Raw genomic sequence first — 72,089 nt, forward strand, 5'->3', positions numbered from 1 at the left:
GACCCATTTCATTGTTAAATTCCGATTATAAAATTTACGCAGGATTATTGGCTAATAGGTTGAAAAAAATTATAGGAAAAATAGTACATAAAAATCAGGCTGGATTTGTGGAAGGTAGACAAATAAAGGATAATATCAGAAATATAATAGACATAATGGAATATCTACAAGTAAGAAGAGACAAACAAGCAGCCCTGATTTCAATCGATGCGGAGAAGGCTTTCGACAAAATCTCATGGGAATTTATGAAAAAACTATTAAAAGAATTGTGTCTAGGTGAAAAATTCCAAAAAGGTATAAATGCAATATATAACCAACAGAAAGCAAAAATTATTATTAATGGAGAGTTTGGAGAAGAAATCAACATCTTTAAAGGTACAAGACAAGGATGCCCCCTATCCCCAATGTTATTTATAATAGTATTAGAGGTTCTATTAAAGAAAATAAGGCAGGACAACCAAATAAGAGGAATAGCAGTTGGTGAAAAAAGATATAAGTTAAGAGCCTTTGCAGACGATGTTATGATCACAACAGAAAATCCCCTACAATGTACACCTAGAATATTGGAATGCATAAACGAATATGGCAGATTAGCAGGATTCAAATTAAACTATGGGAAAACCAAAATACTAGTGAAAAATATGGAAGAAAAGGATAAAGTGAAATTACAAGAAATTACAGGATTGGAAATTAAAAAGAAAATAAGGTATCTTGGAATAAATTTAACAACAAATACTATAGACTTAAGTAATGAGAACTATGGGAAAACATGGAATGAAATAAAAAATGACTTGCAAGTATGGGGAAAATTAAATCTTTCCTTACTAGGGAAAATGTCGGTAATAAAGATGAACATATTACCAAGGATGATGTTTTTATTTCAAAGTATCCCAATACTAGGAGGAGATAAATGTTTTAATAACTGGAAAAGAGATTTGGCTAAATTCATATGGTCAGGGAAAAAGCCAAGAATAAAACACAAAATAATGATAGATAAGAAGGAGAGAGGAGGATTTGGTCTCCCAGATATGGAGTTATATCACGATGCGGTGGGTCTGACCTGGCTAAAGGAATGGATCAAATTAGATGACTCGGATGTATTGGATTTAGAGGGAGTAGAGACGAGATTTGGATGGCATGCCTATTTAATAGATGAAAAAGTGAGAGTACATAAAGGCTTCCTAGGGCATATAATCAGAAAATCTATATATAAAATATGGGAGAAATATAAGAGACTCTTAGAACCGAAAACTCCCTGGTGGGCATCGCCAGCAGAAATTGTCGCAGTGAAAAAATTAAATATGAAAGAAAATTGGGCTACCTATAAAACTGTATTAAAGGAAGAAAACGGAGAATTGGAATTAAAGGACTACACAGAGATTAAAGCTCATATTAGTGATTGGTTCCAATATATTCAAATTAAGTATAGATTAGCAAAAGACAAAAAGTTAGGATTTGAAAAAGAAATATCAAAATTCGATAAATATTTAATACAAGAAAAATCAAAAAATATATCTAAATTGTATAATCTGATTTTAGAGTGGGAAACAAAGGATGAATTGGTTAAAGCATCAATGATTAAATGGGCGCAAGATATTGGGAAAAATATTATGTTTGAACAATGGGAAAAATTGTGGAAAGAAGATATGAAATTCACCATGTGTTATATACTGAAAGAAAATTACCTTAAAATGCAACATAGATGGTATTTAACACCTGAAAGAATAGCAAAAATGAATAAAAACTGTAGCGATATCTGCTGGCGATGTAACACGGGAAAAGGTACCATGATACATATATGGTGGAATTGTTTAAACATCAAACAATTTTGGGAAATAATATATAATGAAATGAAAAAAATGTTTAGATACTCATTTAGGAAAACGCCAGAAGGTTTTCTATTGGGAATTGTACCAGGAAGCCTAAGGGAAGAAGGTAAGACCTTATATTTATACGCAACAGTAGCAGCAAGGCTATTGATTGCGAAAAACTGGAAAAGTGGTATAATACCGACAAAAACAGAGTGGCTTGCCAAATTATTGGAGTATTACAATATATCCAAAACAATGGAAGAAATTGGAAGGATTTCAAAAGAAAAGATAGATAGGGACTGGAAGGTGTTTAAAAGATACTTGCAAAATCATATCGAAAAATCAGAACTCCTATTAGAATAAACAAGTTCCGTTTCAAATACTGATATATCAAATAAGATGGAAAACAATGTGTAATAGAAAAAGAAGTATGAAATTAGGGTAAAGGTGTGTGAAAGAAAGTAATAGAAGTGGAAAGAAATTGTAATTGAGTAGATTGGAAGTCAAACACAAAGGTGGGGTGAAGGGTTGGTGGATGGTGATGGGGAAAGGAACTATTTGTGGGATTGAGTGTAAGTATGTTTGAACATTTTTAAGGATTGTAAGAAATGTATGTTTGTATGCTTGTATATGTGTATTAATGATGAATTTAAATTAAAAAAAAAAGGAAGGGACTGGACGTAAGTTTTTGTTCCTGAACAACAAACCTCTGTAGAGATACCAGATTTCCGAATTAGAACGTTTTCGCAGCTGAACAGGACAAGAAACCTGAGAAAGTGAGGAATAAAAAGAACAAAGGACTGATTACGACATGGAAAGAAAAAAGGGAGGAGCGGTAAAGACCAAGGAAATTAAAGGCCTTTTTTAGATTGGACGTTTGAAGTTAAACATTATTAAAATAAATAAATTAAAAGAAAACCGGCAAGGTGGAACTGGGGAGAAATCTGGCCATGGATTTCGAGACCTCCAGGCTGACAACATACAGACTGATGGACATAGGGAATCTAAACCGGGGAAGGGGGGGGGGGAGATTTGGAATCCAAAGGCTGTGCAACTATTTTTTGAATCTTTTTATATCTTTTATCTTTTATATCTTTATATAACTCTTGTATATCATTTCATTTTGATTGGACATGTTTTTTTTAAAAAAAGGGAATTCGTGGAAGGAAACTGGGGTGGATCTGGGGGGAAAATCTTTTTTTTCTATTTTTGTAAATGATATGGGAGGGAGGTAAGATTGTGTAATTTAAATTGGATAGTGGGTTAAACAAATTAAGTTTTAAATGGGGAGTGAGAGATTGTAGAACTAAATTCATGAAAGGGGAATACAGCTGGGAGGGGGAAGGGGGAGTCCCAGAAAGTTGGTATTGAAAGTAAGGCTTTAAGTGTATTTTATCTTTGTATTTCTATATTTTTTGGAAACTTTAATAAATATGATTTTTTTTTTAAAGTGATGACACCTATAAAATCAGCCAAGGCAATTTGCACGGCAGCATTTGTTATGAATAAATGCTGCTGTTCAGTCTGTGAGAAGGGCAGATATATTGATGCAACATCAGAACCGCTCAAAGCTATAGCACGTGAACGTCCTTTGATAACAATGTCTGATGTGGATTCAACAACGGAATAAATGTTTTTAGGTGGGGTGTGTGGTAAATGTAGCCATTCTATAATGCAGATTGTCTTCTTCTTTTCTGTCTGAGCATATAAATTCCTGTTGGCAACAATGGTGTAGCAAACACTGCCAGATGCAGCTTGTGTGCAGCACCTCTAGGTGGTGCATGCGGAAAGGTTTCAATGCTTCACCCACAAAATGTTGACAAAGTGTAGGGGAGTTCCGCATGCCTTGAGGCAGGACAACCCACTGATATCACTGGGTGGGCTGCGAATTGTTATATACTGGCAATGTAAAAGCAAACCGTTCCCTGTCTGCTGGAGCCAGTGGGATGAAGATGGTTCAATGTGGCCGAAAGTCAATTGTTCAGAAATAAGCTGTTCAGAAACAGCTGGTGCCGCTGCTGCTGATTTTTCTTTTGGTAGAGGCCACTGTTCTACCCCCACTGGGGTATCAGTGATCCTGGTTTGCCACACTGGAAACAAGTTGTATCGGTGGCTACAGGCTGGTTTTCATTTAGCGCTGCTGCCAGCAGATGAGCCTTGTGGGTGGTTGTACCAACAGACTGACAAATGCGAAGCATGGCTGCTGTGTCTGTGGCAGGATTGTGTATCATCGGTTGTAACGCAACCTTACAATCCTCATTGGCATTTTCAAAGGCCAATTGTTTGATAATTATTTGTTTGGCTTCAGGATTTTCAATTTGACGACTCACTGCTGTAAGCAGCCTGTCCATAAAGGAAGAATATGATTCTCTTGCCTCTTGCCTGATTGAACTGTAGCATCCTGCTTGTGGTTAACGCTTAGCTGGAATGAAATATTCAACGCAGCAACAGAGAAAGTAAAATAATAATTTATTTGTCAGACAAATAAATGAGAGGCACAGTGGTATATGGTTACCAAGCTCTGGCCTGCCTCCTGCCATTATGGCCAGCACTTATATTCCCTTAATCCAGCCCCCCTTTGCTCCTCCTGTGGCTGCCTCTGTTCAATCAGCCTGGTTGAAATTTCTATTGGTTGTTTGCTATAACCAATCTTAAAAGATACACCCACATCCTCCTATCCTTATATGGAACACAAAGAGCTATATATTGTTACATCTATAAATGACAAATAAGTATTAATATATCTTACATGTGTCTCAACAAGGAATCTTAATTACCAGCTCACCTCTTGCCTTCCTTGCCCTATTGCCTTCTAAAACAAATGGTTAATCTTGAATTTTTATCTTAAACATATGTCAAGGATCTTGAGTTTCACATCAACATTGAAAGATCTCCTTCATTTGAAGGTTTCCAAACAAATGTCTGACAACTAATATATCAGGATAGCTCGGATGGCGTCTCATTTCTGGCAGGGGGCTGGGCTCAATGGCCCCTGTGGTCTATTCCAACTCTAGGACTCTATGATTCTATGAAATAAGAATCTAACATCTAAATTTGTTACTTTCTAAATCCTTTGCATAATTACATTTAAGCAAATATATTTAATACATTAGCATAGGTAACCTTTTAAAAGAATAAAGCTTCTCAAAGTAGAAAGGAAGGAACTCAGTAAAAAACAGTTTTTAAAGAAGCCTCTTTAGTTTACACCTCCCCCTTTCACCCTCCTTTCCAGCCTCAAAATAAAATAGGAAGAAGCTTCTTTTTCCCCAGCCAAGCCAGTTGCCTTTGTTTTCCATGTGCCCTTGGCCTTTTGTCCTGTGGCTCAAGTTTAAGGCACATGGTTTTATTTTACTGTTTACCTACCACTTTTACAACTTAGTTGTACTCTACAGCATGCAAGGTCAGTGACCTGCTTCTCAGCCTTTTTATGACCGCAATAAACCAATAAACCAAAGGGGCCCTCTTTAAGATGAGCACATCTGCCGATGCACTCACTGCCTGGCATGAGAGATACAGATATTTTAAAATATATTTTAAGCTCATTTTAAGAATACAGGTATCTGATCAAAATATAAGCCTTGATTAAAATGCAGACTATGAACAGATGCCTCATTCCCCCCTTTCAAGCTCAAGGACCTTGGTACCAAGTGTCCTTGATTGCTTGATCTGCATCATATTCCTGAGTTAAAGCTGTGTATAGGGCCATGATATGAGGTAGAGTTTCATTCGAAATCATCTTGCTAATTGTACTTCTAAAACATGAAATGATACATGGCATCATACATAAAACCATTACCACTACTGTCAAGAAAAACAAGCAAGACAATAATATCCCTTTGAGTTCTGTGACATTAGGTAACCATCCCATATCCCATCCTTCCCATGTTTGTACTGGGACATGTGCTATATTCTCCATCTTTGTGGCCAACACACGGATTGCCTCACCATTATCTGAAATGTTAAAACAACAGGCATTCCCTGTCAAGTTCAAGACTCCACATAGGCCTCCCTGCTTGGCAAGTACATAATCCATTCCCATTTTCAGCTGCAAAATGGTGGCTCTACTTTCATCCAGCTGTTATGCAATAAGTCTCAAACTCTGGGCCGTTACATTGGTTACAAGTTCCACTACTGCTTGTAATCGAATTATTCTGTTTAGATTATAAATAGGATCCCGTGCCCCTTGTATGAGCTCACCAGGATTCCAGGAGGCAGGATCATAATAGGCTATTATGCGCTCTGGCGGCCAATCATCAGTACCGCTCCAACTTTGGGTACTTCCTCCTGCTATATGAGAAATATCAGCGTTTCTTCGTGTTCGCTTAGCTGAACTAGTGGGCATAATCCACATTGGTGGTAATACCCATCCCAGGAAACAAGTCCCACTCCATTTGGAAGGGAGTTTCTTGTATGCCCATTCTCCACATATCCACCACAACCATCGGGTCTGAGGTTTTTGGTACGTGGAGTACAGAAGGCGAAATATCAAAAGAGGCAGAGAGTTCACAGTGCAGTATGTTAGATTGCCTTTTTCTGTCACAGTTATGTTCCATACCACTTTCCATGCATGAATAAAAGGAGGTGCACAGGGCAAGGTATTCCGAGTTCGATAGGTAGTACCGTGTGCCCAGGTATTCTTAATATTATCCCAAGTATAGTGGCAATGAGAAGAGCCTATCATGGTAGAATCAGCTGCATCTGATGATTTATGTACACAGAATTCCCCTTGTACAGGTATGACTCGTAATGGTTTAGTTGAGTTCCACCCGGGGAAATTCTGTATTTCTGTTTGGTGTGGCATTTCGCTTACCATACCAATGGCATCTAATGGTATCGGTAATAAGGGCATACCTCCCTCTGAATCATCTGGCCCAAGAGAGCAAACAAGGCAATTGGTCCTATTTGCAACATTGGCTACCATTTCAGCTAAACCTACCCACATATTGTGGTCATAGCGGAATCCATATTTAGCAAATTTGGTCAGATTCAAGGACCCTTCCCCTTCCCAAGGGATCAGGATTAATAATAAAATCATGTTGATGTCTAGCATATGCATTCCTTCCACAAAAGATTACCTTATTGTGATAGCAAATAAATATTAGTCCCAATATAATTCCCCCAGTGACAGAAATGGGGAGCCACCAAGACCAAAACATATATCCCAAGGATCCCCAATGTGTAATATCTCTGATAATTGTTCCACAAGGGGGCAGTCAATCAATTGTATAAGAGAATCTTCCCGCTCACAGTCTCTGGTTCAGACGCTCCTCAAGCTTCAGGCGTGCGCAGGTCAGCCAGCTTCCAGATTGTGGCTGCAGCAGGCCGGTCGTCTAATGTTGCCCGTGACCTAGCCCGTTCCCCGTAGGGCTAGATACAGGGGTTTTTGGAGAGAGTCAGTTTTAAAGGATTAGAGGGGTCACCTTTGCACGTCCAACTGCCTTCGGACTTCTTCAAACGGGAGTGATGAATCCAGGGGGTCACCTCAGCTACCTTCACCGCTGTTGGAGTAGAGAGCAAGACGGTGTAAGGTCCACGCCACTTAGGTGCAAGTGGATCACGTTTCCACTCTTTCACCCATATACTATGCCAGCCTGGAGCTGATGAATCGGCTTGGCAATGCTGCACGGCGTGCGCTCGAGGGCCCACCTGTTAAGATAAAACAAACAAACAAACACGGGAGAGAGACAAAAACACGGGAGAGAGATTGCACTTGTCCCTGTGTCGCATGGTCTCCTATTTGTTTGAGGTCAGTTGGAATATCCTGAACAAAGGAGGGCGGCCTCCCATACAGGAGCTCAAAAGGTGACAACTTAAGTCTTTTTGTGGGTGTGCACCGAACACGAAACAGTGTTATGGGTAACACGTCTACCCTCCTGAGACTTTAGACATATTAGTGGGCTTCTGGCATGCCCTGCAGATACCTTGCACAAGCGTCTGGCGGTAGGTGGTAAGCCTGGCCAGGTGAATTGCATTATTTGGATCCCAATTAGGATCTTCCAAGGGAAAGTTGTCCTGGAGATGACGGTCAATATTATAAATATTTCCCACTCTGGCCTGCTCACGCAAATATATCTGTGCCTTTTCAATTATGTCTCTCCTTTCCTCAGTGGTGAAGAGAGTATTCAGGAGCTGGCGACAATCTGTCCAAGTAGGACTATGAGTATTTACTATTGAAGTCACCAAGTCCATCATAGCCTGAGATTTTTCTGCAAAAAATGGGGTGTTTTCCAATTCATCAGATCCGTAGTTGTGAATGGAATGTACTGGAGGATCGAAGTTCGAGGTGGCCGTGGTCCAGGTTGCCCATTAACCAGCACAGGCTCCTCAAGTGCATCAAATACTCTTCTGAGAGGGGCTACTACGTGATCTTTCTCTTCGCTTTGCTCTAGGGGCCTCAAATCATAGGGGGTGATATCTGTCCCAAGGCGTTCTTTTAGCAGCCTTATACGCCTGGCTGTATTGCTTGCTGACCGATTAAGGTCTCCCTGTAGCTTCTGTAATAATTCTCTAGGACTTGGATGTACAGGGGTTTGGGGTGGGCAATTAGTTGTTCCACTAAAGGAGACTGTAGATGGAGTTCTACTGGGACTCACAGGTGGAATAACCACTTCTGCTTGGGCTTCATTATAGAACTCCAATGCCTCCTGAAGATATTTATCATAATCTATCAAGGAATCAAGTTCTGTGACTCCACCCCCATTATTCATTCCACTTTCTTGCCTTGGGGTTACAACTGGTGGAGGGTTTGAATTAGGCTCCCTTCGATGTGGAGCATAGGGTGGAGGTGGAAACACCTCTTCCTCTGGTCCCTCAAAAATGGGTTTGAGTTTATTTGGCAAGATTCCTTTCCTAGCTTTGGCTTTTACAGCCAATAATTTGCATAGTTGGACTTTGCATTCCCTTATCCATGGAGGATTTTTATTTAATGTGCTCAGCCAAGAATCTATATATGAAAATTGTTCTGGGCACCCTCCAGTTTCTTTGGCGATGTTAGACCAAAGTTTGCTTATTAAATTTATATCAAAGGTTCCTTGAGATGGCCATTCAGTATTTTGCTTCGGCCACTCTAATTCACATAACGTTCTCAGGCGCTCTGGCGTCATTTTGACTCCATACGCCCCTGAGAAGGCTTTCTTAAAATTATTTAACATACATTCAAGAGGTGTGTTTTCCCCTTTTGAACCCCCAACTCCCATTGTATGGCCCTGTGAAGTATCCACTCAGTCACTCACACACACACCTTACTGGGAAACGAAGTAGTACTCACTCCACACTTAGGTCAGCTACACATTGTACTTTCTCACACATGCAATGCGCTAGATACTTCAACCATACTCTACCTCCCAATCTTCCCTTTTCCCTACACCAGATCACCATCTGATGTACCCAGCCACCTAGCGTACTCAGTTCCCCTTTACTGAGACGCAGAAGTTTGATCAAGACTTCTCTTCCTCCCAATTAATTGGAGGGCCAAAACCCCTTAGTGCACTTACCCTTAGCTGGTTCCCTGTTTATTTCTCTGGTCCCCCCCGGTCCGCCGCCGTCAGTGGGAAGGGTATCAGACAGACGAGACTGCTGCGTTCCCCTGGAAAAATTTTTTCCAGTGCGCGCTGGGTAGGCAATCAGTTGTCTTCTCTCTTGTACCCTGCTCAGTAAGGCGAAGGGGCTGCGTTCCAGCAGACCACTGATCCGAGTCGCAGGCACCATAAAATGTAGCATCCTGCTTGTGGTTAACGCTTAGCTGGAATGAAATATTCAACGCAGCAACAGAGAAAGTAAAATAATAATTTATTTGTCAGACAAATAAATGAGAGGCACAGTGGTATATGGTTACCAAGCTCTGGCCTGCCTCCTGCCATTATGGCCAGCACTTATATTCCCTTAATCCAGCCCCCCTTTGCTCCTCCTGTGGCTGCCTCTGTTCAATCAGCCTGGTTGAAATTTCTATTGGTTGTTTGCTATAACCAATCTTAAAAGATACACCCACATCCTCCTATCCTTATATGGAACACAAAGAGCTATATATTGTTACATCTATAAATGACAAATAAGTATTAATATATCTTACATGTGTCTCAACAAGGAATCTTAATTACCAGCTCACCTCTTGCCTTCCTTGCCCTATTGCCTTCTAAAACAAATGGTTAATCTTGAATTTTTATCTTAAACATATGTCAAGGATCTTGAGTTTCACATCAACATTGAAAGATCTCCTTCATTTGAAGGTTTCCAAACAAATGTCTGACAACTAATATATCAGGATAGCTCGGATGGCGTCTCATTTCTGGCAGGGGGCTGGGCTCAATGGCCCCTGTGGTCTATTCCAACTCTAGGACTCTATGATTCTATGAAATAAGAATCTAACATCTAAATTTGTTACTTTCTAAATCCTTTGCATAATTACATTTAAGCAAATATATTTAATACATTAGCATAGGTAACCTTTTAAAAGAATAAAGCTTCTCAAAGTAGAAAGGAAGGAACTCAGTAAAAAACAGTTTTTAAAGAAGCCTCTTTAGTTTACACCTCCCCCTTTCACCCTCCTTTCCAGCCTCAAAATAAAATAGGAAGAAGCTTCTTTTTCCCCAGCCAAGCCAGTTGCCTTTGTTTTCCATGTGCCCTTGGCCTTTTGTCCTGTGGCTCAAGTTTAAGGCACATGGTTTTATTTTACTGTTTACCTACCACTTTTACAACTTAGTTGTACTCTACAGCATGCAAGGTCAGTGACCTGCTTCTCAGCCTTTTTATGACCGCAATAAACCAATAAACCAAAGGGGCCCTCTTTAAGATGAGCACATCTGCCGATGCACTCACTGCCTGGCATGAGAGATACAGATATTTTAAAATATATTTTAAGCTCATTTTAAGAATACAGGTATCTGATCAAAATATAAGCCTTGATTAAAATGCAGACTATGAACAGATGCCTCAGAACCCCACCTTGATTGAATACTGGTGGGTTCTGGGATTTTTCTCATTGCTTGTTTAGCAGCAAGAGCAGTGTCCCTCAATAAGATTTGCAGCAGTGTGGCTTGCACTGAAGCTTGAGTGAAAGGACCACGCCCCATCATGGCATCTATGACGTCTGCAAGGGTAATATTTGGATTATTTCCCCTGATTTGTTGAAACAAAGCTGGAGCATAAGCACGGCAGGCAGTTTCCCATTCGTGGGCAAACAAAACACCTGCTGATGGGGGTAACACTGTACGTGCCAAAAGCTTGATGTCATCTGGAACCAAAAGCTGGGCTAATGTGGCTTCCAAAAGAGCCTGTGTAAATGGGGCTTGAAGTCCATTTGTCCTTACTGACAATTGCAGCTCTTTCAAGATTTTAAAGTCAAAAGGTTGGTGTGTCACTGAAAGTAGCTGGAGTGAGTGCCAAGCCAGGAATCATGCTTCTTTTCAAACCATGTTCTGAAGTTTGTTTCATGATCAGAACAATCCTCTCAAGTGATTGTTTTCACCCTGCTTTAAAAGCAACACTTCAAAGAACGGCTCAAAAAAATAAATACACAAAAAAAAACCTTAGCAAAACAGGATTCCCAATGAAATGGTCTGCCTCACAGCCAGAGGCTCTACTCCAAGGAAGCACTGAGGAGGAGTGTGACAGTTTGGAGCTTTGCTGTGTGTTCTCTGATCTGGTGACACATGCTGTCTGTTGAAGTTGAATGGGGAGGGGCCCTTAGATGTCTGAAAGAGTTCTGGGACTTGCTGGTTAATGGGATTTTCTGCCGTCCTCAGCGGATGCTCAGCCCTTCTGTCTATTCCAGCTGTAGTGTTTCAGAAAGTTGCTTTGAGCCAAACACACTCCCCTTTGAAAGTTTCAAGATCTCAAGTCTCAAATGTTTGGTAGCCAAGAGCATGGCTTAATTAGAATTGGAAACACTATTGAAAAGGTTTACTTTTCAAATACATTTAAGTAGGAATTACTCAGCCTTGGAGAAGCCCCTTCCTTGGGTCTCTGTCACTCACCTGTGACTGTCAGAGTCACTCACCTGTCAGTCACTCATCCATTCTGAATGGGTAGAAAGAAGCACAGAGCTATGACATACAGAGAGGCGTCAGGCAACCTCACTGGAGGAGGACTGGTGATTCTGGCCATGTATCTGAGTCAGTAATCACAACGCAGAGAATTGCCAGAGTTAGAATTAATCATCCTAGCAGAGACTGCTTAGAAGTATGGAATTCAACAACAATCAATCATGCAGAGATGCAACGGAGAACATTTTCTGAAATTAGAAAAAGCTGCCCAGTGCTGGGGAATGACCCCAGTCATGTCCAGTGTGGGAGAGACATGGCAGGATTAACCACCCTGTGCTCTTTCAGCAACTTTCTCTGTGGTCAAGAGCTGTAGGTGCTCATCAAATGGAAGCCCTACTTCCATCTACTGCTCTGAAGTAGGGTCATCTCTGCCTCCAGGTTTTCAACTTTTATGTACATCTTCTGAAAATGCACAAACCTTTTCTCTTGTATGAATGATGCCAGGTTTTAGCTCACTGGTTCCTTTATTTTATCCAGTTTTCTGTTTGGAATCTTAATGGCTCCCCCTTTGTATTTTTTTTAAAATAATTTTTATTAACTGGCTAATCACATCAAATTAAATCACATCATATAAATTCCAAATTACAAAGCCAAATTTTTAAATTTTGTTGGGGGAACCCATACTTCAAGATCCAAAGGGGGATTCAGATCATCTTCTTTACTGCGTTAATGTCCAAATCAGTCCCAATCAGTCCAAACAAAGTTCATAATTCTATCCAGTCTTATCTTGGTGTTTCCACATCATATCTTATTCATATAATTTCTCTTTTTCCTTTACGATCTCTTCTGTTGGTCTCCTTAAGCCGATAGCAAGTATAATAATCCTGTGTGGATTTCCCGTTCCTCCACTAAGTCCAGATGGTTTCCATATATCTCCTTAGTAGATAACCTCGTTCTTTCCATCATAAATTTTGGCATTTGTCGCTCTTAAGTCCCACCGAGGAGTTGATCCACGATATGTAAACAACTCTATTTCTCTCTTTCTCCTCCCAGACCCAAGAGCTCCAACAATGCCTCCCAAAATGGCGACGGCATTTTTAACTGCGTCATTCCAGAACTCTTAGCTTTCCAGCTTCATCTTGAAACATTGCTTTGGATCGAAAGTTTATCTCCACACAGCCTTAAATCCACAGCTTAAGTCCTTAGTTTCTGACTCATTAGGGGAGGGGATTCTTGTTAAATCACATAAAAAAAGGAAGGCAGGTTTTCTCCCCCCTCCCCCATTTGTCATACCATATCTTGACGTATCTTCTCATATTTTATTCTTGTCTTGTTATCAGAGATCTCTTCTGTCAGCAGTCTTTACTCCCCTTTTTCCTTGAAGCATGTGCAATTAATCTTGTCCAAATTGTTTCTTTTAAAGATCATTTGCAACTAGCGGCGCGAATCAGGAACGGCGTCCAGGAGAGCCGGAAATCCCACAGGAGGGCTTTGTGCCTAGTGCCCCCACCCCCATAAATTCGGGGGTGGTATAGGGCACAGCAGGCAAGGGCCGTCCCCCGCACAATTCTGCACCTCCTCCCAATTGCTTAGCCCAGCCATACTGAATTCTGTCTGTTGATCACACTCAAACACAACAAGGGACTAGGGATGGAGGAGAAATGTGATTCAATTTGCATTTAAAGGCAAACCTACTTAATTTGCACTTCCCAAAACAAAATGAGTACTGAAGTGCAGCCATTGTTTGAAATCCACACTTGCTGAATTTTGCAAGGTTGTCCTCCAGTCAAGCCATGTGTCCAGAAATGCATGTATTAGGGAAATAACATACAGAAATGTATTACATTAATTTAAATTGTTTTACAAAAATACATTAGGCAAGTTATACATACAAACTATGTGCATGTTATGAGAAATTTGCACTAAAAATGCTGGTGATTTTTTCTTTTAATTGCAAACTGATGTGGGAATGTGGCAAAATATTTTTAAGGTGACATGGAAATGAGGAGAGCTAAACTTAAGACATGGGTATAGCCAAGGAGGGGCAGATCCAAAAATATTATTGAAAAGCATTGAAAGTACTCAATTATCTGAGGTTCTGCTCCCCCTCAGCAGAAGCCTGGCCCCCACAATGTCTTATTTATGGTGTATTTTTGCCTGTGACTTAAGAAACTGAAACTGAAAGATTCTACCGTCCTTACAAGGGAAGTAACCTAGGCACTATCTCTCATTCAGTTCTGTAGCTTGGGGGTTCCTTCTACTGGAACCTTCGCCAACCTGGGGCTGGAAGCTGCAGGAGGGGAGGAGAGGGCTCTTGAGCTGGGGTCCTGCTCATGGGTTTCCCTTTGGGGCATTCACTGTGGGAGCAGGATCCTGAATTAGATGGGTCATTGGCCTGACCCAGCAGGTTTTTCTTAGTTTCCTATGTTCACATGCTGGTTTAAGAATAATCAATGTAGGTGATGTATTTTGGAGAGGTTCTGGCCCTATCGGGTTCTTTATAAGGGTGCTTTGTATGCTGCCATTCTTTCTGAAGGCACCTTGGTATCTCTGGTCCCAGCCCATGCCCTCATGCCATAGACCTGGCTGTTCCTTTCTCTCCTTGCAGGCTGAAGAGAAGCAGAAGGCCTCAGCTGCATTTGCTCAGCTCCACACTGCCATGGAGATCCTGGGAATTGTGGTGGAGGAGCAGAAGGCCATCTGGCGAGTTTTGGCCGCCATCTGCCACCTGGGTGCTGCAGGGGCTTGCAAAGGTAAGACTAACGGCTGGCAAAGGTGGCATTTTGGGCTGGGTGGTTCTACAAGGAGACTGCTGTGCTGGATCCATCTGCTGCAGCCTGAGAAAGGAGATGATGGAGATGTCCCTGCTTTGCAGGCTGCATGGTGCAGCATTTCAGAAAATCAAGCCATCTGCTTGGGCTCATTTGTCTGAATTCCCTGCCCCCTTTTAGCCTATCCTTCTAGGAGCATTACAGAAAGTCAATGGATCTCAGTTCAGCCTCTCTGCTTGAGAGGCTGCTGTTTTCATATAATGCTGGTCTTGCACAAGGCCTGCTCTTGGAGATCCCTGGAGTGGGAGGAGAGCCAGAGAAAGTGCAAGACCCTCCAATATCAAGAATCACAAAACAGAGAAACCAGTAGGAGAACACTTCAATCTCCCAGGACATTCTATACAAGATCTCAAAGTAGCTGTTTTACTACAAAGGAATTTCAGAAATAGACTGGAAAGAGAAGCTGCTGAATTGCAACTCATTACCAAACTTAAAACAATGGAGACACCTGGTCTGAACAGAGACATTGGATTCTTATCTCATTATACATGACTAAGCCACTTCTCACCTTCTCACCCCTTGCCTTTTCCTGTAAGACCTACTACAGTCGTTAAGAGTCGTCAACAGGCTCATCAGGCTCATCTCAGCTATCTGCCAATCTCCGATTCCCACCACCCTTCTGAGTAATACCCCTCCCCACCTTCTCTATATATAGAAGGATCTGGCAACTTCTGTTTCAGTGTATCTGAAGAAGTGTGCATGCACACGAAAGCTTATACCAAGAACTAACTTAGTTGGTCTTTAAGGTGCTACAGGAAGGAATTTTTTTATTTTGACTATGGCAGACCAACACGGCTACCCATCTGTAACTCCCACAATGAGGTCACTGTTATTCTTCTGTCCCTTAATTTTGACCCAAATGCTCTCACTTTGGCATTGAGGTTCTAAATCTTGGATCTCTTCACAGGTATACACATCCCTGACATATAACGCCACTCCTCCTCCTTTCTTGTCTGGTCTGTTTCTCTGAAATAGATTGTATCCCCCCATTATTACATTCCAATCATGGGACTTATCCCACCAGGTTTCAGTGATGCCTATTATGTCATATTTAGTTTGTTGTACCAAGAGCTCAAGCTCATCTTGTTTATTTCCCATGCTTTGCACATTAGTGTACAGACATTGAAGTCCATTAATCATTTCCCCGTGTCTCTTATTTAAGGATTTTTTCCTCCCACCACTAGGTCTGTGTGCTGTTTGCTCCATTTGGTCTATGACATTTGGATGATCGTCTTCATCAATTGATGGACTCCTACCTTCAGGAGCACTGTCTCCCTCCCCCACATTAGTCAGTTTAAAGCCCTCCTGATGAGGTTTCTGAGATTCTTGGCAAAAACATTTCTCCCAACCGTTGTGAGGTGCAGCCCATCACTTGCCAGAAGTCCATCTTCAAGAAACTGCAGTCCGTGATCTAAGAATCCAAACCGTTCCTGTTTACACCATTTGCGAAGCCAGCTGTTCACTTCCACTATTTTTCCCTCTCTCCCTGGGCCACGTCGTTCAACTGGGAGGACAGATGAGATGACAATTTGTGCATTTAGTTGCTTCAATTTCCTGCCGAGGGCCTCGTAGTCTCTTTTGATCTTCTGGAGGCTATTGCTTGCAGTGTCATTGGTTCCCACATGAACCAAGAGGAAGGGGTATTTGTCAGTGGGTTTTATGATTCCTTGCAGTCGTTCAGTTACATCTTGGATCTTAGCCCCGGGGAGTCAGCACACTTCCCGAGACATCTTGTCAGGCCCACAGATCACTGCTTCTGTTCCCCTCAGTAGGGAATCCCCTATCACCACTACACGCCTCCTCTTAGGTTTGGTCGGGGTTCTTCCGTGAGCTGTCCGTTCCAAGGTCGCCTGCACATTCTCTGAGGACTGACTTTGCTCCTCGTCTTCATATACCTGATCGACTGTAATGAGGGAGAGATCCTCAAATGGAGTCTGCTCTTCGTCTTCCATGCTAGGGGAGAGGACCTCAAAGCAATTGTGTATTTCTAAACAATCAGAGCGAACCCTGGGCCTCCTACTTCTTTGAGTCACGTTTCTCCATATATCTGGCTCCTGTGTTGGTGAACTAGCCTCCTTCTCAGGGGAGTCCCCTGTCTCCTCCTTGGTGGAGACGGTGTGCTCTGTTGCTTCCAAGAAGAGCTCCAGCTCTCTAATTCTTTGGAGCGTAGCTACACGTTCTTCCAGTTGCTGGACTTTGTCTTTTAAGAGGGCAATCAACATGCAATTGCTACAGGTAAAGCTGCCTGCAACCTTTGGCAAGATGGCAAACATTGCGCAGGAACCGCAGGCGACTGCAGCTGTTCCCTCCCACTCCATCTTGAGAATGTGTCATTGGGGGTGGCTACAGCGGTCCTCCATCATAAAAAGCGTGAAGACAGGACAAATAACTCCTCCCACAAAAAAACCCTAGGTCTCCCCCAACGAACGTTTGAGACTAGCTCCCCTAAATCTACACGATGGATCAAACTGCACGCGCTGCTGCCCTGCAAGCTCTGATAAGCTCTTCCCACAGCTAATCACCTGCCTCAACAGAAACCCTGCCCCCTCTGACCTTTGCACAGGGAGAACAGCTAATCAGCCACAAAGAAACACACACACACAAGAAAACCTTTTTTGCTCCTTCTTCAACTGCTGCCCTGCTAGGTCTGATAAGCTCCTCCCACAGCTAATCCCCTGCCTCAACAGAAACCCTGCCCCCTCTGACCTTTGCAAAGGGAGAACAGCTAATCAGCCACAAAGAAACACACACACACACAAAAGAAAACCCTTTTTGCTCCTTCTTCAACTGCTGCCCTGCTCATTGATGTTTTGTAATGTGTTCCTAATGTTGTACACCACCCTGAAATCTTTTGCTAAAAGATTATAAAAAAATTGAATTATTAATATTAATAATAATATTTCACTCATGCACTTGCAAAGAGGTTGGATACAGTTGGCTGGAAGTGCTGTAAAAATGATACATGGAGCAAGAGCAGCTTAGTTCCCATCTGGTTTATAGAAGAATAGAATAGTGGGAAAACATTCCTGTTACAGGATAAATAATACATTGAAAAAAGGCAGTTTAGAGCCTGGTTCTTACGCATTCTTATTGTGAAGTGAGTGAGTTCAGTGAGTCTTCTTCCCAAGAAAGTGGTTTTTGGCTTGTGGTGCTCATCTAGATTAGGAGGAGAGAGCTAAGAACCAGCATTTCTCTTAGAGGAAATTCTGTGTATGTGTTGTGGGCAAGAGGCACCCTCAACCTTGAGACTGATGTGAAGTGCCATAATTTCACCACCAGCAGACAAGACAAATAACATATTTGCTGGCAGGAGACAAACTGTAGCAGAACAGAAATGGTGCTGCATGCAACAAATAAGAGGTTAGGATAGAAAACGATACCCAAGCAGCCCAGTCTCACTCTCCCTTTCATACATTGAATCACCTGGGTATGGAGGGGGAAGGGATGCACAGAGCTCATAAACATAATCAATGTAGCCTACATTTATCAATTGAGAGCATAATGAATGTGGTTTGATGATAGGCATGTTAGAAGGTACATTAGTCATCCCAAGCTGACAAAATCCAAAACTGCGATCTAAATTGGATTTATTTATTTACTTACTTACGCAAAGCAAGTAACATGTAAACAAGTTACATAGACTGCCCTATAAATTCACTCTTTGGAAGGCTCTTCAATATACACTGGTAAAACACAATATTAAAAACAGCTCTCTCATTTTGCATTTCATTCTCAGTGTAAATAGAATAGTAGCAAGGAAAATAAATATTTATGGAGCTTTGTAAAAAAAAAAGGTAATACTTATAAAATTATAAAACTATTTCTTATATGAGCAAAAAGAGCATTTTAGCCTTCTTCCCAATAATCTTCTGTAACAGAAAGCGAATTAAGTGGTGGGGTGAGAAACACTTCACTAGTAATGCACACTGGAAGGAGGAAGGATAGAGAAAGGATTTTGCCAAGAACCAAGGCAGACCCCCTGTCTCACCAAGGAGGGCTATCTAGTCCCCCTCCCCAATTACCTGACCCTGGCATAGCCCAAACGTGTTCAAAGTTCATCAGAATCTCTCCCTCTGAAACAAGCTATTTACACCTGCTTCCTGACACTGTGTCACAATGGAATTATTTGGAGGTGGGTCTACCCAAAGGGGCAAGTCACCTCTGTGGCCTGTGAGTCCACCCTCACTCTTTGAGTAAACAAACTGGAGGTGTGCCATGAGAATACTCAGAGTGACGAATCCCAAGACTGAACTGTGGGGCTCTGGGTTTGTCGGTGGTGACCAGCTCCGCATTGTAGTCAGGGGGTCCTGGTGTATAGTTCTTGCTGGAGGAAGCAAACCTTTGGGAGATGCTGTAGGATGGCTGGTGGCACAGGTAAACATCTGGTTCAGGTATGGTATTCATTGCCGGGCCAGGCCCTCTCACCAGGTCTTTAGCATAGCCCCACACAGAGGCACTGGATGCCATTGAGAGGCAGGGAGCTGCAGGTTTGACAGGCAGCTTTGGACCCAGTGTCTGTGGAAGGGTGTATTGGTTGGGTGCTGGGTTTGGGCTGCTCACCCAGTAGTGCGTTCGAAGGCCCATAGTGTACGCTGGTGCATTCGACTCTTCAAGTGGGTGTATCTTCTCCACGTAGTACTCATTTGGGGCAGGCGTACAAGATATAACTGCAAGCCAAGAGCAGATAGGAGGTGACACCCCCCACTTGGTGCTCCCCACTGTCGAGCATGTGGATAAACCTGTGGATACTGTTGGGAATCAAGCCTTTATCAGGAGAAACTGGCAACTCTCCAGGCACCTGGCTTGATCTCCTGATGACCTCCCTGTCTGCATTGCTAGGTCGCGATAGGCGATCCTTCTCAGCGTGAGAAGAACACACCCCTCTTTCCTGCCCCCCCCCCGGCAGGGGAAAGAGATAGACAGAAACGTATTTACATGCCTTTATTTCTGTCTTTGCAGCGTTACAGAAAAACACGACTGCTCTCTTCAAACTCCAACAGCCGAGAGACAAACTCCACCTGTACTTCCTGTACAGCTCATATTACACTCTCAGCTAATTCCGGCGCCCTCTGCACTGTGAATTGACTGTCCCTCTGTTTCCCATGGAACAGTCCCAACATTCCCATTATGTTTTGCTTTCAAGCTACCAGCTCGCGGCCGCATTGCTTCTATATCGTAACATACTCCCCCATATGAATCAATGTGCGCTGCGAGCAAAGCGTGATCCAGAGAAGAAAACAAACAGTTGTTATACATATAACACTCCCCTGTTGTTTCAGTTCCACCCTTGGAACTACCCGCCACTGGTTTCCCCAGTGTACCTCTCTGGTAGTCTGACTTCCAAGGAATGAGTGCATCTGCATGACCTTGGCTAGGGAATGTAGTGTTACACTTAGCAACTCCCTGTTGTGTCTTTGTCTCTGACTTAGACACAGCTTCAACCTGTCTTGACTTGTCAACAATAGTAACACACGCAACAGCTAAGTTAGCAAACTCTTTTGAATACCTCTTGGGTGGTACACCCTTTGTAACTCTCTCAGACCTACGTATGAGGTGCTGATCCTCTTTGCTCACTGGTTCAGTCTCAGGACTCTTTGGAGAACCAGTTCCAATAGTAAACAGTGGTTCATCCTTCATTTGTGAAGGTCTAGCCATTGTGTGAGATTTCCTCTCAATGACTGTGTCAACTGAGCTCTTTGAGCTATCACTGTCACTCTGAGTACCACTGTAATCAGTAAAATCATCATCAACATCTGAATTGTCCTCAGTGGGAAATGTGTGAACAATTACTCTCTCCTGTTCAGGAGCACTCTCTAGAAATTTTTTGAGAATCACCTGACCAGATTCAGACAAAATTACTCTGTAGAGACCCTTTTCATAACCCACAAAAATGCCTCTAGCATTCTTTACTCCACCTGGAGCTTCTGTCTTCACATGAGACCCAAAAACCTTAAAATGGGCAACACAAGGTTTTCTACGGAACAGCTTCTCAAAAGGAGAACTTCCCAAATCTTTTGAAACCTTTCTCAATCAAGACTAACAATAACACAATATCGACTCCGCCCAATACTCATGTGGCAAATGTGAACTCAGCAATTGTGCCTTCATGCCATTTTACAATTCTTTGTTCACTTGCACACAGACACTTCTGTTCCATGCTTCTGCAGAAACAGCAGTCTTGTGTCTTGTGCCTTATCCCTTTCTTATCCAGGAAATCCTGAAAATCCTGTAAAAGAAAAACTGGCTTTTCATCTGTGAAAAGACAATCAATGTTAGCATTATGAACATTCTTAACCTTGTCACAAAATTCTTTAAACCTTTCTAAGGCTTCTTGTGGTTTCTGCAATATATATACCCACACATAATGAGAGAAATAATCCACACACACAAGATAATATCTTGCATTGCCTCTAGATGGTGCTAGAGGACCAATCACATCAGCATACACTCGCTGAAAAGCTTTGATTACTTGCGTCGTCTTCTGGACTTTTTTTTGGGGGGGGAGTTATTTGTCCTGTCTTCAAGCTTTTTATGATGGAGGACCTCTGTAGCCACCCCCAACGACACGATCTCAAGATGGAAGGGGAGGGAACAGCTGCAGTCGCCTGCAATTCCTGCGCAATGTTTGCCATCTTGCCAAAGGTTGCAGGCAGCTTTACCTGCAGTAATTGCATGTTGATTGCCCTTTTAAAAGACAAAGTCCAGCAACTGGAGGAACATGTAGCTACGCTCCAAAGAATTAGAGAGCTGGAGCTCTTCTTGGAAGCAACAGAGCACACCGTCTCCACCAAGGAGGAGACAGGGGACTCCCCCTGAGAAGGAGGCTAGTTCACCAACACAGGAGCCAGATATATGGAGAAACGTGACTCAAAGAAGTAGGAGGCCCAGGGTTCACTCTGATTGTTTAGAAATACACAATCACTTTGAGGTCCTCTCCCCTAGCATGGAAGACGAAGAGCAGACTCCATTTGAGGATCTCTCCCTCATTACAGTCGATCAGGTATATGAAGACGAGGAGCAAAGTCAGTCCTCAGAGAATGTGCAGGATGTTAGGATATTTCCGTTCCACCTTAAAGGGAGCAGGCTTTGGGGAGTCACAGAGTCTGCGCATGTCCTGATCACAGGATGTTTTTGTTCAGATATTCCTTTCGTTTTTGTCAGATGGTCAGAGACGCTGACTGAGAATGGACGTGTTTTCTTTTGTTCTGTTCATGTTCTAAATAAAGTCTGTAAAAATGCTCTTCTGCTCTTCTGCGGTGCAAGCTTTTGACTGTGCTTTCTGCTGAAAGAGGGTGCACCAAGCCCTGGAATGTGGCTAGGAATTCCAAAGGCTTTGTGCCCCTAACTGTTGGATCCATTAGTGTCCATCATGAGCCCCCAAGCCGGAGTTCTGGACGTCCATCGGCCTCCCGTAGTCACGCAGATCCAACAGTTAGGGGCACAAAAGCCTTTGGAAATTCAGGCTGCATTCCTAGGCTGGTGCACCCTCTTTCAGCAGAAAGCACAGTCAAAAGCTTGCACCGCAGAAGAGCAGAAAAGCATAAAGTCTGTAAAAATGCTCTTCTGCTCTTCTGCGGTGCAAGCTTTTGACTGTGCTTTCTGCTGAAAGAGGGTGCACCAAGCCCTGGAATGTGGCTAGGAATTCCAAAGGCTTTGTGCCCCTAACTGTTGGATCTGCGTGACTACGGGAGGCCGATGGAATCTCCGAACTCCGGCTTGGGGGCCGTGATGGACGTTATCTCCCTGGCAGTTTCCCAACAACAAGGTTTCGGGCCCAGATTCATAGCACCTACAGGAGAGTAAAGCTGCAACAGACTGCGTTTGAGGTATGTTGGGGGAAAAGCGAAAGGAAAGGGACGCTTTTCTGTTTTACCTCGCAAGGAGCCTTTGATCTCCGGCAAGGCCTAATTGGCCTGCGAGCTGAGCCAAAAAGGCTTCGTGATTAATGGCTGCCAAGATAAGGAGTCTCTCGAGTTAAAATAGACTCACGGCTAATTGTAAAAGCTGGAATGGAGTTTTTCCACGCTTTTGAAGCTTCAGAGGCCACTCAGTGCCCAAAGGCAAATGCTGAATGCCCTAAGTTGGATGGGCAGAATTATGAAACCTGGGCAAAATGGTGTGAGAGTTTGCTGCGTCAGTTTGGGGTGTGGCATGTCGTTTCTGAGCCCCCTCCGGTTCCTCTGACAGAGAGATGGAAATCGCATGATTCGAAAGCGATAGACGTAATAGTCCTATCCGTATCTCTTGAGGAAATTAAGACGCTGGCTGGCAACACCACTGCACGTGGGATGTGGACTGCTTTGATGAAAGCTCACAAGCCAATAATCCCAGCCCAGAGTTTGACTGCATCGGAGGTCCTAGCTGTTTCCCAGAATGCGAATGAATGTAGGGATGCTGAGGGCACCGGTTGCAAGCTGCAGGGGGAGCTGACCGTCACGTCATCCCAGGCAGCATTCCAGCCTCCAGGGGGAGCCAAGGAGTCGGCAGCTGAGAGCTCTGGTTCTCGTGAGAACCAAGGCCATCGCCTTTGCAGAGGCCGGAAAGGCAAAGGTAAACACAGGCAGCCGCCTGCAGATGGCCAGGAGCAGAGGGAGGGTGAAGAGCCCGCGCAAGGGAAAAACAAAGCGTTGTTTGCTGGCTCAGCTTCACCAAAGGCTAAAGGCACGTCTGCTGACCAGAAACAGGGGGGCAAGCTGCAAAAGCCCACACCAGTGGAAAACAAGGGTTTGCTTGCTGTAAGGACTGCTCCAACAGCCAAAGGCAGCTTTGTTGTTGATTCAGGCTGTACGCGCCACATTTCGAAGGATCGCCATCTCTTTATCTCCTTCAAGCCTCAGGAAGGTGAGATCCACCTGGCTGATGGAAGGACGTTGCAAATTGCAGGAGAAGGGACTGTGAAACTTGCAAGTCTGCACACTACCCACGATTGGAATGTAATAATGGGGGGATACAATCTATTTCAGAGAAACAGACCAGACAAGAAAGGAGGAGGAGTGGCGTTATATGTCAGGGATGTGTATACCTGTGAAGAGATCCAAGATTTAGATCCTCAAAGCCAAAGTGAGAGCATTTGGGTCAAAATTAAGGGAGAGAAGAATAACAGAGACCTCATTGTGGGAGTTTACTATAGATCCCCAAGCCAAACGGAGGACATAGATGATGCCTTCCTGGAACAGATGGCCAAGCATGCAAAAGGAAGGGAGATAGTAGTAATGGGGGACTTCAATTACCCGGATATTTGTTGGACGTCAAACTCAGCCAAGAGCATAAGGTCAAACAGATTCCTCACTGGCCTTGCAGACAACTTCATTGTCCAGAAAGTGGGAGAAGCAACAAGAGGAACAGCCATTTTAGATCTGGTCCTAACCAATGTTGATGACCTGGTTAGTGGGGTAGATGTGGATGGATCATTAGGCGCGAGTGATCATGCTCTTCTGAAGTTTACTATACAGCGGAAAGGAGCAGCCAAGCATACTAGGACTCAATTTCTTGACTTTAAGAAAGCCGACTTCATAAAACTTAGGGAAGTGCTGGGTGAGATCTCATGGACAGCAATACTAAAACATTCCTTAATTTTGCAATATTTTTGTAAATAGTCCTTAAATTTTTCCCAATCTTCCTCTGCCGACTCTTCTCCCTGGTCACGGATTCTGCCAGCCATTTCTGCCAGTCCCATACAGTCAATCAGCTTCATCTGCCATTCTCCCAAAGTGGGCAAATCTTGCGTCTTCTAATACTTTGCAATAAGTATTCTTGCTGCTGTCGTTGCATACATAAAAAAAGTTCTGTCCTTCTTTGGCACCAATTGGCCAGGAGAAAGGCCTCTGTTTTTTTCAGGAAGGTATACTTAAATACCTTTTTCAGTTCATTATATATCATCTCCCAGAAAGCCTTAATCTTTGGGCACGTCCACCAAAGGTGAAAGAATGTACCTTCCATTTCTTTACATTTCCCACATTTGTTATCGGGCAAATGATAGATAGATTTTTGCGAGCTTGACTGGGGTCATGTACCACCTGTAAATCATTTTCATAATATTTTCTCTTAAGACATTACATGCCGTAAATTTCATTCCGGTGGTCCACAACTGTTCCCAGTCAGCAAAATTAATATTATGTCCAACATCTTGTGCCCATTTAATCATGACAGATTTAACCGTTTCATCCTGAGTATTCCATTTCAACAGCAAGTTATACATTTTTGACAAAAATCTTGGTTTTGGGTTCTAACAGTTCTGTTTCCAGTTTAGTATTTCCCACCTGGAAGCCAACTTTTTTATCCAAATTGTAGGCCTCCATTATCTGATAATAATGGAGCCAATCTCTCACTTTACTTTTTAATTTCTCGAAACTCTGTAATTTCAGTTTATCTCCTTCTTGTTCCGAAATTTCCCAATATTTCGGCCATTTGGCCTCCATATTGAGCTTTTTCTGGGCCTTTGCTTCCATCGGTGACAACCACCTTGGGGTTTTATTTTCAAGTAAATCTTTATATCTTATCCAGACATTAAACAATGCTCTTCTGACAATATGATTTTTAAATGCTTTATGTGCTTTAACCTTGTCATACCACAAGTATGCATGCCACCCAAAAACGTTATTAAAACCTTCTAAATCCAAAATGTCTGTGTTCTCAAGAAGCAGCCATTCTTTCAGCCAGCAAAATGCCGCTGATTCATAGTAGAGTTTAAAGTCTGGCAGGGCAAATCCACCTCTATCCTTTGCATCAGTTAATATTTTAAATTTTATTCTGGGCTTCTTGCCCTGCCAGACAAATCTAGAAATGTCTCTCTGCCACTTCTTGAAACAGTCCATTTTGTCCAAAATTTGCAATGATTGAAACAAAAATAACATTCTTGGCAATACATTCATCTTTATAACAGCAATTCGACCTAACAAGGAAAGCTTCAAGTTTGACCAAATTTCTAAATCTTTTTTAACTTCCGTCCAGCATTTTTCATAGTTATCTTTAAACAAATTTCCATTTTTAGCTGTCATATTAATCCCCAAGTATTTCACTTTCTTAACCACAGTCAAACCTGTTTCATTCTGGAACTTCTCTCTTTCCAATGATGTTAAGTTTTTCTCCAAAACCTTAGTTTTTAATTTGTTCAATTTAAATCCTGCCACCTGACCAAACTCTTGAATTAATTCTAATACTCTTTTGGTACTAGACTCTGGCTCCTGTAACGTCAAAACTAGGTTACCTGCAAATGCTCTCAATTTATATTGTTTAGCTCCGACCTGTATACCTTTAACCTGCCGGTCTCTTCTGATCATATTGAGCAGAACCTCCAGGACCGATATAAAAAGCAATGGGGAAATTGGGCACCCCTGTCGTGTTCCTTTTTCTATCTTAAATTGTTCCGTAACCACATTATTTACAATTAATTTAGCCTTTTGTTCAGAATATATTGCACCTATACCATTTTCAAAACCTTGGCCTACCCCCATACCCTGCAAGTTCTTTTTCATAAAACTCCAAGATATATTATCAAAGGCTTTCTCTGCACCCACGAATATCAAAACTGCTTTAGTGTTTATATTCACTTCTAACTTTTCCAAAATGTCAATTACGTTCCTCAGATTATCAGATAAATGTCTTCCCGGCAGAAAACCCGCTTGGTCCTTATGAATCTCTTCAATCAGTACTTTTTTCAGCCTCTTAGCCAAAATATCAGCAAAAATTTTGTAATCCACATTTAATAAGGATATGGGACGGTAGTTCTTAAGTTGAGTCTTTTCAGTCTCTGTTTTCGGTATAAGTGGTTCCTCTTCATCCTGGAGAAGAGTGACTAGTGGGGTGCCACAGGGTTCTGTCTTGGGCCCGGTCTTATTCAACATCTTTATCAACGACTTGGATGATGGACTCAAGGGCATCCTGATCAAATTTGCAGATGACACCAAACTGGGAGGGGTGGCTAACACCCCAGAGGACAGGATCACACTTCAAAACGACCTTGACAGATTAGAGAACTGGGCCAAAACAAACAAGATGAACTTTAACAGGGAGAAATGTAAAGTATTGCACTTGGGCAAAAAAAAATGAGAGGCACAAATACAAGATGGGGGACACCTGGCTTGAGAGCAGTACATGTGAAAAGGATCTAGGAGTCTTGGTTGACCACAAACTTGACATGAGCCAACAGTGTGACGCGGCAGCTAAAAAAGCCAATGCAATTCTGGGCTGCATCAATAGGAGTATAGCATCTAGATCAAGGGAAGTAATAGTGCCACTGTATTCTGCTCTGGTCAGACCTCACCTGGAGTACTGTGTCCAGTTCTGGGCACCACAGTTCAAGAAGGACACTGACAAACTGGAACGTGTCCAGAGGAGGGCAACCAAAATGGTCAAAGGCCTGGAAATGATGCCTTATGAGGAACGGCTAAGGGAGCTGGGCATGTTTAGCCTGGAGAAGAGGAGGTTAAGGGGTGATATGATAGCCATGTTCAAATATATAAAAGGATGTCACATAGAGGAGGGAGAAAGGTTGTTTTCTGCTGCTCCAGAGAAGCGGACACGTAGCAATGGATCCAAACTACAAGAAAGAAGATTCCACCTAAACATTAGGAAGAACTTCCTGACAGTAAGAGCTGTTCGACAGTGGAATTTGCTGCCAAGGAGTGTGGTGGAGTCTCCTACTTTGGAGGTCTTTAAGCAGAGGCTTGACAACCATATGTCAGGAGTGCTCTGATGGTGTTTCCTGCTTGGCAGGGGGTTGGACTCAATGGCCCTTGTGGTCTCTTCCAACTCTATGATTCTATGAAATTTTGGTAGCAATTTCTCCTTTGCATATATCACCAAGCCTCTCTTTTTAACTTTGTCATACGAAATAAATTCTTGTCCCAATCTCTTATTAATAAGCATTTTCCTGTGTAGCCTCATTACATGTGTTTCTTTTAAACAAATCAAGTCCAATTGTTCTTTCCTTAATACATGAAAAACAGATTTCCTCTTCCGAGGGGAATTCAGTCCATTACAATTCCAGGTTAAAAGTTGCAGAGCCATGGTAAGTTACTTAGCTTTCCCTCCAACTGCACCGAGTTGTTGTTGTTCTTCTGTCGGTGGTGTGTCTTTCCCTGGGCCCGGGAATCCAAATGACAAGTTTGCTATGTCTAGAATTCCTTTTCCTGATGCAGTCAGCTCCTCTCCTGATTCCACTTCCTTCTGTAAGTCCTCCTCGTGATCTTTCAGAAACTTGTCTGTATCATTCACTGTCCTTATTCTTATTTTCCTTCCTTTGTATTTAAAAGATAAACCTTGGGGAAATTCCCACCTGAAGAGTATTTTATTTCTTCTAAGTAGGCCGACAAGATCTTTATAATAAGCCCTTATATCCAAAATGTGTTTAGGTATATCCTTGAAGGACTCAACAAATGAGTCTTCAATTTCCAAGGTTCTTTGGTAGTGCAGATTCAAGATTTTATCTCTTTCTTCTTTTGTTCTTAAGGTGATCAAACAATCTCTTGCTCTGTTCTTTCCTTGTCTTTTGCTGAGTCTAAATGCACTCACCATTTGAATTCATCTTTCCCCAGGTCTTGTTGCCAAAAGTCTGTGAATTCCTTTGTAAGGAAGTCTATCAAGTTGTCTTTCTCACTTTCAGGTACTGCTCTAATTCTTAGGTTTCTCTCCTTTCTTTGTAATTCAATCATAGAGAGTGTCAGGTCGTGATCCTCTAATTTCTTATATACCGGTGGTATCTTCTCTTGAACAGCAGTTGCAATATCCTTAGCTTCCTCTGCAATCTGTCGAGTCGAGGCTGATTCCTCTAATAGTTTTTCAATGGACTGTGTATTGGAGTTCACCTTGTTCCCCAGTTCATTAATACTTGGAGTGTTCAAATCTATTTTTGCTGAGGCCCCAGCTACTTGTTTATTTGTCTCTGCAACCTGTTTGGCTAATTTTTCCAAAGATGCATCAATTTTGCCAAGTGCCTGAGCCAATAGCTCTTCAGATGACATAGCTTTTGATTTTACTTGCGAAGCAGCAGCTCCTACTGTGCCTGCCGCTCCAGATGTTGAGGCCCTTCTCTGAAAAGTAATATCAGTCTTGTATTGTCTGCCGGATCTGGTAGTTTTATCCTGTATGCCACTCACCAGCTCTATCTTCCCTTTCCCATCTGCCATAACAAGCCCAAGGTCAGTCACACGCTTGGTGAGTTTGTTTTGCAAAGTAATTTTCCAGAGCTTGGTAACTTGATGACAAAATAGTTGTTACAACGTAGTCTCCTCTAGGGGGACACCCTTCCAACTTCACTATGCAACTGTTAAAAACAAGTATAGTTCTTAAAAGTTCCAATATCCCTCAAAAGCCAGAGTTTCAATGCTTTTAGAAAAGTTTCAGTGTCTCTAAAAAGTTACTTTATAGTCAAAGGCAGATCTATAAACACTGTATCTTTCTCAAAGTGTCAATATTCTTTACCCTTAACATGCAGACAATTCTTCCCACTGGTCGACCTTCCCTGTCATAGGCAGTCCGTTCCCAGTTTTCCGAGACAGCAGAAATATATTTACACCCTCTTTTCTTGCAGGTAAAATAATGCTCGGTTCTCCCCCCTCCACTCCTGCAAACCGGAGGGGAGTCGTCTTTTTTGGTGCTGGATTTGACCTTTAAAAGTCGTCTTTCAGGGTTACAGCTTTACAGTCTCTTTACTTTAATCTATTTACAAGTTGGAAGAGGCAGACTTCCTGTTTGTGCCTTTCCCGTTTCGGTGCCAAATTAACTAAATTTTTCTTCCAATTACTTGCTTACTCCTACTCACGGGTAGTTGCTTTAGCTTCCAATTGTCCAGAAAGAAATCAGCGCTCTCCGCGCCACACACCCCCTTTCCGTTCCGGAGCCTTTAAAAAGGGGGGCGCAAACGGAGCCCGTCGAGTCTCCAAGTTCTCAGGCTTCCCCGCCTGAGATTTCTTCGGGTCCCGCTTCGCCGCAGCGGTCAGACCCTGTCCCCGTGGAGCCGATTCCCTCCGGAGCTCAGAGGGAATCCGCCATTTGTCGCTGGTGCTGACCGGAAGTCTTTTGCAGGTTTCACCTGGGACTTGGTACGACTTTTGCCTGACGCTTCAGGGGAGAGAATTGCACCCTGAGGCACTCCACACACCAAGGAGTGGCGCGATGACAATTCCCCCCCAAGCGCCACCCTCTGTCCCCGACCAGAGAGAAACGAGTGCAGCCATTGAAGGACTGTGCCCTGGATCCCCACGTCGGCAAGGCGGTGGTCCAGGAGTTCGTGATCGACCATGTCAAAGGCTGCTGACAGATCTAGAAGAATCAGCAGCCCCGACCCGCCTCGATCCAGCTGCCTGCAGAGATCATCTGTTAGGGCGACCAGAGCCGTCTTGGTCCCATGACCAGGGCGGAAGCCGGACTGGAATGGATCCAAAGCAGATGTTTCATCCAGAAACCTACCAAGCTGTTCAGCAACCGCTCTCTCAATCACCTTACCCAGGAATGGAAGATTCGAGACCGGGCGGTAATTGGATAGATTTGAGGGATCTAATGATGTTTTCTTTAAGAGCGGACGCACCACCGCCTCCTTCAGTTCCCCTGGGAATATCCCGGTGCCAAGGGACAAATTGATGATATCCCCCAGGGGGGCCCGCACCTCGTCTGGACACGCTCTAATCAGCCATGACGGGCACGGGTCAAGAGGACAGGTGGTGGGCTTTCCAGCTTGGAGGAATCTGTCCACATCGGCTGGAGATATCCGGTCAAAGTGGTCCAATACTGGACCCGAGGACAGTCGAGGGGCCTCCAGTTCCTTTATTGTATCCAAATTGGCAGGGAGGTCATGGCGGAGCAACAGGACCTTCTCCGCAAAAAAGCTCGCAAATGCCTCACAGCTGTGTGTCAGATTGTTATTTAAATTTGGCTGTCCTTCAAGGGATGTTAAAGACCGAATTATACTAAATAATTGCGCCGGGCGAGAGCTAGCGGATGCAATGCAAGCCGAGAAGTAAGACGTCTTAGCGGCCTTCACTGCCATCTCATAGGTTTTCATAAAAACCCTATAAGATGTTCTTGAGGCTCCGTCACGGGCACCCCGCCATACTCGCTCTAGCCGTCTGAGGTCCCGCTTCATTTTCCGAAGCTCCTCGGTAAACCAGGGAGCCCGGTTTCTGCGGGGTCGTAGAGGGCGCTTAGGTGCAATCTCATCGATGGCTGCCAGGAGCTGGGTATTCCAGCCCTCAACAAGCTCAGTCAATGAGTCGCCAGGGGGAGAAAGGTCCCGCAAGGCTTGACGGAATCTATCAGGGTCCATCAGCCTCTGCGGGCGAGCCCAAATCGGCTCGCCACCTAAGCAGGGTGGGGGTGGAACATCAATCCTGGCTTTCAGAGCATAGTGATCAGACCATGGCACCTTCATCGAAGGAGACATGATCACATCTATACCGGCGCCAAAGATCAAATCCAGCGTGTGGCCTGCTTGATGTGTGGGGCCCGAAACAAACTGGGAGAGCCCTAGTGTCGCCATGGAAGACACCAGGTCCAGAGCCTGTGAGGAGGGAGTGGCATCAGCGTGGAAGTTGAAGTCTCCCAATACCAATAGGTTAGGGAACTCCAAGGCCCAGCCGGCCACCGCCTCCAACAGGCCTGACAGGGTGGCTGCTGGTACGCTAGGTGGCCGGTACACCAGCCAGACAGCCAAGCTCTCCTCGGAGCCCCACACTAGGCCAACACATTCAATGCCAGGGATCAATGGCGATGGTAGAGCCCTGAAAGAACAATCTTCCCGGATTAATACTGCCACCCCTCCCCCCCGGCCCACAGTCCGTGACTGGTGGAGGACGGAGAAACCCGGGGGCGCCATCTCTCGTAAGGTAACAGTTACCCCTTCGCGCACCCAGGTCTCCATCACACAAGCCAGGTCAACCCCCTGCGAGGTAAAGAAATCTCGCAGGGTAGCGGTTTTGTTGCCTATAGACCTGGCATTGCACAACACCAGTGAAGGAAGTGAGTAATCCTTGCTCACCCTACCCTCGTCCCTCGGGATGGGGCGCAGATTGGAAGGGGTACGAGCATATCCGTATCTCAATCCCCTTCGCCTATAACATCTGCCCCCACCTCCATACCTCCCTCGCCCCTCCACGGTAGCAATCCCAAGCCTCATACTAACCTCCATTTACAAATTGGAAAACAAAACAACCAAAACAATTGTGCCCAAACAAAACCAATCCCCACCCCACTCGATGTCCAACCCCAAAAACAAAACAAGACGGAACAAACAAAAATACATAGATAAAAACCACCATTCACGGTGGTACAACAAAGTAAACAATAAAAACACCTTTAAAACACCTTAAAATATATATAAACATCTTCAACATTTGCTGCAGCAGCACCAGTGTCCTTAAAGCTATTACGGGGGTGAGCCTGGGCCCCGCCCCCTAGGCCGGATGGAGTGAGCCTGAGGAGGGAGAGGCCTTCTCCGACACTCCGATGCAGCAGCAGCGATGTCCCAGACCCCAATGAGGCCTCTTAAAGCTGTGGCGAAGGTGAGCCTGGGCCCCGCCCCCTAGGCCGGATGGAGTGAGCCTGAGGAGGGAGAGGCCTTCTCCGACACTCACGATGCAGCAGCATAAGTCCGATTAAGGCTGTTAATAATCATGAAGCAGAATATGTCTTCCTGTAGAGGGAAATTGCATTCCGCCATCTGCTGGCGTAAGAATTTCATCTCTGTCAGATGCGCTTGTACATCTCCATCTGGCACTAGCCTTAGATTGGTCAGCTTTTCAAAATGCAGCAACGCTGAAGAACCAGCATCTCTTTGATGTATTCTACGCAGCTGTCAGAGCCGCTTCCAGGTCCCAGCTCACAGAGGACCACGCTAGCCGGCAGTATTGTACAAACTTCTTTATTGAGCTACAGTTTCCATTTTCAAGCCGCAGCGCGCAGCTCTACGTCTTAGAAGCTAGACCGGCGAAGCTCCGTCTGAGTCTCCGCCTCCTGTACACCAACTTAATACTCTAGCCTTACTCCACCTCTTCCGTCTTTCCTTTCTCCTCTGGGTCCCTCTACCCCCCGTGGTCTCTTCCTTCCTGGACTCTTCTGACGCTGACCCCCCCGACTCTTCTCCCTCCTTGCGGCGGGCTTCCTGTGCATTTGAACTTGGCGCGCGCGCGCAGCCTTCAACCTTCCTCTTGACCGTTTCCTCGCTCCCCGATGGAGGTGTGGCCAATCCTAACTCCTGCCCTCCCGCTTGCGGCGAGCCGCCAGATCCCGATACCTGGGACCCCTCCCCCCTACTGCGCTCTGGTGGGGAAGCTGGTCCCGATTTCCAACTGCTGCTCTCTGAGTCCCCTCTGGTCCCTTCTACCTGGGGTGTCCCCCTAGGCGCCCCCCTTGCTCTGACCACTGGCGCCCCTTTCTGTGAATCTTCCGACTCACTGGAAAGACTCGGAGATCTCGGGCCGCTGTCATCACTCATATTACCTCCGGATTCCTCCCCCTCGCTCTCTGTTTCCTCCCTTTCCTGTGCCTCTGCTCCTGAACCCCTGACAGCAGCGTTTGCCAAATCTCACGCGCGCATTGCAAATTCTGAATATGCACGAGTTGATCATCTGAGATACAGAGAATTATGGCCGTCCTGGCTCTCACATTCTGTGAATTCCAACCTGGCGTTGGTGCAGCAGGGATGGGGTTTTCAATCACCCCAAAAATCCTCTGATTCTGAAGCAGGGCTTTCATCTTTACAGACCATGAGGAATAATTGTCATTAGTCAGTGGAGGTGGGTAAGGTAAGCCTCCTCCCTTCTTGGCATCCATTTTGAATCCAAGCCTCAGCTCTCACTCTCGAGCCTGTAAAATTCCAAGAGTCTATTGGCTGTTTACTGCCTCACTTGGCAGTTAAACACAGGCTGTTTTGAAAGTCCTTTCAAGAGCAGTGAGATATTAGACAAAACAAACGCTGTTTACCAGCCTCTCACAGTCCCAGCCCCTCTTCCGTTGTTGGCCGGTAACTTTCCACTTTACTGACGTTTCGTTGCTTAGCAACTGGACATTCCAGGCTTATCAAGACTCAGGTATGCGAAATATGTGGCTCTCTTTCAGTGCTGGTTTCATCCAAAAGCAGACACTCAGTGAACCGAAGAATGTCTCAATTCGCGTTCACTCTCACAGCCATAAAATTAGCATACCTTAGGGGTTCCGTTGCTCAGCAAAAACACCTCCTCCGGTGCTTCCATCCGCACGCTACCATATCTTCCTTATCTCCTTGCAGAGGATGAAGTACGCTCCATCAACCTCTCTTGTTGCTTTCATGGATCAAAACCATCCTCTGCTACCAGATGTTGGGAATCAAGCCTTTATTAGGAGAACCTGGCAACTCTCTAGGCACCCGGCTTGATCTCCTGATGACCTCCCTGTCTGCATTCCCCAGCAGGATACAGGCTAGGTCGTGATAGGCGATCCTTCTCAGCGTGAGAAGAACACCCCCCCCCTCTTTCCTGCCCCCCCCCCGGCAGGGGAAAGAGATAGACAGAAACATATTTACATGCCTTTATTTCTGTCTTTGCAGCGTTACAGAAAAACACGACTGCTCTCTTCAAACTCCAACAGCCGAGAGACAAACTCCACCTGTACTTCCTGTACAGCTCATATTACGCTCTCAGCTAATTCCGGTGCTCTCTGCACTGTTAATTGACTGTCCCTCTGTTTCCCACGGAACAGTCCCAACATTCCCATTATGTTTTGCTTTCAAGCTACCAGCTCGTGGCCGCATTGCTTCTATATTGTAACAGATACATCATATCCTACAGGAGCACAGGAGGAGGCAGGAATGATGGATGTAAAATCTGACAGGTGAGAAACATTGAGGCTTAAAGAGAAGGAGCAATCTGCCATGCAGGGTTTGTTTGTTTTTTAAGTTGCTGTTTTACTTGCTAATGTTAGGAGTAAAAAAACCCCACTTATTGATCTATTAGTAGATCCCAAGCTTCCATTGATGTTTCTCAAACGAAAGGGAAAAGCATTCCCCATGTATTTGCTACAATACTCTGCTCCTCCTTGTAGATGACAAGCCTTGCATATTCTCTCTCTCTTTCTCTCTCTAAATTTGAGAATTCTATTTGTTCTTAAGCTGAATCATTTGTAAACTGTTGTGCTTTTGAGGATGTTGGAGGAAGAGGCACTATCCTCCTTGCCTTGACTGAAAATCCCCCCCACTTTTAAAAATCATGGCATTGTCCTCCAATCTCCTCTTCTAGCAGCCTTTCCAACTAAGTTCATCACCTGTGGAGTTAAGAGTGCACTGCTATTAATCTCTTCCATGACATCTTCCCTTGCAATTCACTGTCATTTACTGTTAATTCCATAGGTACCCTCCAGACTACTTCCTAGATTATGACTCTAAAGCAACATGACCCTCTTGTTTTCCCTTATGCTGTTTTTGGTGGCTCTCCTTTCTGTCCGTTCATCAGCCACATGCTCAACATCTTATGGTCCCTTGGCATCAGGAAGATGAGACTTCCAGCGTGATTGACCAGAATGCTGCAACATGATTGCTGGCAGGAGTGAGACCTTGTCAGCATATAACACCTGTGCTCAAAGATCTGCACTGGCTGCTGATTTGCTACCAGGCCAGGTTCAAGGTGTTACTATTGGAAGAACCCTTTGGCTAGAGGACTGCCCTCTGTAAAGTAGGACACTTAGACACCCTAATGGTAAAAAGTGTTTTTCAACCCAGTTGACTTGGTGGAACACCAATCAGGAAAACTATATTTCCCCCAGTTCCTTGAATGCCCCTTTATCCAGAGCAGCCCCACTCGGTCAAGGCCAATAGCTGGAAAGCAATAGGGATCACACACACACATGGAATGAATGGAGGGATGGATGGGCGTCACAGACACTTTTAAACTACACTTTGATATCACCCCAGACAATCTCCCACATCAAACAGCCCACTTAGGTAAGGTCTCTGTACATAGCTGGTTTTCCTGTCTGGTTCTTGAAAACCCCCTACTCAGAAATATTTTTTTTATCAAAGAGTGAATAAACTTTTACAGCCTATGGACAACACTCCCATGCAGTCAACCTTCCAGGGCCTGCAAACCAGTGGGGCTGGGACAAACAGTGAGTGTGGCTGATAAAAAAAGAGGGTGAGGCCACCTGTCTCTTTTTCATATGCTTCTCTCTGTAGTGCCAGATCTAGGGCAGTGCAGGCTGTTCCCCTGCTCAGGGTGCTGAGCCAAGGGGGCATAAAATAATAATAATAGTAATAATAATATTGGTAGTAGCAATAATAATAGTAATAATAATAGTAATAATTAATACTTATATTCATGTGGGTACCTACTGAGAAACCCCATTAAAAAGCAACTGTACCAAAAGGAATTACTGTGGAAATAAAATATATTGGGGGAAGTGCCAAATTTTGTCCTCACTTAGAAAACCGTATTACCAAAGTCTACCCCTGCTCTCTGTCATTCATACACAAATCCACATGCATGCAGGTAAAAGGTAAATGTAAGGTAAAGGACCTTACATACATAGTCAAAGGCGTCTATGCGGTGTGGCGCTCATCTCACTTCAGGTCATGTGGCCAGCATTCTGGTGCACCGGGACACTGTGATAGAAGCCAGAGTGCATGGAAACGCCGTTTACCTCCCCCCTGGAGCAGTACCTATTTATCCACTTGCACAGGTATGCTTTCAAGCTGCGAGATTGGCAGAAGCTGGAACAGAGCAACAGGAGCTCACCCTGTCTCAGGGATTCGAACCACCAACCTTCTGCTCAGCAAGCCCAAGAGACTCAGTGGTTTAAGACCACAGCTCCACACATAATGCTCCCACACATCCATTTTCATGCATAACACACCTGCTCATTCACTCACACTCATTCTTTTTCATTCCCTCTCTTTCATGTTCAGGGATTGACCAACAAGCCTTCTTTGCACAAGGTGAGAAAGAAACATTTTCATCACAAAATTGCACAGATGCCACTCCAGCCCCATCTTGACCATCATAGTATCTCTCATCTTTCAACTTACATGCCCGCTTTCTCTCTTGCACCATGCGGAATGAAACTGGTCTCCATATCCCTAGACGGGAAATGCTTGGGTCCACATAGTAGCAGGGCCCAGGACTCTCCGTGATCGAGATCACTTGCAAAGGAAAGAAGAATTGTCTGCATGAGGCATGGTGTGGATTCTGAGCTATTTAGCTTGGTTGCAATGACTGACTTCCTATCCGATATCAATTAAAGGCACCCACTAGCTAGATAGCAGTGAATATGTTAAGCTCCGCCCCCCTGCACCTCCATTCCTGTTATCCTTCAACATGGCTTAAGTGTAGATCATCCTCTTCCCACTAAGGTCCACAGCTGTACAACTGAGAACCCTGATTTTTGTGCAACCATAATAATCAGCAGTATAAGACCCTCCAGCCCTTGCTGGACTACAACTCCTATCATTCTTGACCATGCTGACTGGGGCTGATGGGAGTTGTAGTCAAGAAACAACTACATTAGCCCCCTACATGCAGTGCCATTGATCCAGTTGGAATGGAAACTTTGGAAAGCCACCCAGCTCTTGATCATGGATCACCCAGGTCCCATCAACTGTGGCCCCGATAATTAGAGAGTCCCAAAAACACAGGTTGTCAATCTCTGTTCAAATGTTTTGCCAGCAAATTTAACAGTTGTTTAGCCAGCTTCACCCTGTGGGTCAGTTAATGCTGTTGGGAAAACCCAAATAACACAGAACCTAACTTGTCAGCATCTTACATCTTTCACTGGATTTCACACGCATTGTGTAGGCTGGCTCAGCATACTTGGTGAAGTCATGGTCCTTAATGCCAGTGAGAGGCTACCTACCATACTTCCCAGGTCCTGGCCCTGCAAGAGAACCACAAGGGGGGGAGGAATAAAATAATGGGAAGACAACCCGGAACCATTAGCATTTGCAGATTATGAGCTGCCACACTGGGTAAAAGGGCAAAATGGAATAATATATTGTGTTGAATAATATATTGAATAATATATTGGGTTTTGGAGCTACAGCTCTCTAGGTGTTGTTGTTGTTGTTTAGTAGTTTAGTCGTGTCCGACTCTTCGTGACCCCATGGACCAGAGCATGCTGGGCACTCCTGTCTTCCACTGCCTCCCGCAGTTTGATCAGACTCATGTTTGTAGCTTCGAGAACACTGTCCAACCATCTCATCCTCCGTCGTCCCCTTCTCCTTGTGCCCTCCATCTTTCCCAACATCAGGGTCTTTTCCAGGGAGTCTTCTCATGAGGTGGCCAAAGTATTGGAGCCTCAGCTTCACAATCTGTCCTTCCAGTGAGCACTCAGGGCTAATTTCCTTAAGAATGGATGTGTTTGATCTCCAGGTGTTGCTGCACTGCAACTCCCATCATCTCTGACCACTGAACCAGACTGGCTGGGGCTGATGGAAGTCCCACAACATACTTTTCTTCTCCCTCTGGTAAAATCTCGCTAGCCTTGGGCCAGGATATTTGCATTGCAATAGGAAGTGAGCATTACAAGGCACCTGAATTCTTCTGTGGCTCGGACTATAATTCAAGCCAGAGAAGATTTCCCATTTTACTCAACCACCTATGCTCTGCCTGTACTTTCCCAACCCCCTTCCTTCATCCCCTTTAAACAAGCGTTACCCTGGTAGGACAACAGCAGTGGTGACATACCAGCCACAGGAAAAGGAAAACAAAAGAAAAAAAATATTATTAGCCTGACTCCCTCCTTTGGCAATCTTCACAGAACTCTAGCCCAATGGTTGCCATCAATTTGATTTGAATAAATTTTATAATGAAATGATTTTAGAATGTTGTATTATTTTATTGTTGTTAGCTGCCCTGAGCCCAGCTTCGGCTGGGGAGGGCGGGATATAAATAAAGTTTATTATTTATTATTATTTATTAACAAGGAAATATGCACTGTCTCGCATGCTAGCAGTACTCTTGGAAGAAAGTTCTGATGGTGACTGAGAAATGTAGATCAGTTTCCTTCTTGGGTTTCCACAAGAACAAAAAAGGAACCCTGATGGGAGGCGGCGTCAAGATGGCGATGAGGTAAGACGCATTTGCCGGAGTTCATCTCGAATCCTCTTTAAAATCTGTGTTGTGGCTCCCAGCCTTGCAAGTTTTTGCTGAAGATTGTATCAGGGTGTTGGAGCCCATGCCAGGAGTTCACATTGTTGATAACTGTAAAGCCTGCATCGTAAATCAGCTTTAATGAGCAGATAATTGTATTCTCCGGCAGCCTTGGAAGCAGCCTTCGACTTACTGGCTCTCCGCCAGCTCACATTCAGTTGTTGTTTTTATTTCTACCACTTTTTACTACCTTTCTACCACTTTTTACTACCTTTTAAGCACCGCTATTTTAAAAGACTTATAACGATGGGCCAAGGCAAACGCCTAAGGGATTGTGACGAGGCTCTGCCCTCCCCAAGAGCCAAACAATTAAAAACCGACCCCCCCGTGCCTGGCAAACGGAGTGACCCCATTGAATTCTGCTATAGGGTGAAAACTCAGAACCGTTTCTACCCTCTAACGTCTCCAGAAAAAATGTCAACACCAGAGGAATTATTTTTACCTCAGATTAAATCTGCGGACGGCAAGCTTGGAGGAAGAGGGTATGTCCCACTGAGGGTGGTGCAGGACGCTGGAGCTGAGGACTGCGCAAGACAAGAACAACATGAACATCTCCATCTTGTGGTCAGAACCCTTAATTGCATATTCAAGAAGATTGATGTGCTATCCTCCCAGCTATGTAACCTCGAACAGAAAATTGATAACTCCTGGTCAAAGTTTAAACCAACTGTAGACACAGGGGAATTGAAGTGCCAGAGGTCCATACCTTCAACCAAAAAAAGAAGTGTGATCCCTAAATATAAACCAAATCCTGCACTGAAACACCAAGCGTTGTCCCTACAACCTAAGAAAATCTGCCTAAACATCGGGGCAGGGTCACCAAGGTGGCTTACTCTGAGTGGGGTTAAAAAGCATCTAAGCAATCTCCTAAACATAGAAATCTCACAATGTGATCTCATTGCAGTATTACCCTTGAACCAGCACCTCAGGCAACAGAAAGTGATGCTTGCGTTTTACTCTCCAAGGATCCCTTCAGCTATCATCAGGCAGAAATCACTCTTGGCTAGGTATGATATCATCCCAACAAGAGTTTTTATGGATAGCATGATCCACCCCCTTCTACTTGCCGGTCACGGCACGGAGCGGACTCTGTCGGAGAGGTCGGGAGTACCTCAGGACATTGAGCCTCCTCTCCCGGAGGATATCCACCCGCACCAAAACTGGATTTACCCTACGCCCCCACGAGCTCTAAAGAAACCCACTGGCGCAAGTAATTCTCTGACCCCGCCGGAGGAAAGAGAGCTTTTAGCCACCTTTGGCGACCTTCCAACGAGAGAATAACAAGAAATAATTGATAGACTAGAAGTACTTAATCATCAGCTCATACATGTCCAGAAGAACGGAAAAGTTCTGCCCACTTTTCAGGACTACCCTGCCAGCTTTTCGGAGTCGTGTTTTAAGGAAGCAGGAAGTCTTCCTCACCTTAGTCCTGCTCCTAAACCCATGTCTCCCCCATTTGTGGGCAAAACCCACCGACGCCTGGCAGACCCAGGTCTTGCCCCACAAGTTGGCCTCTCACCTCAACTCTTGATAAATTTTGACTCGCCCTCCAAGAGTCCCCCGCTGAGGAGTGTATCTCAGAGTTCCTTCCACCAAAACAATTCCTTACCATCTAATCCATCAATGCCGGAACTGGAGTCCTCTTATTCCCCTGAGCGGCATAGACCCGACATACAAACGGTACCAGTACGCCAAGCATCCCCTGTACCTTCACCAGCATCAGGTCATGGGAGTGCTCCACCTACATCAAAAAATGGCCCGGATTTGATTGAAGACCCGGCCGGACATATAAATCAAATGGTTTCATTGGCGACCTTCAGCCCTCGCGGTGGGGCAGTCTCAGCAAATCCTGTGGAGTTTCCCACTGAAGTGTCCACCCTTGGGTTACCCAGCGGGAGACCCGTTTTGTCGCCTCAGTCAGAATACTTCACTACCAACTTCAAGACTAGGTACCTTCAGCAGGTGCCTGCCGTGCAAAGTAAAATAACTGACTTTTTTGCGGGGTCTGCCCTGCCTCCAAAGGACTCACATCTCTCCCTGAAATGACAGTGAATTGGGCACAACAGGAACTCCCCCCTATCAGTCCTCAGCTGGAACATTGCGGGCTGGAGGGGGAAAAAACTTGACCCAGAATTCCTGGAGTATATTAACCTGTTTCATATCATCTTGCTCCAAGAATCGTGGGAAGTAGAGAAAATTTCCCTAAATGGCTTTGAGCTTCTAGAACTCCCTGCCTGCCCCTCCCTGAAAGGAGGCCGCCCTAAAGGGGGCCTAATAATAGGCATCTCCCTCAACCTACATTCTAAACTTACTCTAGTACAGGCCTTGCCTCCTTACGCCCTTACTGGACTGATTGCGGGGGAAAAGATCTCACTTCTAGTTACAAATGCTTACTTGCCACCTGGGGGCTCTTCCTCCGAACTGGGCTCTAAATGGGGCTCGCTAGAAGAGCATTTGCTCTCATGCTATGTTAAGTTTCCTAACACCCCGGCCATAATAGGTGGCGATTTTAATGCCCGCACAGCAGCAAATTGGGACTCGCTAACCAAAGCCAAATGGTGGGTTACCCCAAACCTTGATAATTATGAGCTGGAACATATCATGAGGAGAACTTCTAAAGACCAACGAGTTAACGAGGCTGGAGTACTCCTCTATCAAATGGCCATCCGTTTAAATCTGGTCCCCCTAAATGGAACATGCCTCCCTGATATTCCAGGGGATTTCACTCATCTGAGCGTTAAATCAAACAGCGTTCTCGATTACCTGCTGGTTTCCAGTGATATACTTAAGTGTATCTCCACCTTTAAGATCGAGAATGTACAATCTAGTGACCATCTTCCCCTTGTAGCCAAGCTCTCCCTGAACTGGCAGTCAGAGGCCCATAGACATGCGACCCAGATGGTAACCAACGAATCTCTCCAACTAAGAGGAATCAAATGGTCGGAGACCCAGGCTCAAAGGTATCAGGAATTCTTTCAAAAAGAAATCCTCGGGCCCCATTCCAACATAGACTCTGCCTCAGACGAGTATAGCATAGTGTTGAAACGCTTCCACCACCATACGACTGATCTTACGTCCTTCTTCAGGCTACCACCCAAAATATTAAATCGAAACGAGTATACTTACGGTGCCCCCTGGTATAATTCTTAGTGTAAACAAGCAAGACAGCGCCTCCGTGCTATATATAATGTGTACAAGACCTCCGATGCATCTACTCTGCCAGCTAGTTATGCACAAGCCAAGCAAGTTTACAAACGCACGCAGAAAACTGCCAAACGCGAGTGGCAACAGAATCGCTGGCAGGCCTTGATTACTGCTTCAAAACCACATAGATCCAGGGAATTCTGGTCTTTGATTAACAGAAGGGCGAGGAAATTCCCAAGGGCAGTCATCCCAGCACCGACATGGGAATTGTTCCTGAAGAAATGTTTCTCACAGGCAGATGCTCCCTCCGACCATCTGATGCATCTGTTTTCCCACCTACCTATTTGGCCTCCCACCGATCCGGACGAAATAGCCAAGCTAATAGCCCAGCTGAAACCAGGCAAAGCCCCAGGGCCCGACCTGATCCCTGCTGAAGCCATCAAACTACACCCAAAATGGTGGGCTGACATCTTGGCCAAAACCTTCGACGCAATCAACGCTTCTGGTCTCATCCCCAAAATATGGAAGGAGGCCATTATAGTACCAATTCATAAAAAAGGTTCTCCAATGGAGCCGGAAAACTACCGTAACATCAGCCTCCTTTCGATCATAGGGAAAATTTATGCCAGCTTTTTGCTGACTAAACTATTGCGATGGGCAGACGAGACTAATCAGATTGGTCACGAACAAGCAGGGTTCAGAATTAAACGTTCAACAACTGATCATGCGATAGTTCTTTACCATCTGGCACGGAAGTACTCGTCCCCCCCCCCCCCGGGGCTACCTTTGTGCTGCCTTCTTAGATCTAAAGGCAGCCTTTGACAGCGTTCCTAGAAATATTCTTTGGGAGAAACTTGCAAAACAGGGCATCGATAGAAGACTCTTATGGCTTATAAGCCAGCTCCACGAAGGTACCCTTGCCAGAGTGAGACTTACTCCTGCGGGCGACCTCACAAATTCGATTCCAATAAACAAGGGAGTGCGCCAAGGATGTATATTAGCTCCCTGCCTATTCAACCTATTCATCAGCGACATGCGAGCACCCCTAGTCAACTCATCTCCAAGTACACACGCGCCTAGACTAGCGGATTACCACTGTCCACTCCTTTTATACGCGGACGACGCGGTAATTCTATCTTATACACGTGTTGGACTAACCAGAGCTCTGAAGATCTTTGCCACGTACTGTCAACTCAACCAATTAACCATCAACCATGCTAAATCTAAGATTCTGATTTTCGCCAGAAGTCGGAGATTATACAAATGGAAGCTTGGTGGAGCAAAAATAGAGCAAGTCCTAAAATTTCAATACCTAGGAGTTATTTTTCAACACAATTTGGGGTGGAAAGCACAAATTCAACACCTACTCAACAAGGCCAAAACTCTGTCATATGCGCTCCTCCGATTTTTCTTTTCGGATGGAGCTTTGCATGTTCCCTCGGCCCTAAAGGTGTTCAAGGCAAAAGTGGTTCCCGTGCTTGCTTATGCTGCCCCGCTCTGGGCCGTGATGACAGATCTTGCTCCTCTTGAGACTTTGCAAAACCAATTCCTACGTCGGCTCCTAATGCTCCCCCTGTGCGTAAGCAACGCAGCCATCCGATTAGAATTGAAGATCGCATCCTTAGAAACTTGCCTGTGGAAGCAAGTCTTCAATTATTGGTTATCATTGTGGCACAGATTACCAGACCATTACCTTGTCCAATGCCTATGGCGAGATGAATTCTCCAGCCTTTGGACTAGTAGAATTCATGCCAAACTCCTGAGTTATGGAATCTCTCCCCTAGATTCCCTAAAACTAGATCAAATCACTGCTCAAAGACTGATCCGCCAAAGACTGGACGACATCGATTTACAGCGAAATTATACGCTGGGGGGAGGTGTTTGTTCGCCCCAGAACATTGGTATCACTTTAACTTACTGCGTTCCATCATACCTCTCCTCCCTTTCGTCTGTTGCCCATAGGCTGGCCTTCACCAAGGCGAGGTTTAACGTTTTTCCCTCTAATGTCCTGAGACATAGATTCTCAAAGGGCCAAGCCTCCGCCATGTGCGAATGTGATAAGGAGACGCCGGAGTCGCTTCAGCACATTATGTTCACTTGCCCCTTGTTCAATGTGCCACGGGCAAATTTGTTGGGATTAATCATACAGAAGCTAGAGGGTACCCCACCAAAATTCCACCTTGCCCAAATCTTGCAGGATAAGGACATCCATACGACACTGAAAGTGGCTAGGTTCCTGGTCGCTGTCCTTACCCAAAAGCGCTGCCAAGGAGCACTACAAGTTAATTAAGGTGCAGCATGTCATTCCTTCCTTCCATTCCATACTACAGTATTTTATTGTTATAGTGGTGTTTTAGCGGCTGTTTTTTCCCACGTGCAAAAACTGTTATTTATGTCTTGTTTTTATCTGTATGGGCCTACGGCCGCAATAAAATTTCTTTGAAATTTCTTTGAACCCTGATGGATCAAGCCAGCCAGCCACCGAGTCCAGCATCCTGTTCTCACAGGGGCTAACCAGATGCCAGAGGGTCTTTCAACAATGCTGTTGAACACATCCAGACTGGCAAAGATATAGGTACCTCTGTATTCCTGATCTCCTTCTCTCTCTTGCCCCATCTATTCCCACAGCTCACCTTTATACTTGGCACTGATGGACGCATACTGCTTCTTGATGGCCGGCACTCTGGCTGGATGCTTAGAGATACCAGAAAGACAACTAACAGGCTGAGCTGCACCTTTGGCTCTGGAAGTCGGCATTGGAGTGTGCCCACTGCAGTGGGGAGTCGTATGTGTCACCAGTGCTCTGGGGAATGAAAGTAAATGAATGAATGCAAGTCCAACCTGCAATAAAATGTTGCACCATGGAGTGTTGCAGCTCAGGGTTCCAGCTACTCCGTTCTACCCCACCCCAAACAGTATTCAATTTCCACTAAGTATGCTAAGTTCACATTGGGCTATTTGGGGAGGGGGGAGTGTTCTCCTCTGAGGGATCCTATCCTATCCTATCCTATCCTATCCTATCCTATCCTATCCTATCCTATCTTCAAACCTTGCCGTTTTCTCCAGGCTTGCTGAGCCCTCCGTCTTGCACAGATGGTGCTGTTTTGGCCACATAAGGACCATAAGTGCTAAAAGAATGGAGATTGCTGCTTGTTTATGTGATTTAACGGCATGTACCTAGGCCAGGGTAGCCAACATCCCAAGAGCTTGTTGGACTCCAACTCCCATCAGCCCCAGTCACCATGGGATGATGGGAGTTTTAGTCCAACAACAGACAGAGAAGAGCCCCTTTGCAGCCCCTGCACTGTAAGGGCTAAGGGAATGAGGGTGAATCTAGAGGTCTGTGTGCCTTTGTTTATTTAAACCAGGAATGGGAGGCTCAGCCCAGGAGCCACATGCCACCAACCAGACCTCTCTCTCTCTGACCATTAGCACTCTCTCCAGGTCACAAGCCTCCCTGCCCCTGCTTTGTGCCCTCTTCAAGTGCTTTTGCCTGGCTGGAATGTGAGAGCAAAGCCTCTTGCTTTCCTGAATGAAGATGGGGGCAGGGGTAGGTATAGAAACTTGGAGGGTATGTGGAGCTGGATTATAGCCTAATGCACAAAGAGTCCCTCCTGTTGCTCCACCCAGTTTTTGTATCTAACCCCATTCAACACTGGTACATGGCCCTCAGATGGTTATCAAATATGGCCCTTGCACTAAAAAAAAAAGCTTATCGACCCCTGATTTTACTGCCCCCCCCCAGCCTGCCTTTCAACAACAAGGTCCCCAAGGCAGCTCAGAACAATTTAAAATGAACAACATGGAATGAAATTGCAACCATAAAATATAATTGCAAGCAGCTCAAGCAACAGTACCACGATCCCAAACAGCAGAAGGAAAACAATAGAAATGATTAATAGCAAAATAGCCATGTAGAAAACACACCAAAAGAAACATGCAAGGGGAACCAGCAGGCAGGAGTTGGGGAAATAGTTTCATGTGTGTTGATAGCATTAAGCAAAGCCCCAATAAACAGCGCTTAGTTTAACTATGGAACTCCCTCCCACAGGAGGCAGTGCTGACCACCAACATGGATGGCTTTTAAAGAGGACTGGATAAATTCACAGAGGAGGATAAAGCTATCAATGACAACTAGTCAGGACAACAGTGGAATTTGCTGCCAAGGAGTGTGGTGGAGTCTCCTTCTTTGGAGGTCTTTAAGCAGAGGCTTGACAACCATATGTCAGGAGTGCTCTGATGGTGTTTCCTGCTTGGCAGGGGGTTGGACTCGATGGCCCTTGTGGTCTCTTCCAACTCTATGATTCTATGATTCTATGATTCTATGACTATGTCCTGCTTCTGAATACCAGCTGCTGGAAACATGGGAGGAGAGTGCTTGGATCCTGCTTGCAGGTTTCCCACAGGCATCTGGTTGGTCACTGTGAGAACAGAATGCTGAACTAGATGCCCTTTGGCCAGATCCAACAGATTCTTATGTTCTTACGTTCTTATTTGTTCGCAGCAAAGCACACTCACCATTGATGTGTGGAATTTGCTGCCACAAGACTTGTTGAACCTAGGATAACTCAGTTGGTGCAGCATGGGACTCTTAATCTCAGGGTCATGGGTTCGAGCACCATGTTGGGTAAAAGATTCTTGCATGGCAGGGGGTTGGACTAGATGACACTCATGGGCCTTCCCAACTCTACAGTTCTGTGATTCAATGATGGACGAAAGGCTAGATAGGGATCTCCATCCTTTTCAGTAACATGCATTTGGGGACCCATTTCTTCATCATTGACCATATATTTGCATGGTGGAAGTATTGGTGGAAGTCCTGACCCACCAGCTGAAGACCTAGATGGCATTGAAGGGGGAGTATTTATTTAGCTAGTTGTTTTCTTACATTTATATCCTGCTTATTTTTGGCATGAGTAAGCTGTCGCCTGCCCTTTTCCAGGTACCAAAATACTGATTCCAGACATTCCAAGCATAAGTCTGACCCTTCCCCCCGGAGAACCACAACTGTGTCCACCCTAATCCCAGAGCCCTTCAGGACAGAGGAGCAGAATGAAGGGAGCACCACCTCCAGAGCATGAGACCAGGCCTGATCCCTCACCCTGAGCACTTTGGAGGGGGTGGGGAATAAAACTTAAATACAGGGCACAAAAACAATGCCTTTTGTCATCTCCTTGTAGTGGCATGGTCTGTGGGGCAGCATTTGGAGAATACAAACAATTTCTTCTGTGTCTTTCTAATTCTCTGGAGTTTCTAAGAGAGGTGGCAACTGGCCTTTGCATTGCTATGCTCCCTAACCCTAATCATGCTAATACACAGCAAACAAAGGTCTTAGGATTTCAGTTACCAATCAAAGTAGCAATTGGTTGTGTCAGTCACCCATACCGCTGATGCTGCTTCTCTGGATGGAATGGAAATCTGGATGTAGATTTCAATAAGGAGTGGGGATGTTACTCAGCTTTCCAATTCCTCCTCTACCCCCTCCTTTTTGGAACATAAACAATGCCTCATGTCGCAATTCGCTCCCAGGTTGCCCAGGCGATGCTGATGCAAGTGTGGAACCAGACTTGTTTATTTCCATATTACCATGGTTCTGGCAGAATACTCTCCCTCCCCCTCCCTCCCTCCCTCCCTCCCTCCCTCCCTCCCTCTCTCCCCCCCCCTCTCTCTCTCTCTCTCTCTCTCCCTCTTTGTGTGCTGCTAATACAAGTCCTCCTTCCTTGCAAGTTACCAGCCGGGGGGGGGGGGAGAGCCACAAGCCCAAAATACCACATTTTGTTTCATAAGACCCATGGGCATAGCTAAGGGGGGGGGGACAGAGGGCAGCTGCTCCCTATCAAATAAAACAATAGAAATACTTAACTGACCAATCATGTCATTTCTGCCCCGCTAACAAAAGTCCTCGCTATGCCCATGCTAAGACCATGTTCCCCATTCCTTTGCCTTCATATGATATAGTATTCATTGATTTTTTTTGTTCCATTTTTTCGTTTTATTTGCAGCATTTGTATTCTAACCTTCCCCCATTCCCAGGAGCTCAGAGAGGGGTGTTTGCACAGGCTGCCTGGGCAACAATGACCACATCCCAGTTAAAATGAAACAAAAAGTCCAGAAAGCATAAAAAAATGAACCTCAAAGCAAAAGAGAATGTTTCTCAATATGAACAGAGGGATGGAGAGGAAATTCAGTTCCCTTAACATGAAACTGACCCAATTCACCCTTCCTTAAACAAGAGGCACACTGAAACGCAGCTTTCTTTTGAAATTTGCACTTCTTGGAATTTTGCCACATGGTTCTCCAACAAAAAACAATGTGGACATACTGTCAGGGAACTGACATCGGAGCAGAGGGGAGAGGCGAGGCTCCCGGACTCTGCAGGAGAGGGGACAAGTAAGGGAAGAGAGAGAACGTCATCTGGGGAAGGAAGTCCAGGTGACACCAGGAAGAAGGGAGAGGCAGAGAGCAGCTCGGACGTGAGGCTCCGAGACTCTTCCAGTGAAGTCAGTGAGGAGGGTGGAGGACCACCACTCGGCACGCCCACTCTGCGCAGAAGGCTTCCGCGCAGAGAGGCGAGGCGAAGGTTGTCTGTTAAGGAATTCTTTTTTAAAAAAAAATAAAATATTTATTGCAATTTTTTAAACAACGAACAAACCACCAAACATATAAAATACCATCACCATACAGACAGAAAAAGTCAAAGCAAAGTTAAGAAATAAACAAAGAATAAAAGAAGAATACATATAAAACACAGTTGTTCATAAGTCATATTTTCATAATCTTTGGACTTCCCCGCATCTCCCTTCCCTGCGTTCTCAGTCACATAGTTATAGACAGCAATTTATTACCTTATTTCAATTCTTATTTTGTAAATCTCGGATATTATGTCCCAACTTTTAAATAACTTTATCGTAAATTAAACTGCTTGATTTAAACATAATATTGCTTCAAATTTCATCATTTCCTTAAACCTCACTTATTCTCATATATTTTACAACAAAGTTTCTGCTGCCGTGTTACTTTCAATTGTGCATTCTCCTAACATTCATACAGTTTGTAGTGTTTTTGTAAATAGTCTTTAAATTTTTTCCAATCCTCTTCCACCGTCTCTTCTCCCAGGTCCCGGATTCTGCCAGTCATTTCAGCCAGTTCCATGTAGTCTATCAGTTGCGTCTGCCATTCTTCCAGTGTGGGTAAATCTTGGGTCTTCCAGTGCTCTGCAATGAGTATTCTTGCTGCTGTTGTTGCATACAGAAAAAAGGTTCTATCTTTCTTTAACACCCCTTGGCCGACAATGCCCAAAAGGAAGGCCTCTGGTTTCTTAAGGAAGGTATACTTAAATACCTTTTTAACTCATTATAGATCATTTCCCAGAAAGCCTTTACTTCCGGTCGGCGCCAGCGTTTATGGCGGTCCTCTTTCCGAGCTCCGGAGGAGGACTGCTCCACGAGTTCGGGTCTGACCCGCTACGGCAAGTGGGGGACCCCTAAAATCACAGGCGCGGATGCCTGTGAACAAGGAGACTCGGTGGGCACCAGAAGCGCCCCCCTTTACTGCCTTTTTAAAGGCTCCGGAACGGCATCGGGAGAGCGCGGTGCTGAGAGTCGCTACCCAGCCCGCAGAGTGAAGCCGCGTCGCCATTGACGGAGAGCGCCGATTCCTTCCTGCAAATTGAATTCGGATTGAAAACCCCGTGAGTAGGATTGAATGACTATCGGGAACTTTTAAATTTAAATTGGAAATTTGGCCGGAAACGGGGGAGGTTAAAATCAAGGAAGTCTGCCTTCCCCCGACTGCATGACAGATGAAGCAACGAAAAACAAAGAGCTGCATCTGAAGGGAAATAACAATAGGACTATTTAAGCCTGGCATTTGGATATAAATCTCCTCTCTAGCAGGCAGGGGCAGAGGGGAGGGAAAGTAACCTCATTAACCTGCATGATTTTTGAAAGAGAAAAACTTTCCGCTGCCTCAATCCCCTGAGACGGACTGTCAAAATAAGATACCAGGACAGTGAAAAGATTTTAGAAACTTGTTACAAGGCTACATAGTTGAGGACTTAACTGATACAAAGTTTTGGGGTTTTGCTGCTACAATATACCAGACTGGACTGTGTTGACAGAGAAACTACATAGAAAAAGTGTTGCAGCATTTATATTGAAGTTTCCTGGTTTCTTTGTTCTATATTCTTTGTTTCCTTCACTTGGACATTATGTTTTGCCCCCTCTAGAGGGCTGAGAAGTAACAGTTGCAGAATAACAGATTAAGACAGTGGGATTTTCCATTTGGAAATTGTTCCTGTGAGAACGTCCTTGGGACATGAGTGGCCCAGCAGAGGAGATAACTACGAGAGCTAAAGCAAAACAGCAGCAACAGCAACAGAAGAAAAGAGGCTCAATATCAAGTTTAACACCGACAGGTGCAGCTGGGCAGGAAAAAGTGACGGCTGTCTCCATGGAGTCAATGACACAGGCGTTACTCAAGATAAATCAATCCCTGGAAGCTTTGACACAGCAGAGTACAGAAAATTCACAAAAACTAACAGAATTAACAGCAAGGCTGGATTTGAATACGAAAAGTGTGATATCCAACACAGAATCTATAAATAAACTGATTGAAGAAAACTCGGCAACACGTAAAATCGCAGAGGATGCCAGAAAGATTGCTGAGGAGACACAGGAAAAATTAGAACCGTTTTCTAAAAAAGTGTATGAACATGATGCGGCCTTGTCTTTGATGGAATTACAGAGAAAGGAGAGAAATTTGAAATTAAGACTAATTCCTGAAAGTGAAGGAGACAGCCTTGTGGAGTTCCTTACACAAGAGTTTTCTGACTTTTGGCAGGAAGAATTGGAGGAAGAAGAATTTAAGATAATAACAGCATTTAGACTGGGCAGGAGACAAAACAGAAAGACTCCGAGGGATTGCCTGATTACTTTCAGATCCAAGGAAGAAAGAGACAAAATACTGAAACTAAATTACCAAAAGGCCTTGGAAATTGGAAATTCTCATATACAGATTTTTAAGGACATCCCTGAATATATTTTGGAGGTGAGAACCTTCTATAAAGATCTGGTCTACCTGCTGAAAAAGAACAACATACTCTTCAGGTGGGAGTTTCCACAAGGACTGCCCTTTAACTACAAGGGAAAGAAGGTGAAAATAAAAACAATTCAAGACAAAGAGAAATTCTTGGAGAGAAACCACGAGGATCTGCAGAAGGGAACGGTAGACCCAATCTCAGAGCAAAAAAGAGTAGTGGACATTCTGAATCTATCATTTGGGCTTAAACCACCACCATCAGAGGAAGAGCAACAACTTGGAGCGGTAGGAGGAGTAAGTGACAAATAACAAGATGGCCCTGCAATTCCTTAGTTGGAATTGTAATGGGCTGAACATGCCCACGAAAAGACGCCAAGTTTTTCATATTTTGAAAAGAGAACAATTGGATTTGATCTGTTTACAAGAAACCCATGTGACCAGGGTACACAGAAAACTACTTATAAATAAAAGATTAGGACAAGAATTCATCTCATCGGACAAAGTTAAGAAAAGAGGAGTAGTGATTTATGCAAAAGAGAAATTGGCCCCAAAAATGATGTTTAAAGATGAACAAGGAAGATACCTGGCAGTGGAAATACAAGTACAAGGAGAAAAATTGTTAATAGTTGGAATCTATGCACCAAATGAAGGGAAGGCGGAATTCTTCAAGAAGTTGCATGAAACTCTGATGGATTATTTGGACTATAACGTAGTAATTATGGGAGATATGAATGGTGTGGTTTCTACAAATATGGACAAGGCACAAAGACTGACAATCTCCAAGGAAGGGAGACTTCCGAAGACCTTCTTTGAAATGACTGAAAATATGGACTTAATAGATATTTGGAGAACAAGGAACCCTCTCGAGAGAGAGGGAACTTTTTTCTCTCAAGCAATGATGACCTGGACCAGAATCGACCAAATTTGGATTACTAGTGGGATGGCTCCAAAGATTAAAAAAATAGAAATCTGCCCAAAGACTTGCTCCGACCATAACGCCGTGAAGATGGAGATGAAACTTACAACAACTGGTCAATTCAGATGGAGGATGAATGACACCCTGTTTCGAGACGAGGAGATCCACAGAAAGGCCCAAAAAACCTTAAAGGACTATTTTGAAATAAATTTAAAGGCCGATGTAGAAAAAAGAGTGATCTGGGACGCAAGCAAAGCTGTGATGCGAGGATTTTTGATTCAACAAAATTCAATAAAAAAGAGAAAGCAAAATGAGAAGAAGGAAAAGATTTTGGAAAAGATAAAAGAAGGAGAGAAAAGATTAAGATCAAAACCAAAGTCCCAGGAGATTTTGAGAGAGATCAAGCTATATCAAACACAATATATGGAATTGATGAATCAAGAGATTGAGTGGAAGATAAAGCAAATGAGACAAAAGACATTTGAATCGGCAGATAAATGTGGTAAACTTCTCGCCTGGCAATTGAAGAAAAGACAGAAACTAAATACAGTTACAAATCTAGAAGTGGATGGAAAGAATATATCCAAACCCAACGAGATTAGAAATTGTTTCCTGAGTTATTTTAAAAAGTTATATTCACAAGGATCACAGAATGAAGAGGACATAGATGAATTCCTTAAAAAATATGGATTACAAAAAATCTCTCATCAAAGTAAGGTGGATCTAAATCAGAGAATAACAGAACAAGAGATAGAGGGTGCCATTCAGAACATGCAATTGGGCAAATCTCCAGGACCAGATGGACTGACTTCCAGATACTACAAAGCTTTGAAGGAGTGGTTGGTGCAACTGCTAAAGGAAGTCTGTAATGAGATTTTAGAGGGGAAAAGGGCGCCAGAATCGTGGAAAGAAGCGTATATTACACTCATACCAAAGACAGAGACTGAAAAGACTCAACTTAAGAACTACCGCCCAATATCATTACTTAATGTGGATTACAAAATTTTTGCAGACATTTTGGCAAAAAGATTGAAAAGAGTGTTGATGGAGAAGATTCATAAGGACCAAGCAGGCTTTCTCCCTAAAAGGCATTTATCAGACAATGTGAGGAACATAATAGACATTTTGGAACTACTAGAGGTGAATATAAACACTAAAGCAGTTCTGATTTTTGTGGACGCGGAGAAAGCCTTTGACAATATCTCTTGGAGTTTTATGAAAAAGAATCTTCATGGGATGGGGGTAGGCCAAGGATTTGAGAATGGTATGGGTGCGATATATTCTGAACAAAAAGCTTGAGTGTAAAGTTGCTTAAAGTATCTCTGGAAGCACTTTCTAATCTCCACAGGATTCTGAATGTTTTTCCCTTCAATCTCTAAGTTGGTAACCGTATTTAGTTTTTGTCTCTTTTTCAGCTGCCATGCTAACAGCTTTCCACATTTATTTGCCGATTCAAATGATCTTTGTTTCATTAACTTGATTTTCCACTCCACTTCCTGATTTATCAATTTAGAGTATTGTACTTGGTAGAGTTTAGTTTCTCTCAGAATCTCCTTTGACTTCGGTTTCGATCTTAACTTTTTCTCGCATTCCCTAATTTTCTCCAAAATCTTTTCCTTTTTCTCGTTCTGTGCTCTTTTCTTTATGGTGTTCTGTTGTATCAGAAACCCCCTCATTACAGCTTTACTTGGGTCCCAGATTACTCTTTTTTCCACCATGGTGTTCAAATTTATTTCAAAATAGTCCTTCAAAGCTTTTTGGGCCTTTTTGATAATCTCCTGGTCTCTGAGCAGGGTGTCATTCATCTTCCATCTAAAGGAGCCGGTTGTAGTTAGTCTCATATCCATCTTTACTGCGTTATGGTCGGAGCAAGTCTTTGGGCAGATTTCCACTTTTCTGATCTTGGGTGCCAGACCTCTAGTTATCCAGATTTGGTCGATTCTTGTCCATGTCAGTTGGGCTTCAGAAAAGAATGTTCCCTCTCTTCCTAGGGGTTTTTTTGTCCTCCAGATATCAATCAAGTCCATATTGTCAGTCAGTTCAAAAAAAGTTTTAGGTAGTCTGCCATCTTTTGTCAAGCTTTGGCCATGTGACTTATCCATATTTGTAGACACCACCCCATTCATATCTCCCATCATAATGATGTTATTATAGTCCAGATAGTCCAGCATTGTCTCATGCAGCTTCTTATAAAATTCTGATTTCCCTTCGTTCGGTGCATAGATTCCCAGTATCAAGAACTTTTCACCCTGGGTTTGAATTTCGATTGCCAAAATTCTTCCTTGTTCATCTTTAAAAAGGAATTTTGGTGATAGGCTCTCCTTTGCATAAATCACCACTCCTCTCTTTTTGACTCGGTCTGATGAAATAAATTCTTGGCCTAATCTTTTGTTAATTAACACTTTTCTGTGGAGCCTAGTCACATGTGTTTCCTGTAGGCAAATAATGTCCAATTGTTCTTTCTTTAATATATGGAATATCCTTCTCCTTTTTTCCGGGGAATTTCCACCATTAATGTTCCAGCTAAGAAGTTGCAGAGACATCCTGGGCGAGTCTGTTATTCTGTAGAGGGTGGTGTTTCTTTCTTCTGTTCCTCAGATCCCAAAGGTGTAGGTGCAGGCGGTGGCGGTGACCAAGCCTCAGGCCCTGTAATCACTTTCTGAAGGTCTTCTCCGTAATCATGCAGGAACTTATCTTTATCCTCGGGTGTTTTAATTTTCACCTTCTTCCCTCTGAATGTGAAAGATAATCCTTGAGGAAATTCCCACCTGAAAAGGATTGAGTTACTTCTCAACAGTTTGGTTAGTTCTGTATAGGTGGTTCTTAGATCCAAAAGTTGTTTAGGGATATCTTTGTAAATTTCCGCTCTCCTTCCCTGGATTACAAGTGATTTTTCATAATGTAAGCTTAGTATTTTATCCTTCTCTTCCTTAGATCTCAAAGTAATCAAACAGTCTCTGGGTCTGTCCTTCCTTGCTACTCTTCCAAGTCTGAAGGCACTAACGATTTTAAAGTCCTTGTCTTCCTCCAAGTTCCAAAACTTGGAAAGTTCTTTTGTCAAATATTCCGTTAAATTCCCTTGTTCCAGTTCTAAAATTGATCTCAGCCTCAGATTATTTTCCCGACTGCGTAATTCAATCATAGACAGGTAGGCCTGATGTTCACCAATCTGTTTAGTCAGTGGTTTAACCTCCTCCTTCACTGCTTCCACTTTCTGGTTAACTTCCTCAGCCAATTTACGATTCTCTGTGGTAGCTTTACGATTCTCTGTAGTAGCTTCAAAAAGCTTCCCAATTGATTGTGCATGTAAGGTCACTTGTTCAGTTAATTTATTTAGGCTGGCAGTATTTTGGTCAATCTTTGCCGATTGTACATCCACTTTTTTGTCCAATGTTTCCAACTTCTCCAAGATTTTGTCTAGTACTGATTCGTTTCCTCCAGCTGCCATGCCTTCTGATAAAGTCAGCTCAGTTTCTAATTCTTGTGTTCCCAAAACAGTAGGAACAGATGATCTGCGCAACTGGGAAGTTAATGTTGATTGAGTTAATTGTTTAGCTTTAGCTTTGGCCGATCTTGTTTTCCCAGTGCCACTCATTCCACTCCTGTCTACGTGCCAAGGTCAAATTTAGTATGCTCCCATGGGAATCCACAAGCTCAGAGAGTAAACAACAAGTTAAAGGAAGAAAAAAGAGAAAAAACAAGTCCCAACCAGTTGTAAATCCAAAATCCACCAGGGGGAGTTCAAACAAATCTTGAGGAGAACAAAGGAATTTTTTCCAATAGTTGTTCCAAAGCGTAAAAGCTTAAAAAAGTTTTGCCAAAATCCAACAGTATCCAACCACTCATAAATTTCAAGAAAGACCTTCCGCTCTTCTTTATAGCCAGCAGAGTGAGTCCTTATTTAAACAAAGTTTCAGGAAAAGTGCCAGATAATAGTGTTTCAAAGTAGCTAGTCCAGTAACACTCAAAAGTAACAGTTCAGAGTAGCAAAAATCAAGTCCGCAAACTGACAGCTCTAATAGTTTGGCAGTCAAGTACCTGGGTTTCTTTAAATAATTTTGTAAATCCACAGGGAGAGGAAAAACTAAGTTCAAAGCAAAGCAGAAAAAAAAAGTTTAAATCCCTTAGTACCTATAGCGACAGTTCAGGTCATGCACGAAATTGAAACTTTTAAATTCCTCTTCAAAGGCTTCAGATCAAAGTAATTCTTATGCTGGAGGAAATTTAGGAGACACCCACTCACGGATTCTGCTAGCGACTAAGCAGCAGCGCAAAGGGCTGCTCAGTCAGGGAAAGACACAACCACACCTAAGCGGTTTGGAACGGCTGGAGATTTACACACAAGCAACCCCATTTCCCGTGACAGCAATCCGTGAGTCCTTTACGTTGCTTGTGTGCAAGAGGACCGGGGTACAGTCATGAGTCAAACCGGAGGAGCCGGCGCAGGAGAGGGGGCCAAAGGCGGACAGAGTCTGGAGGAGAGAAACCAAGACTTGGAGCAGCAACTGGCTCTACTAGCGGCGCGGCTGGATGAAAGGAGGACACATGACGCCCAGGGGAAGATTACCCCCATCGCAAGAAAGGTACGGGGACTTGTGCGGACTTTTGGGGGCAACCCCAGAGATTATAACGCTTTTAAGACTGAAGTGCAGTATGCGCTGGATCTGCAGCACGATGACTTTGCCGACGATGGGGGAAGAGTCGCTTTCGTGGTGGGGCACCTGCAGGGGAGGGCCAGAGATTGGGTCCGACCCTTAATGGCGGCAGAGAACGCGGCTTTGAAGGACCTGAGAAAGTTTTTTAGCGCGATGGATCACATGTTCGCGAGCGATGTTGAAGAGAGTGTGACTCGTAAAGAACTGATGGAGTGCAAACAAGGAAACCAGTCAGTGAGAGAGTACTGGTCGAGATTTGCTATGCTGATCCATAAACTTGGGTGGGATCTGAGTTCTCAACCAGTACAAATGTTATTTGAGGAGGGCTTATCCCCTTGGGTGAGAGACGAACTTTCCCGCTCACCCCGCCCGGAATCGATGGACCAGCTGACCAAGTTGGCGCTCGCTGTAGGAGTCAGGCAAGAGACGCGCGCGCTGGAAAGGCGGGAAGGGAGAGCAGAGCGTTGGCATGACAACCGCACTCCAGACGTGCCAGTGTCTACTGTGCCACCCGAGGAGCCAATGGAGATTGGAGGAGCGCGCGCGTGCGGGTTTTCAAACTCCAGCGAGGTGCGTAAGAAGGAGGGGAAAACCAGTAAGAGGTGTTTCCTATGCCAGCAGCCGGGACATTTTGCCAGAGTATGCCCTCAGAAGAAGGCGTGGCAAGGAATGGTGGGGGCAGTGGGGAGTGAGGAGGAAAAGAAAGAGGCTCCGGGAAACGGCCGTGCTTGGCTGCAGGAAGGAGGGCACAGCAGCCAGGCGAGCAACCAGTAGTAGTGCCCAAACCAGACCCCCCCCCCGAGCAGCCATCGCAATAGAGGTGGTGCTAGAACTCCCAAACGGACACCCCATCAAAGTGAAGGTGCTGCTGTATTCAGGCAGCTCTTGCAACTTCTTTAGCAAGGATTTTGCGCTAGAACACCAGCTACAGGTGGTGCCTCTAGAACATCCCCTGCAAGTAACCACGATAGATGGGAGAGAACTTTTGGGAGGGGAAGTGACCCACCAGACCCCGCCCATGAAAATGACAGTTTCCAGACACACTGAGACAATTGTCTTTCACGTAGCCACCTTAGCAGGACCACCTATCATACTGGGAATGAGTTGGCTGGCACTGCACGACCCAGTAGTAGGGTGGCACCAGCGGACAGTCACCTTTGGGTCAGCTCACTGCGTAGAGCATTGCCACGGAGGGGAAGGCCTGAGGATGGCAGTAGCCAGGGTGGCAGGGATGGCAGTAGGGGAAAAAGGGAAGATACCACCTCAGTATGCGGACTTGGAAGAAGTCTTCAGCGAGAAGGAGGCGGATCGGCTACCCCCCCACAGGCCCTTTGACTGCCAGATCAACTTGCTCCCAGACGCTCAGCTGCCAGTGGGCAAGCTGTACGCCATGTCAGATAGGGAGATGCAGGAATTGCGGAAGTTTATTGACAAGAACCTGAAGCGAGGGTTCATAAGGGAATCGAGGGCGGTGGGGGGTAGTCCAGTGTTCTTTGTGGACAAGCGAGACTCCCATGAGCCCAGGCTCGTAGTGGACTACCGTGGATTGAACAGGGTGTCGGAACCAGTGACCTTCCCAATGCCCAGAATTGATGACATTTTGGCCAGGGTAAGGAAGGGGAAGATTTTTACCAAGCTGGACCTTCGGGGGGCGTACAACTTGATAAGGATGAGGGAGGGGGATGAATGGAAAACCACCATGTTCACCCCTCTGGGAGCCTTTGAGTACTTAGTTATGCCCTTCGGATTACAATCGGGATCGAGCACCTTTCAAGCTTTCATGCACCACGTGCTGGGGTCCCTGCTGTACAAGAATTGTGTAGCCTTCCTGGACGACGTCCTAATCTACTCAGAGAACGAGGAGCAGCATGTAAAAGACGTCAGGGAAGTGCTGAAGAGACTGCAGGAGCACCAGCTGTGGGTCAAATTGGAGAAGTGCCAATTCCATGCTCGAGAGGTGGAGTTCCTTGGCTATCGGTTGTCAGACAAGGGCTTGGCCATGGACCCGGGGAAGGTGCAGGCTGTGCTAGAATGGAAGCCTCCCAAGAACAGGAAGGACGTGCAGAGGTTCTTGGGGTTTGCAAATTTCTACAGGAAGTTCATCAAGAACTTCGCCCATCTAACGGCACCCATAACGGATTGTCTCAGCAGTAAGAAGAAGTTCGAATGGACAGAAGAGGCCCAGCGTTCCTTTGAAAAGCTTAAGAGGGCTTTCGCGTCGGAAGAGCAGCTCCTACATGTGGATCTGCGGAAGCCGATGAGGCTAGAGACGGACGCGCCAGACAGAGCTGTGGGGGGCATATTGCTCCAGCAGGAAAATGGGGAACAGTGGAAGCCGTGTGCCTTCTTTTCCAGGAAGCTGAACAAGTCAGAGCAAAACTATACAGTGTACGATCGGGAACTGCTGGCAATTCACGAGGCCTTTCGACGATGGAGACATTTTCTCATAGGCGCACAGCACAAAGTCCAGGTGTGTACTGACCACAAGAACGTGGAATATTGGAGAACGGCGAGAGTGCTGAACCAACGACAGGTGCGGTGGGCACAGGAGTTTTCCAAGTTTGATTTTGAGATTAGGTACGTGCCTGGGAAGGAAAATGTCAGAGCAGACGCCCTCTCCCGCAAGCCCGAATACGCAGAAGGGGAGGGAGGGCCAGAAGCACGTCATGTCATTCCCGAGGGCAGATGGGTGTGTGGGGGAGTGTTCGTCGGGAGGCAAGAGCTGGCCGGGTTGACGAGGGATGATCAATATGCACAAACCAAAATCCGAGAAATTGGTATCACTGGGGAAACTCAGGGGGGGGGGTTCGAAGTAAAGGACGGGGCACTGTACTATAAGGGTGCATTGTACATACCTGAGGGGGATTTGAGGAGCAGAATACTCAAACAACTGCATGACAACCCCACGGCAGGACATTTTGGACAACATAAGACAATGCTACTGGTCACCAGGCAGTTTTGGTGGCCACGGGTGAGGGAAGATGTGAAGGAGTATGTACGTGGGTGCCAGTGCTGCCAGAGAGCGAAGGGGGAGAGGACAGCACCTGCAGGGTTACTGGAGCCCTTACCCACACCAGAGAGGCCATGGGAGGTGGTATCAATTGACTTTATGACGGACTTACCCAAAGCCAGGGGGAAAACGGCAGTAATGGTGGTAGTTGACTTGATGACCAAAATGTGCCATTTTATTGCGTGCTCGCATGCGGTGACTGCAGAAGAAACAGCAAAGCTGTTTGTAGAGCATGTTTTCAGGTTGCATGGCGCCCCCTTGAGGATTTTATCCGACAGAGGCCGGCAATTCACGTCCAGATTCTGGAGGAAGCTCATGAGTCTGCTGGACGTCGAGGTTGGGTTCTCAACGGCCAGACATCCAGAAACCAATGGACAAGCAGAGAGAGCTAACAGCATACTTCAACAATATCTACGCTGCTACGTCTGCGAGAGGGAGAAGGATTGGGTGGACAAATTAGCGCTGGCTGAGTTTGCATACAATAATGCAGAACATGTGTCCACAGGGATGAGTCCGTTTATGGCGAATTACGGGTGTCACCCCAGGGCTTTCCCCGGGGAAGGGGAGGGAAGTTGGAGTGTTCCCGCAGCTGAAAAATTTTGGAAGAAATGGAGGCTTTACACCAACAGCTTAAGTTAAACCTGGAAAGGGCCAAGGAAGAGTACAAGAGGCAGGCAGACAAGCACCGCAGAGAGGGAGAAACCATAAGAGTGGGGGACCAGGTGTGGTTGTCTACCAAAGGGTTGCCGTTCAAAGGAGGGTGCAAGAAGCTAAGGCCAAAGAAACTGGGACCGTTCGAAGTAGCCCAGCAAGTTAATCCAGTGGCCTTTAGGCTCAAATTGCCATCTCACATGAAACTGCACCCCATGTTCCACAGGTCCTTACTCTCACCGTTCAGGGAGGGGAGGGAATTTCTGGGTCAGCAAAGTGAAACACCCTTGCATCCACAGATGGAGGAAAGGGAATTCAGTGGCCATGCAGCTGAAATTCTTGATTCCAGGTGGAGAGGGGGACGAGTGGAATATTTGGTGGCGTGGGAGGGGGAGCCAGAAGCGGAAAATGCATGGGTCCCAGCAGAAGAGATTAGGGATGAGTATCTGCAGGAGGAGTTTCATAGCAGGTATCCGGGAAAGCCCAAACCACCAGAGAGGTTCTGGGGGGAGCAATTTGGCACCACCGATGAAGAGGAAGAGTTTGAGGGTTTTCCCGCCTCCGAAGAGGAGGAAGGGGAATTGTCCGAAGAAGAATCCGACTGGGGAGATAGGGGAGAGAGAAGAGACAGCAGCAAATGGAGAGGGGTGTTTGAATCATCAGATGGAGGGGAGAGTTCCTTCCGGGGGTTTCCTGCATCACCGTCCGAGGAAAGGACGGGGGGGTTGGAGGGCCCTGGGAGGGAGGTGGATGTCAGGGAACTGACATCGGAGCAGAGGGGAGAGGCGAGGCTCCCGGACTCTGCAGGAGAGGGGAAGAGTAAGGGAAGAGAGAGAACGTCATCTGGGGAAGGAAGTTCAGGTGACACCAGGAAGAAGGGAGAGGCAGAGAGCAGCTCGGAGGCGAGGCTCCGAGACTCTTCCAGTGAAGTCAGTGAGGAGGGTGGAGGACCACCACTCGGCACGCCCACTCTGCGCAGAAGGCTTCCGCGCAGAGAGGCGAGGCGAAGGTTGTCCGTTAAGGAATTCTTATGCTGGAGGAAATTTAGGAGACACTCACTCATGGATTCTGCTAGCGACTGAGCAGCAGCGCAAAGGGCTGCTCAGTCAGAAAAAGACACAACCACACCTAAGCAGTTTGGAACGGCTGGAGATTTACACACAAGCAACCCCATTTCCCGTGACACATACGTTAGGGAAAAGTGTGCATCAAAAATACATATATTTGTGGCAATAACAAGCAGAAATGTGTTATTTTGGGGAAAATTGCTTGGAAAGAAATTAGGGGAAATGAGAACTAAAATTGTGTGTGTGTGTGTGTGTGTGTGTTTATTGGCTTATATAAACAAGAATAACATTATACAAGTTTTCTCATGTCATTAGTATGTCACAAAAATAGCATAATAATTGTGGAAAAATATCTGCAACATATGTTTCATTATTAGTGATCAGTGTATAAGTTCTTGGTTTATGAACTGGTTTAAACAATTAGGAAGAAGAAGAAGAAGAAAAAGACAAAAGAGGGAGAGGGGTGGGGTCGGGTGGTTATGCTTCTCTTATTCTACTTACCACATTTTTCGCTCTATAAGACACACTTTTCCCTTCCTAAAAAGTAAGGGGAAATGTGTGTGCGTCTTATGGAGCGAATGCAGGCGGGAGGCTCTGCTCAGTGCTCCCTTTTATTAGCCGTGTGGAGCTTGTGTGCGGCTCTTGGCTTTTCCCCAGAGAAAGAGCGCTTCACAGGCTCTTTAAAGGGAGCACAGGTCTTGGGGGAGCCTTAGCCATGCGCAAGTTCTCCCGGGCAACAGAAGCCTTCATCCTGCTGCCGGGGGCTGCGTGTGGCTATCCCAGAAGCCAGGACAGCAAGCGGGATCACTGCGATCTCGCTTGCTGTCCTGGCTTCTGGGATTCAGAATATTTTTTTTCTTGTTTCCTCCTCCAAAAACTAGGTGCGTTTTATGGTCTGGTGCGTCTTATAGAGCAAAAAATATGGTAGTGTGTGTGAGGGGTTGTGTCAGCATTACTTGTATGAGTTCTTTTACTATTCACTTGTATGGGGAATTATACTTAAAATTATATAGAACACAATAACTATACAGTGGTACCTCGGGTTACATACGCTTCAGGTTACAGACTCTGTTAACCCGGAAGTAGTACCTCGGGTTAAGAACTTTGCTTCAGGATGAGAACAGAAATTGCACGGCGGCAGTGGGAGGCCCCTTTAGCTAAAGTGGTGCCTCAGGTTAAGAACAGTTTCCGGTTAAGAATGGACCTCCGGAATGAATTAAGTTCTTAACCCGAGGTACCACTGTATATGAAAATGAAAAATGGATATGTAGGTCAACATTTAATTACCCTAGAATCATTTTATCCAATTCATCCGAGCAGAAGCAACAACCACTGGACAGATGATCTTAGGATTCAACATGCTAATTTCCAGCAGTGTTCTCAAACTTGCAATTGCCAGTAGTGTGGCACCTCTGTTTTTGGTTCAATATAACAATTTAAACATTGTATATTTGTCTATTAAGGGTTTTTCCCCAAAGCTAAGTACAACAAAATAAAATACAGATACAGAAGTATGCAAAGGAACACAAATGAAACACAAAAATTTCCTTTGCTGGGGGCAGCATGGAAGAAAAAGAAAAATTGATGTCCTCAGAAGGCATGTAAAAGGTGAGTTCAGGTAAGTGCATCAGTTAGACAAGCCATAGGTTCTGAAAAACCATGGGTACAATTAAAAAACCTACTTTTTTCTTACAACAGTCTTCCAAGGTAGGCCAGTATCACTTTCCTAACATAGCAGTGAGGTGACTGAGACTGAGAGGGAAGGTTCTTGCATCAAGTTACAAAATACATAAGAAGCTGCCTCGATACTCGCTCAGAATATCTGAATGGAATTAAATCTATCTATTCCGAACAATTCGCTAGATTAATAATGACCGCTCCCCGCTTAAAATGGGGGGCGCCCTTTGCGTGGACGCGTGCAGCCCCTAGATCTGGAGCGGCTCCAACAGCATAGGCTTGGCTTTGCCTTCCCTCAGGTGGGATACCTGGAGGTCTCCACCTACCTCAGTCAGTTGTCCAATCCCACCTGGGGGAAGCGTTGCCAAGGAGACCAGGCCAGGTAGGGGAGGGATTACCTGCCCACACAATAGAGGGAGGATCTTACCTAGGAATCCACACTTGGCTCCAGAGCTTCTCCAGGAAGGACGTCGCTGGACTTCCTCGCTCCAAAAGGAGGGATCCCAAGGGATAACGGGGGTAATGGACTTCAGGATACCCCTTCAAAAGGGGATCCTTTTCCTTAGGTGGGCCCTGATGCCCTGGGGTGTTGGGTGGTGGCACGGGGGCCCCACTAGCTGCCCCCCCATGCCTGCGGGGGCGTGTGGGCCGCGGGGGGGGGGGAGGCAACGCCACGCGCAGCCCCTTCCCTTCCCCCGCCAGGCCTGGCGGCCCTGGGGTGCGGCGGGTGGTGGAGGGGGGTCCCCGGTCACCTCCCAGGGCCTTGGTGGCCCCCAGATGGCCTTTTCTAGGCCGCAGGGAGGCCCGCGGCGTTTCGTGAGGCCTTACTAGGCCTCGGGGGGGCTCCTCCGTGTCCCCCAGCCCTGGAGCCTCCCCCGGGCGGCGGGGGCCTTCCCGCCGCCCCCGTGATCGCCGGGGGGGGCCGCGGGCCCCGCTGTTGATTTTAAGCAGAGTCTCGTGCCCAGCGGAAGGATGAGAAGTACGTGCTGCATACTCTATATTGCTTTATTTACAGTTCAAAGCTGGTATATTACAGAAAGACATCTTGCCTCTGCCGGAGCAGAAAAGCATCCTCTCGACAGCTCGGAGAGAATCACACAGTGAAAAACAGGAAACCAGTGTACGTCACATCCAGCTTCCCTTTCCCGTGAGAAACTCCAACAGTACAGACTGTGGAATGTAAACACCTGTCTCGTGACAAGCCCTTTCGCTGCACAGTGAAGCAAAGCAGAAACCAACATCCTCCCCCTTTCTGTGAACATCACTGGGCAGCGTGTTCGTACAATATCAGTACAAACCCAACTTCTGTACATAGGTACAGTGTTGATCCTTTGATATAATCTTGGACAATACATCAGCAGGAATTTCATTACCTGGCATATAGGACACCGTTACGAGTCCCTTCTGAATACATTCCCTAGCATGTTGCACCTTCAATTGCAAGTGCTTCGTGCTTTGCTTACAACCTTCCGAATTCAGCAAAGCCAAACATGCTTTGTTGTCCTGGTAAACCTGGATTGGACATTTGACAGGAATTTTCATGTCTTTGCACAATTGTAACAACCATTCACAATCCTTAAGTGAATAAGACAGTGCATTCAGTTCAGCTTCACAAGTACTTAAGCTAACTGTTGTTTGCTTCTTGCAAGACCAATCAAACAGACCCTGATTGTACATGTAGCAAACTCCAGACGTACTTTTCCTGTCTGCAGTGTCACTTCCAAAACTTGCATCTGCAAATATCTCAAGACCACCAGACTTCTGATTGTTAAGTCTCAGTCTGTAATGCATAGTGCCTTTCAAATACCGCGCTATGCGTTTCAGAGCTTTCCAATCCTTGACACTAGGATTGTTGACTTGTCTGCTTAGCAAATTACAGCTAACAGCAATGTCAGGTCTTGAACATCTGGCAATGAAGTTTAGCTTGCCTAGAACACTTCTGTACAGTGTAGTGTCAGAAAACGCTTCTTCAGTGTCATCTACCTGATAACCTGTTGTCATCGGTGTGTCTACAGGGTTAGCATCCATCAGGTTTAGTTTGCTTAACACATCAGCAATTTTTCGTGACTGGTGTACTAGAATGTTACCATCTTGATCTCTCTCTATTTCCAGAGATAGGTAGTTGTTTACGTCACCAAGATCTTTCATGTCAAAGTGCTCTTTTAGTTGAGCTAGGGCGTTATTGTACATTGCGACATCTTTCCAAAAGAATAATAAATCATCAACATAAAACAAACAGTACAGTTTCTTTTGCCCCTCCTCTTTGACAAATACACATGGATCAGCTTTCCCTTGCTGAAAACCTAGAGAAAACAATACTTCAGTGAGTTTTGTGTGCCAACACCGTGCACTTTGTTTGAGACCATAAAGGGATTTCTTCAGAGCACAAACAAATCCCTGTTTTACCTGTACGCCATCAGGTGGAAGCATATAAAGTGATTCATTCAGAGATCCGTACAGAAAAGCTGTATTAATATCATGGTGACTAATGTGTAAATTTTCCTCTGCAGCTAGCTTGAGCATAAGCCTAATGCTCTCATACCTCACAGTGGGTGAGTAGGTCTCGTGATAGTCCTCACCTGGTACCTGTGCAAAACCTCTGGCTACCAATCTGGCTTTGTGTCTGACTATCTTGCCATTTTGATCTGTCTTCGCTTTGAAGACCCATTTGCTTCCAAGCAGTTTCATTCCTGGAACTACTGGAACTAGTTCCCATGTTTTGTTCCTTTCTAAGGAATCAAGCTCAGCCTTCATGGCATTTAACCATGGCTCAGCTTCCTTTGAATCCAAACCCTGGATTTCTTGGAAACTTGAAGGTTCAAATACCTTCTTGGAGCTTTTAACAGCTGTTACTGCTATTGTAGCAAACTCATCAGCAAATCTCTTTGGAGGTTTGCCTTTTGTGGCTCTCTGTGACCTATGAATTAGCCTTAAGTCTTCAACATTCTCCTCTTCCTTCTTAGGAGAAAAACGACCTATTGTGAACAATGGTTCCTCCAATTCTTGATCAGAGCTTTCAGAGGGTCGCATAGAGGCTTTCGCACTCTTGAAATCCTCTGAATCACCCGATTCAGTTTCAGATTCAGACTCAGAATCTTCATCAGTGGGTTGTTGTGGTTGCTTTTGACTATCCTCAGTCTTATCACCGTCATCAGGATAACATTGGAAAATTCCCACATTCTCCCCCCACTTTGCATTGTACTCAACACTTCTCGTGAGCTTTATTGTCTTAGAGTCAGTCATCATTATTCTGTAAGACCCTTTCTGATAACCTAGAAAGATACCATGCAATCCACGCTTGTCTAACTTGGAGTTTTGTGGTGAGCGAACCCACATGTCCGAACCAAAAATCTTCATGTGTTTGATGTATGGCTTCTTGCCAAACATCTTCTCATAGGGGGTACAACCAATCGCTGAAGATAACCTGCGATTGTAACTGTAAACAAAACACGAGAGAGCTTCGGCCCAATAATTCTCTGGAAGATTGGCATCATGCAGCAAGGTTTTTAACCCTTGAAGCAATGTCTGATTTGCCCGTTCCGCAAGTCCATTCTGCCATGGCGAGCGAGGACTAGACAAATCGTGTTGAATTCCTTTCTCAGTCAGAAAAGCTTCAAACTGCTGAGAAGTGAATTCTCCCCCGCGATCACTGAAAAGAGTCTTTATCTTCTTACCATGCACATTTTCCAACCAAGCACAGAATTCCTTGAACCTAGGAAAAGCCTCTGATTTCTGTTTGAGATTGTACACAAAAATATATCTAGAAAATGCATCAATGAGAACCATGAAGTACCTATTTCCACCCAAAGAGGGCGCTAGTGGTCCAACCAAATCAGCATGAACAATCTGGTATGGTTCTGTAGCTTGCCTACTAGACACCTTACCTTTCGCAGCCATTTTCACCTTGTTTGCTGCGCATGCTTTGCACTTCATGTGGTACCTGCAGGGTTTAATAGTCATATCTTCAACCAAGGTAGGCATTTTAGATACTGCCTCAAAATGCAAATGACCAAATTTTCTATGAAAATCATGAATACATTCTGCATGCAAACTTTTGTTAGAACCTGCAATGCAACAAGTGTCATCCTTTTCAACATCATCATAATACAAAACAAACAAACGATCAACATATTCAGCATGCAATACATAATCATTTTTCTTTGTGATGATGCACTTCTTGTTCTTGAAGGACACGTCAATGTTCCGTTCATTCAGCTGTCCAACGCTGAGCAGATTATGATTGGCGTCTGGCACATAAAGTACATTCTGTATCGATAAGTCCAAACTGTGAAGAACAACAGTTCCGTAGCCTTTACTTGGAATAGTGTGGTCATCCGCCTGGTGAATCGCACCTTCCTGCGGTGTAAAAGACACAAACAGTCTCTTATCGTTGCACATGTGGTGGGTTGCCGCTGAATCAACAACGAAGAAAGATCTAGACGTCTTCTGGACCTCTGCAGCCTTTGGAGTGAAGCGTGAAACCATAGCCTTGTGCTGCGTTGTCCTAGACACCGGACCTTTGCCTTTGCCTCGGCCTTTTCCACGCGATGAGCTTTCGCTGCGCTGCTCTGTCTTGGCCCTGGGATATCTGCATTCCCTCTTCATATGGCCTAGACGTCCACACGAGTAGCATTTCACTGCCTTCAAAGCTTTGGCGCCATCTGGTGGTTCCACTGCACTAAGGGACGACGTCTGTGAAGACTCCCCCTTGCCCATGCAGCTAGCACCCCGGCGATCCGCTTCATTCAATATCACGGCAGTTACATAGTCCACTGTCAGCTGAGCGGTTGGCTGCACAGCAATCTGGGTTGCAACAGACTCCCAACCTGAACCCAAAGATTGTAGTATCATGAAAGAATACACAGCCTCTGGAAAGTTCAGTCCTCTCTGTTGCAGCTCATGTCTCAGATTTTGCATCTCCATCAGATGTAAACGCACATCTCCACCTTCAGCAAGAGCCATATTATGCAGCTTGTTAAAGTAAAACATAGTAGATCCAGCTTCTGTCCTTAAGTGAGCCTCTCTCAAAGCGTCCCAAATTTCTCTGGCTGAGGTCTTATCACGCAATAGACAGAGCTCTTCTGGGGATACTATCAATGTAAGCGTTCCCCGTGCTTTGGAATCCTTAGCTTCCCATGCATCTGTAACTGGAACTGGGGGGGGGGGGTCTGTAATCACCTCAAACAAACCCTCTTTCCGCAGAATTGCCTCTGCATACAGAACCCAGTCGGCATGGTTTTTCTTGTTGAGCGTAGGAATCCCACAAGCATCCTGAAGGGCCATCATGACTCTGGCATTAGCCTTCAGCGTCATATATGCTGCTTTAAATCTTGCTGCGTCACTGCTGCAGCTGCTTCATTCCAAAAGCGCACTTAAAAGTTACTTTCGATTTCCCCAGCATAGTGACTTGTGCCTGGGAGCCTTTTGCCTGTTCCCGGCAAAACGGCTTTAAATGTTCAAAGTCCAGCCATAAAGCAATTAACTAGAAGCTGGCAGGCTGCCCGGAGCAGTAGCACATACCTCATCAATCACTTTTACGCGCAGAGCAGATACCGTTCCGATCTGTCCCTCTGCATTCCGATCCTTTGCCGGCACTCCGATTCGACTTCTGGAGCCCATAACCACGTGTTCATTTAAAGCAGAGTCTCGTGCCCAGCGGAAGGATGAGGAGTACGTGCTGCATACTCTATATTGCTTTATTTACAGTTCAAAGCTGGTATATTACAGAAAGACATCTTGCCTCTGCCGGAGCAGAAAAGCATCCTCTCGACAGCTCGGAGAGAATCACACAGTGAAAAACAGGAAACCAGTGTACGTCACATCCAGCTTCCCTTTCCCGTGAGAAACTCCAACAGTACAGACTGTGGAATGTAAACACCTGTCTCGTGACAAGCCCTTTCGCTGCACAGTGAAGCAAAGCAGAAACCAACATCCGCCACGCGGCCTCCCCCGGCTCCGGAGGGCTGCCTGGGCCGCAGGGAGGCCTGGCTGGGCCTCGGCGAGGCCTTGCCGCATTTTGCAGCCTAGCCGGGCCTCTGGCGGCCCTGGGGCCTTTCCTGGGCGGCGGGGGCCTTCCCGCCGCCCCCGCGATCGCCGGGGGGGCCCGCGGGCCCCGCCACACGGCCTCCCCCGGCTCCGGAGGGCTGCCTGGGCCGCAGGGAGGCCTGGCTGGGCCTCGGCGAGGCCTTGCCGCATTTTGCGGCCTAGCCGGGCCTCTGGCGGCCCTGGGGCCTTTCCTGGGCGGCGGGGGCCTTCCCGCCACCCCCGCGACTGCCGGGGGGGCCCCGGGCCCTGCCACGCGGCCTCCCCCGGCTCCGGAGGGCTGCCTGGGCCGCAGGGAGGCCTGGCTGGGCCTCGGCGAGGCCTTGCCGCATTTTGCGGCCTAGCCGGGCCTCCGGTGGCCCTGGAGCTTCTCCTGGGCGGCGGGGGCCTTCCCGCCACACGCACAATCGCTGGGGTGGGGGTGGGGGCGCGGGCTGCGGCCCGTGCCCTCCCCGGCTCCGGGAGGCGTAACCGGGCCTCGGAAAGGCTCTGCTGAATAGTGCGGCCTAGCTGGGCCTACAGCGGCTTTGGAGCCTCCCCTGGGCGGCGGGGGCCTTCCTGCCACCCCCCCATTCCGTGGGGGGGCCGCGGGCCACACCGCATGGCCTTCCCCCACCTTTGGTCAGCCTTTAAGGCTGCAGGGAGGCCCTGCCGCCTCATATGGCCTACACCAGGCCTCTGGCGACCCTGGAACCTCCCCTGGGCGGCGGCGGGGGGGACCTCTGCAGCTGGTGGGCATACCCGCCTCCCCCCCCAGATGGCCCCGGGGGACAGTGTGTGCCTCTGCTTGCCCCACCCCCCCATAAACCGTGGTGGGGCCTGCTTAGTGGTGGCCCCAAGTCTGCAGCCATTTCAATGGCGATCGCATGGCAGCAGCCATTGCGCCGGTGACTACATGGCGGCGGCCATCCTGGATCTGGCTGCAGGGGCGGTCATGCTTCGGTGGTCCTTAGGCGCACCTATGGCCTCATCAGGTAAGTATTGGTTTTGCATCTCACTATCATAGCTTGCCAGCAGGTGCAGTGGACAGCAGGCATCGCGCTCATTATCGACGAGGGGAGACTGCCCATGGACCTCAACTGAAATCTGTGCAGTGATTTTCTAAACTATTGCTTGTTTTATTTTGCAGCCTTTAGTAGCGATCCCTGCTGCGACTCAGTCCTTGCCTTATCTCCTCCCCTCCCATTATTTGAACCCTTACCTTTATCACTAGTGTGTGTTTGCAAATTGATAGCGGGCATTTTCTACCAATCATTGCCCCCCCCCCTTGTTCTACGGATTCCCTAGCATACCCTACTCTATTAGCCCCACACCATGCCACCAAAGCGTCAGGCTGCTTCTCCGCCCCGCATTAGAAGGGGCACTGTAAGGGGCGCGTCCACCAAGCCTGCCCAGATACAGGCCACTGAACAGCGTAAGGCGCGTGCGACCAGGGAGGAGCAGCCCAAGAAGACCGCGCCCAAGAGGGCAGCAGCACCTAGAGGGTCTTTTGGGTCCATAAGCCCACTAGCCATGGCGAGTCGCGCCGGCAAGGGCTCGGCTGCCAAGCCGAGATGTACAGAGAGCTCCTCCTCTACCCGCTCCTGCCTTAGTAGCAGTCCCTCGCACCCGGTGCGTGGAGACAGTAAGGATAGGACCATTGCCCGGCTGAGGCGCCGCCTGGAGCAGCGGGATTCGCGCACAGGGCGCTCTGGGTCACCTCACAGCCGCAGGCAAGGGCGCAGTAGCAGCTCCGCTGACCGCCGTGTCCAGGAAGGCGCATCACGCTCATCATCCCTAAGTCGCACAGATCGCGTCATCGTGGGAGGAAACACCGCAAATCCAGGAGGAGAGCCACAAGTCCAAGAGGGACTCTTCTGGATCATCTAGTTCCTCAGGTAGGTCCAGCTCCACTGATAGTACACGGGGGGGAGCATCAAAGGCTATTGGGTTACAGGCCCCCACGCCCCAGGGCTGCCGCACTGGGTCTGGCGGTGCCGCAACCGGAGGCACAGGCGTGAACATGGTGCTATTGCGCTGTGTGGTGAGGAGGGCATTGACTCCAGAGGTAGCATTAGGAAATCCAACTTCAAAAGAACTGACCAGCCCCCAGGCCTTCGCCTGCGCGAGAAGTTGCGGGAACGCATCCTTAATGGGGAGTTTGTGGATTTGTTTGATCTGCTATCCCCTGCCTCTTCGACATGCCTAAAATCTAAATCCGCCAAGCAGAGGAAAAAAGATAAAAAAGTGAGTGTTGAGCGTACCTTTCGTAATTGGCTCACTGCATACACCACTTACATGGGTATTATAGTCGCTAGTTACCCTGACAGGGGTTGGCACCTGACCAACTACCTACTTATCATCCTAAAGGCTGAAGCCATGTATGGGGGGGGAGGCGGCACTTGCCTATGACCAGGCATTCAGGGAGCGGGCGGCAGGGGACGACACAGCTAGATGGGATATCGAAGATGATGACGTGTGGTCTGAGTTGGTTGCCCCATTCTTCAAGAAAGGGTCTGACAATGTGAAACAGTCCAAATACCAATCCAAGGCCCCCAAGAGATCTTGCTGGGAGTATAACAACGGTTCCTGCTTCAGAGAAAAATGCCGATTTGCTCATAAATGCGAGCGCTGTAGTGGATCTCACCCCACCACAAAATGTTTTTGGGGGTAGAAGTTTTTTCAAGGCTCCCGCGGATCAGGCGCAGGCACATCTCAAGACAAAAGAGAGGCCGGAGCCTCTACAGGCTCCTCTGGCACACTGCAAAGCAAAAACAATGCCCGCAAATAGTGTTCTCCTTTCCCTAGCCCCCTCACCCGTATCTATATCAGCAATGCTGCCTTTTTACTCCAGTACCCCAATAAAGAGGCAGCAAAATACATTTAGGAGGGCTCTAGGGAAGGTTTCCACATCCCAGTGGTAGTCACCCCTTCATGCACCAATCCCCCCAACCAAAAGTCTGTCTGAGATATGCCACACATTGCTGAGAAGAAGATCACCAAAGAACGTTTGCTGGGGCGAGTGGCAGGTCCCTTCTCAGAACCTCCATTTCCCACCCTCATAGTGTCTCCACCAGGTATCGTGCCTAAGAAGGCCACAGGCGAGTTTCGATTAATACACAACCTTTCTTACCCAAAGGGTGGGTCAGTAAATGATGCCAATCCTCAAGAACAATGCTCAGT

At 45.7% G+C, this 72,089-nt stretch overlaps 1 pseudogene across 1 annotated transcript; it reads right to left on the reverse strand.

Annotated features, from left to right (window-relative positions):
• Window positions 1-18,804: 18,804 nt before the first annotated feature.
• Window positions 18,805-47,367, reverse strand: LOC308577929 (protein CIMAP1C-like; annotated as a pseudogene). The gene is made up of 5 exons: window positions 47,256-47,367; window positions 44,504-44,673; window positions 37,342-37,452; window positions 36,608-36,721; window positions 18,805-19,289 (listed from the first exon to the last, which is right to left on the reverse strand). The product of its transcript is annotated as a protein CIMAP1C-like (transcript).
• Window positions 47,368-72,089: the final 24,722 nt, after the last annotated feature.

Source organism: Podarcis bocagei (assembly GCF_964188305.1).
Source record: "Podarcis bocagei genome assembly, chromosome: W".
Classification (NCBI taxonomy): Eukaryota; Metazoa; Chordata; class Lepidosauria; order Squamata; family Lacertidae; genus Podarcis; species Podarcis bocagei.